Raw genomic sequence first — 72,089 nt, 5'->3', positions numbered from 1 at the left:
TGAGCCCCAATGGGAAAATGATTGATTGAGAGCAGCCGTTGGTGCGTATCCAGAGAACAAGTGGGGGAGAATTGGTAGTTCAGGGAGAGGGTGTTCAACGCGGGCCGATTTTATGTTCAACATCTAGGGCCAGACGCTATCTTCAGCAGGGTTGTTCCGGATTTGTCGCCTATGTTATGGATACCCGGGAGAAGGGTATGGCGATTGTGGATGATGTGTCGGCTGTTTGGGAATATCCAGATGTGTTCCCTAATGACTTTCCTGGAGTGCCTCCAGAGAGGCAAGTGAAGTTTCAGATTGACTTGGTTCCCGGTGCAGCTCCGATAGCCAAAGCACCTTATCGGTTAGCACCTCTAGAGATGCAGGAGTTGTCTACACAGCTGCATGAAATGTTAGACAAAGGGTTCATTCGGCTGAGTAGTTCGCTATGGGGAGCGCCGATCTTGTTTGTGAGGAAGAAGGATGGGTCACATCGGATGTGTATCGACTACCGGGAGTTGAATAAGCTAACGACGAAGAACCTTTATCTAGTCTCGAGGATTGACGATTTATTTGACCAGCTTCAGGGTGCATCTTAGTTTTCCAAGATTGATCTGCATTCAGGTTATTATCAATTGAGGGTCAGAGAGGAAAACACATAGAAGACAGCCTTCTGGACTCATTATGGTTATTACGAGTTCGTGGTGATGCCCTTCAGGCTCACCAATGCTCCAACCGCATTCATGGACCTCATGAATCGCGTATGCAGACCCATGTTGGATCGGTCTGTGATTGTGTTTATCGATGACATCATGGTCTATTCTAGGACCCAAGAGCTGCATGAGGAGCATCTGAGGGAGTTATTGGAGACCTTGAGGAGGGAGAGACTGTATGTGAAGTTCTTCAAGTGTGAGTTCTGGTTGTGCGAGATTCAATTTCCAGGGCACCTTGTCAACCAAACGGTATTCTGGTCGATCCGGCCAAGGTCAAGGCAGTGATGAGATGGGAGGTTCTGAAGTCTCCATCTAAGATTCGGAGTTTCCTTGGTTTGGAAGGTTACTATCAGAGATTTATTTGAGATTTCTCCAAGATAACGGTTCCTTTGAGACAAAAATTGTGTGAGGCGCCGATTCTGACCCTGCTAGAGGGTGTTGACGATTTTGTGGTTTATTGTGATGCGTTGATCACAGGTTTGGATGCATTTCTGGTGCATATGGGTCGTGTTATCGCTTATGCTTTGAGGAAGTTGAAGCCTCATGGGGCGAACTATCCTACACATGATTTGGAGATGGGGGTTGTGGTGTTCGCCCTCAAGATTTGGCGGCATTACCTCTATGGGGTCCGTTGTACTATCTACATGGATCACAAGATCCTGAGGTATTTGATGGATCAACCAAATCTAAACATGAGGCGGCTTAGGTGGTTGGATGTGGTGAAGGATTATGATTGTGAGATCCTTTACCATCCGGGGAAGGCCAACGTTGTGGATGATTCTATCAGCCACAAGGTGGTCGCGAATCCGATCATAGATATGTCTTTAAGGATGACAGTGATTACTCCACTCTTGGAGCAAATCCGGGAGGCTCAGGTTGAGGCTATGAAGGAAGAGCACCGAAAGAGTGAGCGCATTGTGGGTCATGTGGCTTCCTTCGATTATGATAGACGAGGGTTATTGCCCTTCATCGGAGAATGTGGGTTCCGTACTGGGGTGGTGCGCAGCAGGTTTTGATGGAAGAGGCGCACAAGTCGAGATTCTATATTCATACCGGAGCGACAAAGATGTATAGATATCTCTGTCCCGATTATTGGTGGCCATGTATGAAACGGGATGTGGCATGGTATGCGGAAAGGTGCTTGACTCAGAGGAAAGTCAAGGCTGAACATCAGCGACCACGGCAAGATGCAACCGTTAGAAATTACCGTTTAGAAACAGGAAGAGATTACTATGGATTTCATCACGAAGTTGCCTCGGACGGCGCACGGAGTTGACTCAATATGGGTCATCGTGGATCGATTGACCAAGAGCGCGCATTTTATTCCGATCCAGTAGAGTATCTCTGTGGAGAAGTTGGCTAACATCTACGTTAGGAAGGTTGTGGCACGACATGGGGTGTCGGTTTCAGTGGTTTCAGACAGGGATGTCTGATTTACTTCCAGGTTTTAGAAGAGGTTCCACGAGGAGTTGGGTACTCGACTGCATTTCAGCACGACTTTCCACCCGCAGACTGATGGCCATAGTAAGCGAACTATCCAAACCCTGGAGGATATGCTACATTCAGTGGGAGTTGGGATGCGTATCTCCTTTTGGCGATTTTTTCGTATAACAACATTTCTGACGCCAACATTGATCAACCTCCATTTGAGATGCTCTATGGGAGGAAGTGCAGGACCTCGATATGCTGGGGTGAGGTAGGTTAGAGAGTCATGTGGAGTACTGAAGTGGTACTTATGACTACTGAGTTGATTTAATAGGTTCGGGGTAGGCTTCAGATAACACAAAGTCGACAGAAGAGCTATGCCGACAAGCACCGATCAGATCTAGAGTTCCAAGTTGGGGATATGGTTCTCCTGAAGGTGTCACCTTGGAAAGGTGTCATCCGATTCAGGAAGAGGGGCAATTTGGGCCCCAGATACATCGGTCCTTTTAGGGTTTTGGCCTGGGTGGGTCGGGTTGCCTATCGCTTGGATCTTCCCGAGGAACTTAGTCAGATCCATAGCACGTTTCACGTCTCTCAGCTGTGGAAATGTATGGTTGATGATTCCGTGGTGGTTCCATTGGAGGATATTCAAGTGGATGATCTCCTGAATTATATTGAGAGACTGATTTTCATCCTCGACAAAAAGACGAAATCCTTGAGGAACAAGGTTGTGGAGTTGGTGAAGGTGCAGTGCGACATGGGAGCCTGAGGAAGAGATGAGGGAGCATTACCCAAAGTTATTTGCAGCAGCGAACTTCGAGGACGAAGTCTAATTCAAGTGGAGGAGATTTGTAATGCCAGTTTTCAGGTATTTTCATTGTTGGCCTTGCTTTGTATTAACTTTGCATTTTGGTTCCAAACGCCAGACATTGGGAATGGAATGCTAGGCGTTGGAACACCAAGTGTAAGTTTGTGGACGCCAGGCATTCACATGCAGAGGAAAAACAGTAATGTTTAGGGTTTGCACCCTATTTAAAGGCCATTATAGCCTCAAAACGTTTCTTATCTCCATCCTCCGTCCCTTATAGCCCTCATTTTTGAAACCCTAAGTGTGTGTGAGTGTTTTGAAGCCTTGGAGTAACATTTTGGTGTTCTTGGTGGAGAAGGAAGATCTTTGGAGTGTTAGTGTTCCTCTCTAGCCTTTGGATATGGACTCTTGGCATCTTGGAGCACCTTTTGGAGGTATAAAGTTCAAATCTTGATGACTTCTATATTAAATCTTCCTTAAGTGTAGTTTTATGTTCTTTTTGGTCCCAAGAACTTGACTTTTGTGAGTTTGGAATGCTCCAAAGATTTGGGTTGTCCTTTCAAGCATTTTGGAGGGTTTAAAATCATAAAAATGCAATCTTGGACCTTGATACTCTTCCATGCAAGAGTTTTAGAACTTTAGAATGTGATATAAGTTAGATTTTGATGTTGGGCTCTTTGTAGCCATGCAAAGTCATAAAGGTTGCAACTTTATGACTTTAGACGTTCTTTTAGCATTGGATCTGAAGTATGAACTTTAGGTCTTAAGCCATTAAGACCTTGGTTAAGGATTTGGACATCTATGGTTATGCTAGGCGTTTGGGTTAGAACGTTGGGCGTTCGGATGCCAAGTGTGACATCTCCAAATTCACAACCATTTTAAAAAATTTATTTATGCTTATTTAAAAATTAGGGTATCCATTTTAAAGAATAATATTGCGGAATTTGTTCACAAAAAACATGATAAAGATATTATCAAAGCATTTCCGAAGAAATGTATTTTATTTATATTAAAACATTGGGATGTCATCGTCAATACAGAAACATAAGCATAGACATACCTTACATTCATTTACACTAATTTACATCTCCTTTAATCTCTCAGTGTAATGTATCTTCGTATCGACACCTGTGATACAAATAAATTGAGTGGGTCAAGTTGGGAAACCTGGTGAGTACATAGGGTTTTCAACCCACAATAGTATAGTTATTATGTTTCATCATCAAATAATTAACCCAATTACACATCTCCATTATCTTCTTTATTCTTAAGTATCTTCCTTAAGAATCATCTATTCCTCAATATTTATTCTTAAGGAATGTCGTAAGGAATAGGAACAAAGTCCATCACTGCCAGGGGTTATCTAACAGGCACTAAGTCCATAGCTGCCAACATTATCTATTAGACACTAAGTCCATAGTTGCCAATATTTATCTATAGGGCACTAAATCCATAGTTGCCAACGTTCATCTGTAAGGAACTAAGTCCATAGCTTCCGGGTTTTTTAGAGTACATCTAGTGAACATATCGTTCACAACACCTACAGGTTGCGAGTCTGCTAGCATTCCACTGGACGGTCTAGAATAGTCCGTGGTCGTCATCTATACTCTGCTAGATGACTGGATCATCGCGTGGGTCAAGGCTTCTCATCATCTTTCACCTCTCATCATCTATATCATCTTTCATCTCTCATCATTCCTCTCCTCTTTCATCTACCCATCTTTACCAAATATATTTATAGGTATCAAAATACACATACAGTTTAAATCAAGTAAAACATGTATATTTTGTTCATCCATCATAGATATCAAGAACACAGATAATATGCACACATAGCACATAATTTATATTAAATACTTCATATCTATGTGTAAGATGAAAGTAACTATGCACTCACTTGTTAAAGTGATGACTCCAAACTCGGGCAGCGCTTCGGTTCTAACAATTTTATTTTCCTTCGGCGAAACCAAGTATCATTATTACTAGATTTTAGTCTAATATTTATTGCGACTAATTATTAGTCTTGATTTACGAGCGATACTGTTTTATAAGTGTTAAACAATACTTTTCAACTACTATGTACAAACAGGGGCCACACAGGAGGGCAGGACCATTTTGACATTTAAGCTGTTCTGAAATCCAACAACCCTATGCGGCCCTTCAAACCAGATTACCCGTACCGCAAGCAGTTAAAAGGTATTATAATAACACTTTTTGTAATTTATACTTAGCACATATATTGCTTATAGGTTCATAATAACGATAATGAACTTAAATATAAGTTATACCTAAAGAAGGGTAAGCATAATTCACTTACAATGGAGTTTATCTAGGAGCCGGACTCTGCGGGGGCAGAACTTCTGAGCTGAAAGCTCTTCTTCTCGGCGCCTTCTGGCGCTCCGGGACTCACCTCTAGCACTTAGGAAGTGCTAGGGAATGGGAGGGGTTAAGAGAAGTAATTGAGAGAGAAAGAATGGGAAAGGTGTGAGAAAAATGGAAAAACTTAGCGTTTATTAATAGGCTGCAGCTTCGGATTACGCTGGGCGTAACCTCGGAGTACGCTGCGCGTCCGAGGGCCATGTGCCGGCATCGCATGCGAGGCCGTGGGGAAAAAGAGAAGGCTGAGATTTAGCCACATATCGGTCTTCGCATTAGCATATACTTAACTTCTAAATTCCGTAACTTTCGCATACGAGCTCCATTTTTGACGTTCTTTATATCCACGCTTAGGTGGCGACGTAATCTACAACTTTCGTTTAGACTCAGTTGGCTAATTTTGACTTTATTTTTAAAGTTATATTTTAACAGGCGTAGACAGATAAAGTCCGTTAAAATTTCACAACTTTGTCATTCGACGTCCGTTTTCGTCTGTCTTTATATAGTTGAGTTCTTATTAACGAGATCTTCAATTCTTGTTTAGGTTGTTTTGGCTAACAATTGATTGATCTAAAATTCGATTTCCGGGCTGCACGCTGCTATGCCAAATCTTAGAAAAATTATAACGTCCTTATACAAAGTCAGATTTGGACGTTCTTTTTATTTACATTCTTGGTTTAACATATAGTACGACTCTCGCTTAGATCGCTAAGGCTAAAAAGTATTTTATCGCAAACTCACTTTTTACGACACACAGCGTCGTGCCGGTTTTGTCGCAAAACTTCGACGGGTCATAACTTGTTCGTTATAACTCGGATTTCAGCGTTCTTTATATGTACAAAATCCTTGTGACATATACTATAACTTGGTTAATATTGTTTATTCTAAATAACCTTCTATCAAAAATTCATTTTTGACGCTTATTATCTCTAAATTGACTAGTCCGAATCTGCGGGTGTTACACCAGGCGTCATTGAGTGGATGCCAGGCATTCTCTTAGAAGTCCATTGGATCGATTTTGGGCCTTGGGTCATTTAGGGTTTTGGGCTTGGATTAGTTGGGCTAAGTGAGGATAGGGTAAAATGGTCTTTCACCCTGGGAGTTTGACATATGAATGAGATTCCTAGTTATGGTTTATGACCCAAGTACTAATTGGGGTTTTATATGATTGATTAGCGCATGTTTGAGCCCTATTTAAGCTCCTTATCTTCCCCAAAACCAATACATTCTCATCCTCCACCACTCCAACACCCTCTCTTGAAACCCTAACCCTAGATTGAGCCTTCTGAGAAAAAAAATGTGTTTTAAGTGCTTTGGAGTGTTCTTGGTGCACCTTGGAGAAGAAAAAACTCACTGAAGAAGTGTTGGTTGCATTGGAGCTTGTAGATCCGGTCTTTGTTCACCTTGATCTTTCTCCTAAAGGTATAAAGTTTGAATCTTGATGATGAAATTGTTAGATCTAGCTAGTTTTGAGTGTTATGAGTTTTTGGTCACTTTAAGTGCATAAAGTTTAGATCTTTAAGGTTTGTGACCTTTTTATGGATAAAGTTGGAAACTTTATCCATCTAAACATCATTTTGATTCAGATCTAAAGGTTAGAGACTTGGACTTAATGGATTAAGTTGAAAAAGATGCACTTTTGGGTCCCTTTGAGACTTAAAGACTAGATCTTGTTTGTTGGGACCACTCTAATGGATAAAGTTGGAAACTTTATCCATTATGGAACTATTATGAACCATAAAAATGTGATCTTGGCCCTTCCATCCCTTCCATACAAGAGTTGTGATGTCTTATTGGGTTAAGAACTTAGGGTTTTGGTCATTAAGCACTTTATAGCCATGCAAAGTCATAAAGTTGGAAACTTTATGACTTAGGATATCATTATGGGCTTGGATCTGAGTTTTGGACATAAGGGCTTAATAGAATAAGCTCTTAATGGAGTTTTGGGATTGGGCTGCATATGTTGGGCGTACCTGGTGGTACGTTGCGCGTACGCTGTCAGTGCCCCGCTTTTGGGTGAACATCAGAGTACGTTGGGCGTACTCTCTTGGTACGCAGGGCATACTCCGCTAGGAAGAAATATTGACTTTTGGGACCTTGACCGTTGACTTTAACTTTGACCAGGGTTGACACAGTTTGACTTAACGATATTTTGGGTATTTTGAGCTATAGTTAAGCCTTGGTCTCTATCTGTTGAATATGTTACATGTAGATCCGGTATTCAGAGCAGTGTATTAGTAAGCTATTTGTCAGACTGTGAGGTGAGTCTTCCTCACTATACTTACGGGTCGAAGGCACCAATGTCGGCCCATTGGATTGATATCCTGGTTTACCATATGTTGCTATGTTGTAGTAATCTATTAGATTTGTATCCTAGTTTCTAGGGTGTTGCTATGCGGTAGTGATCTGTAGATCTGCCTATTTGTCTGTTGGCTAATTATATGTTTATATGGTATGTATATGTCGACATATTTTGAGTTGTGGTTGAGGCTTTACTGCTTTGTGCGTGAGCCAACAGACCGAGGGCATTCCAACCTGATGGTTGATTGGGCCCGAGGGTATTCCAACCCAATGGTTGATTGGGCCTGAGGGTATTCCATCCCGAGGATGACTGGACCCGTTGTATATTGGCATTCCAACCCGATGGTTGATTGGCCCTGATGGTATTCCATCCCAAGGATGACTGGACCTGTTGTATATTGGCATTCCAACCCGAGGATGACTGGACCCGTTGTATATTGGAATTCCAACCTGGGGTATTCCATCCCGAGGATGACTGGACCCGGAGGTTGACTGGGCCTGGGGTATTCCAACCCGATGGTTGATTGGACCCGACATGCTTGTTTGTATATATTATCTGCTTGTGTGGTGGTACTTTGGGGGTAACTCACTAAGATTTGTGCTTACATTTTTAGTTTATGGTTTCAGGTACTTCAGAGGATCGTGGGAAAACAAAGGCATGATCGTGCACAATGTGACAACTGGCAGTTCTGGGTTAGCAAAAGTCAAACAAGTCAACAAAAGTCAACTGATTAGGACATAAAGGTTGGGTTTATACCTTGCTTTTGGAGTTTTCGGTTTAGGACCGAAAACTCTATGATCTCGCTTTTAGAGTTCTCGGCTGGGGATCGAAAACTCTACGATCTCGGTGGTACTGGACCGAAATCACCATGTGATTTCAGTGGGTTAATGGTGCTTTCGGTTGGAAAGAGAAAAAGAAAGGAGTTGACTTGTGACGTGACAGATGCATCTTTTCCCAATAAAAATTATTACCCAACATATAACAATGCAAACATCACTTCACCCTCCCCCTCTTTAACTTCTGCCGAGAACCCCCAAACCCCCACCATCTTCAAACTTCTTCACTTTTCTCTCAAGAAACAAGATCAAACCTTCCAAGTATTTATTTCTTCAAGTTGATTCTTAGGATTTTTGGTAAGTATTCCTTGTTAATCTAGTGTTCTACACACTTTCATGCTAGTTTCATCTCATTTACACACATTATCATGTGTTAAAACTCATAGGATAATACCATCTTCAAAGAGTTCTTCAACCACCTTCAAGTGTTCTAGGCTTGAAGATCTTCACTATCACCTCTTTATCCAACCACAAACACACTCAAGGTGAGTTCATAACCCCATATTTTCGAGTTTTTCATGTTTTAGGGGGGGGGGATACAAGAAAAGTTTGATTATAACACAAATGTTTCCATGCTTCAAATCTATGTTGTGTTTAAGGCATTTTCTTCATGAAATGTGGTTATTATTGTTATCAAACATTTATTTGGGTCATATTATTTAATGGTACAAAAACTATGTTACATGTTCTTTAGAAAAGGTTAAAACTACAAAGCTTCAAGGATAAAGATTTTCATGGCCAAGATATGGCTTTTCTAGCAAAAATGGTTAGATCCTAGTTATTTCACCATTGTTTGGGATATAACTAAAAACATATGGTTTTATAACATATAAAGTTATTTCGATTTAAAAATCCCAAAATGGGTAAAAATAAGTTTTACAAAGTTATATTTTTCTAGTTACCGGTAAATATCGTTAAAAAGGGACAAGTTACTATTACGCATTTATGTAAATGATTATTTAAACGGATTTAACAAATATTCATAATGAACTATAATTGGTATAGTTTGAGAATCATAGATACTACACTATCATTTGGACGAATCATATAATTATTTAAAGGTATCAATATATTTACACTATGGCCCCTATGGAAGGGTAATACTTTCATTGAGGGGTTCATTACACTAGACGTAAACCTGTTAATACAATTGCGTGAGACATTTGGCTTCACCGTACCTACCAGAGTACACACTAAAGTCCTGAATTATAGTGACACTTGTGTATAGATCTATACGGGGCTGACAACCCCGCACCCAAGCTGTTAGCTACAGTTAGACCGGTAGGTCTAGGGTGACAAATGTCTAACATTCCGACGCCTGAAGAACGTCGTACCAGGCCACTAGTCGCTAGCATGGTTATGATAACTCACATGGGGTATTAACAATACATTTGGTTTACGGGGTTAACATACATTCAATTAGTTTTATATAATGATAAAACTACATAATACTATTTTCCAGTACAACACTACTTACATTTTTAGTCTTTGGAGTTAAGACTTACAGCTCATTATCAAAGAAAATATTGGATTTTCTAAAAGTACACTCTATCATTTTTTTACAAGGAAAAGTTACCAATCATTCTCATACAAAACTCTGATGAACCCACCAACTTAACTGTTGACACTTTTCAAAATCACTTGTATTCTCAGGAAATCAGTAAACAGGTAACCAAAAGAGTTTTTGAGGATGGGGCGTCGCCACGTCACGTTATTTATTTTTGCCATATGTATTTGATATCAAGTAAACAATGTTTCGAGTATAATGTAAACTCCTTAATAATCAATATGATGGTTGTAATGCTTTGATCACTACTATTCATTTGTTATGATATTGTACATGAAGTCATCCACCCCAGACGTTTCCGCCGTTCTGGTTTGGGGGTGTGACACACAACTTCCTGTTTTTATGGCTTTGGGTCTTGGGAAAACTCTGATTTTGAAATAATGTTTTGGAAACAATGACTCTTTTGTAAACAATAATGTTAAATGGTTGATTTTGAAAATTTTAAATTTCTTGATTTTTGGAATGTTACACAAGTCATAGATGATTTCTACCACTAAAGCGAATAATTTGTGTTTGTGAATATCTATTATTCAAGTTTAATAATCCCTTGTTAAAACTAGTGTCAACTATTACTACATCAGGTAATGGTTCTTGAGCTGCTTCAAGTTCCATGTACCTTTCACTTGCTTTCTTATTATAAGTTTGCTTTCTGCTAACTTAACTATCAGAGGAATACGGAAAACGTATTCTTGGTGGGTTTGATTATAATAATCTAAGCCGCATTTAGAGTATTATATATAAATATGTATTTAGTAGATTTTGAGTTTAAAAGCTTTAGTCCAACATAGGCTTTAAATCTATAAAACATTTAAGTAAGGTAGGGATTATGAGGAAAATGTTATATCTACTACTTAGTTGGTGTTTATACTCAAGGTACAATTGATAGTGTTCTAGGTGTTATCCCAAGGAAATAAAAGGAGGAAATTTCTACCGATTAGAAAGAAAATCATACCAAGTAAGATTTAATTCATCCATTATTATCATTAAGGCCTGAGATAGTTCTTACCGCTTTGTATTTCAACTTTATATTTGAAAACTTAAACAAAGATTTCACAATTATGTTTTAACATGTAAAATATAATTAATAACTACTATAGTTGTTAATATAGTTGATTTAGTATCTTATGATAAATCTTAGACATCATTAGAAAGGAAGTCATACACCACAGTGTATAGTTCCTTAATAATTATTTTCTCTACTACTTAGTGAAAATATCATTAGGAATCTTTTATATATAAATAAGATTTACATATGTCAAATAAACTACATTATTTGCCTTCAAGGATCCATTTCTTCAAGTTGGAATATATGAATGTCATTTATATAATAAAGATAACAATGTCAAAGATGAGTTTGATTTAAAACAAGTTTAATTCAAAAGTATTTTGCATATAGAAGTTGTTATTTATAAAACATTGATATTTACTTTATAATTCTTATTAATAGATCTAGTCTCATAAAAAGAATTTTAATCATTTCTGAATATGAAGGTGGTCGTTATGAAAAACGATTAAAGTAAATAGTCAATCATTCATAAATTAAACTGAGACATATATTTAGGCAAGCTAAATTAAAATATATATTGTTCCAAAGCAAACATTGTTTTATATTACAAGTACATTATGTCCCAAGCATAATAAACTAGACTTCGAGAGTGTAGTTCCAAATCGATTGTACTCAGTTGGTTACTCTTCTGTAAATATCTGCAAACAATTACAAATATTAGGTTAATATTTAAGTACAAAGTACCTAAGTGTTATATGAAAAGTATGAATTCTATCTTGTAGATGCATGAAGTATTAGTCTCTTCTAGACTTTCTTTCCAGATAAGAAGAGCAGTTCCTCTTCCAGTGCCCCGTTTCTCCACAAAAGAAACAATATCCATCTATGTGGGCGTTATTGGATTTCTTGGGCTTAAAGGTGTTCAGTCCATAAAACATGGGCCTCCTAGATCACCCAAGGTGACTCTTTTGGGCTTTGTACTATTCCTAGTTTGATGTTAGAAACATCTTTAGCATCCCAGTGATGCCTTTACTAGGTATAATGTTTAGGTTTATTGCTCAAAGCAAATAGTTTAGGACTAGGAACTTTAAGTGTATATAATTTCATATCTCTCACGTGATTGTCTCTTAGGACATGAATCCAATTATTTTGAAGTTGTATCTAGTGAATTGTATTGTTTCATTAAGTCATTAAAGAAAAAAAGACAATTCATGGTAATGACAATGGATTATTTAACTACAAAATTTTAACAAAATTCATTTAGTATTTTCAATATTTAAATTCTTTAATAATTAATACCCTTTTAGTTTCCAAAAAACATTAATTATCAAAGTCTAGGATCCAAATTGCAAAACAAATAAATGGTTAGGTATCCTATATCTCATCCATTTTAATTCAACCCGGTAGATATCGATTATCAGTTATATCTTACAAAATAATTCCTAGATTTACGGGATCGCTAATAACAAATTTAATTAGACATGTTTGATCCCAACTATGAAGTGAATCTTACGTTATCTCAATGGCACTTCCACTCATTGCCTTCACTTCACACCATAACAACCGAAATGTCTCCTAGCCTACTCAAATTCAGGATGGATGTTTGACATAAACGACATCCGATCCCAATATGGATTTGTTGTATTCCATGGCCATAATCTCATTAGCCTGACCTCTCGCAAACAACATGTGGTTGCTCGCTGAAGTACTGAAGCGAAATATAGAGTTGTAGCTTACACCTCTATTGAGCTTCTATGGACTCAACAACTTCTTCGTGATCTACATATACATCTACCAAAGCCTCCTCTCTTACTCTGTGACAAAGTTAGAGTGACATTTTTGTGCAAGAATCCAGTAATCAGTACAAGATCGAAACACATTGCACTTGATTTTCACTTTGTTCGAGAACAGGTTGAATATGGCTAGTTGTGTATCTATCAAGTCCTTTTCGTTGATCAGTTGACTGATATCTTCACTAAACCTCTAGGAAAAGATCGCATTACAAGTCTTCGAAACAAGCTTCAAGTCCTTCCTGCACTTGAGCTTGCCGAAGGGTATTAACGGATTAGTCACATGTGTTTAGTAAATTAGAAGGAGTCGTTAGAATCAGTCCAAGGAGTCGTTAGAATCAGTCCAAGTCTTGTGGCACTGTTTATCACGTGCCTAAGTTCATGTGGCTAGGGTTATTCATGTATTCCTCTATGTGTAAATATTTGTATCTGATCATAGCAATATACAAGAAAATTCATTCTCTTCTTCACCTTTATATCATGTTTGAAGGTGGTGATAGCGGTGGTGACGACAATGGCTGAAGGTGGCATGGTGGTGGTAGTTGCTAAAGGTGGTGTTGGTGCATGGTGGCTGAAGGAGATGATGGTGGTAATGGTTAAAAAAAAGATCAACTTGCCACATTTTGAAATGCACATACTAATTTTGAAATTTTAACAAGGGCATATTGGTCATTAAAAAAAGATAAAGACTACAATTAGACATAAAAAGAACCATCTATGTCATGTGGATCATTTTTTAAAATTTGTCTAATTTAAAATATCGCTAAAAGTTATCGGATTTTCAAATTTTGTCTAGTTTAAAATATCACTAAAAGTTATAGATTTTTAGTGGCATATTTTTTTCATGTATGGTAACCCCACGTTAAACAATAATATTATTGCCTTATCGTCGTTTAGTTTTTGGTCGGCAATTGCATTTCCAATACATTGTCACACATATTTTGACCACCTTGCTAATTTACATTTTGGTGTCAAAAGTTGTTTTAATTATTATCGAAATTTATAGTTGCTCTTTTGTTGACTTTGGGGTGCTACAACTTCTTATATATTAGGCATAAACTTATATTGTGTCTTTAAATGTTGATTTCAAAGTACATTGCCTAAAATTAAATTTCAAAGAAAGTACATCAATTTTACATGCATTTTGCCAATAATCTAACGAAATACATATCTAAATGTGTATAAACTTAAGTCCAAACTAAAAACGCACATCTAAATATTTTGCATACCATTAAAGCCGATTGTACAAATCTCAAAAACCCTCTTCAAGAACAATACAACTAATAAAAACAAAGCACAAAGTTAAAACCTATAATCCAACCAACCAATAACATCACAATATTGAAACATGAAATAATGTAAAGTTACTCTTAATGTCGTTTATTTGAATTTACCCAGTGTCGGTTTCTTGATTAGACATGCATGATAAATAATCAAATATTTCAAGTGAATTGTATATATAATTAAAAAATTAGAACCAATAAAATCGCACCATAATACAGGTGGCGTAGTGGTAATTACTTAGGAATCTCACAATGATAGTTGAGTTTGAAAACCATTTTTAGTACACAAATCATTAAAAAAAAAAAAAAAAAAAAAAACTGGTATGTACGATCTCCTTGAACCCTATGAAAACCCCAAAAGTAAAATAACTTTAGAAAGTAAAATAATAAGAATTCGAAAAATAGCTAAGGATTATAAAGCTACAATCTACCAACAACATTCCGGTGGTTTCTTTGAAGAAGTCCTTCTAAAACCACCTTTTTCTTGTACTCCGTTGACTCCAAATCCAAGTTAATATGTGAATCCTGCCGTCCCTTCTCCGCTGTGGGTAAGACAGAACGTTCCCCGCCGGCCACCAGGCGTGGCGCTATAAAAAACCACGCAGAAGTACAAAGAACAGCACATATCTTACCCCATAGCAGCATTATGAGTAGTGTCACTAGTATTACTGACATACCAATCACGGAATCAAACCGCCCAGCCAACGGCGGCTGCTTGTTGAAAGTTACTTTGTCAGCCCCGCCGGCTGCAGGAGGAGCATGAGAAGGTTTCTTCTCCTTAGGCGGCGGTAGAGATGTTGCATGCGTCAAAGGTTTGAGAGGGAAAGAAACAACAGGGTAAGAAACTGTCACAGATTTTTTTCCCGGGGGGTCTAGGCCGGCACTGGTGGCTGTTGTGGTGGCTGCTTTCATTTCTTTTCGGCTGCTACGGGATGACGCGTTTTGACGCTTGAGTATAGAAATCCATTTTTTCCGACGGTTATTATGTTCATCGTATGTCACCGGAGCATGGTTTCCCTCCATCATGATAACAGATTTTTTGGTCAACGTGGCGTCGTCTTCCACCACCTGAATTTCCCATGTTGTATCGGATGTCGCCGGAGCATGTTTCTCCAAAAGCTGAAACGATTTTGATTTCCGGGAGGTGGAGGTGAGTTCAACAGGAACTGTCTTGGTGGCGGATTTTTTGAAACTGACGTTCCACTTAGAGATCCAACGACGCCGGCAACCCAAGTTGACTTTATCCCTGTGTTGTATCTTCTCGCCGGAACAACCAAAACAACCGAGAAAGCAGGAGCTCCTCACGGTCGTGGACGATGGTTTGGTGGTGGTGCAGTCTTTGATCATCGACATGGGTCAAATAGATTGAATGTTATTGGTGACATAGTCTGAGATGGCTGGCTACTCTGGTCGTAAATCATGATAGCTTCTAACATCCAAATTCTTTTTATATACAAGGTTAAATATAAACAAATACTAGTGTATTATATATATATATATATATATATATATATATATATATATATATATATATATATATATATATATATATATATAGGCTTAGATTATTATATTTAAAGTAATTATTGTATTATTGTATGCATAAATATGGGTCAATCATTTTACTTATTTTAAGAAAGTGATTAATACATATTATTGAATTAAATATAATTGAAAAATACCATCTAATTTAATTACAATGATATTTTAGTCAAGTAATATAGATTTAATAAAGGAAAATTGCATATTTTAAGGGATCATAGATTCTATAAATTTTAAAAATCCGATTTTACGAATTATGATTCTTTTAATTCGGACATTCTGACAGAATATGTTTATGAGTATATTCAAAAATAAAAATATTCTTGAACCATAAATAATAAAAATATTCTTGAACATATTTCTTGATCATGACTTTAAAAATTTCTTGTAGAATAACAAATTCTCGAACCATCAATTGAAGAATTAAAACAAAAATTACATTAATTCTTATAGAATTCATATAACAATTGCTAAGAATTACATTTATTGTTAAAGAATAAAACTAAAAACTTTCAAATCTGGAAAAAAAACATCAAAATCTAACAAAGACACTAATACATTCTAAAAGAATAATGTTGCTAAGAGGCGTCGTATAAATTTCGTGGTCAGTTCTTCAAGCATCAGATTCTGTGGAAACAAATCCACTGAATAAATTAGTGAAAAAATATCCATATTCCATTCCAACATAATTGGAATTCGTGATTCCATTCTGATAGAATTGGAATGCATTTACTAATAATTATATTAATTCGGGCATTCTAACAGAATATGTTCATGATTATCATAAAAAAACATTCTTTTCTGATAGAATACTATAAATGAAGAAATACCATTCAGTTGCAGCATTTTAGCGAGCGCTTGGTGTGCATCAAAACAACTTTCAATTTCCTGTAAAAATTAGACAATCAGAACAAATTCCCAATTCACCAAAAATATTACACCTTGAAAGAATTAGACAATAAACCTAAACACATCCAAAATTGCAGTTGACCCTTTCACTTTCTTGATAATAGTCTGTGCTTTTACTAAGGCATTTAATCGAACACCTGGTGGGTGTTTTGTCGTCGCTTAGCTGCCTTGCTTTTACTTTGATCTTTGGGCTTGAAAACTTGACTCTGGACTCAAAGTGGAGACATAAATACTGCCCGAAACAGCTGAACACCTGTACACATACCATCAAAACACCAACATTCATTGAAATAATTAACTCAAGTAAACAACAAACTAGATTAGAATAGTACTCACGGTTAACATCCAGGTTGCATTTTCAACTTCACGAGGATTGGAATGGACATACCGGTGGTTGAAAGTGCATCTAGAGTGACCCTTTCACTTTCTTGATAATAGTCTATGCTTTCACTAAGTTTTTTAATCGAACACCTGGTGGGATATCAGATTTGCATTCTAATCTTGGTTTAATGTTATCACAAAGTATCAAGTTTGTATACCATCAATAAAGAAAGTAAATTACAAAACGGCCCTTGTGGTATAAAGTATGTTTCTTGGATTTTTGTGAATTCTTACTTGCACATTAGAACTAATGATACATCTAACAAAGTTGCATCAACTGTTGTACTTTTTATAAAGCAATGAAGTACAATAAAAAAACAAAGTTTTAGAAATGTTCATATTAACATAACCACTATAAAGAAGAGTAATTTTGAATTAATGGACATTACCTAATCAATAACGTGCATTGGATCCATTTTTTGGAGGAGATAACCGGTTCATTGACCATTCTTCCAAGGCTTTCCGGTGAAGAGCACTCATTCGAATATAAGGTCGTTTTTCTTTGATTAATTTCTCACCATTTTTCCAGTCATCAACGACACCCAAACCCACCAATAAAGCACACATCAACGCCACGCTTCTTCCATGGCCTGAGTTAAAATCATATCAGAATTAAGATTGATGGTTTTAGTGTAATGATATCGTTAATCAAGAGGTATAGTATTAGTGTATTAGTAAGGATGAAATGAATTTGAATTACCATAAGCACAATGAATAAAGATAGGAGTATTCTGAGTTCTCTTTCACAAAGCCCATCGAACAGACGATTCCATGGCACCTGGATCCGGAGACCTTGTATCCCACGTCGGAACACAAAGATAACCATTTTTAGATAAACCAGAAACCCTAGGTAACTCACAGGTGCAATCTATTACAGCAGGGTTACCCGGCGGCATTTTGTCCGGCGAAGAAGGCCACCCACCGACGTACAAACCCTTAGACACCTCGCTGTAAGGAGCTTCCCTGCTTTTTAACCTCCGAAGTGCTGAAAACCCCCAGACAAAATACAAGTAAGGGCTAAACATGAGTAGAGACCAAATTGGGAAGGATCCGTTTGTGTTTTTTTCCTAAGAGCATTGGTAAATTGATTAAAGGGTGTGAAGCGAGGGAGACGAGCAATGGTGTTGGGATCGAATAGGTGGTGGTTTTAAAAAGCCGACGATGATCGAGAAAACCTAGGTAGCTGAAGTCAAATGGTTACAATAATTATAGGATATTATTTGTGGAAACTAATTATCAAATTACCTATTTACCCTTATTTATTTGTTTAATTATTTATTTTTATTTTAAATTTTGATTGGCCCACATTTATGCATACAATAACACAATAATTAGTTTAAACACCTGAACCTAGCTCAATGCTCTCTCTCTCTCTCTCTCTCTCTCTCTCTCTATATATATATATATATATATATATATATATATATAAATGTTCAAATAAAAACCAAAAAAGATTAAGAACCGTAAGAACCTTAAAAGATCAAATGAGAACAAAAAAAAAATTAAGAACTCTAACAACTATTATTTGTAGTTTATAATTTATATTTATTTGATAGTATAGATTAAATCGTACTTGCCATCAGCTTTCCTCCACTTGATTTGCCTCCTTTCATCGTTTGATCCTGAATGAAACAAACGAAACAACAAACTATGTCAAAAATCAAGACGAAAATGGTTGTAAGTGATAGAAATTACAGTCGACATTGAGGAAAAAGATGGATAACCGAATAAAAACAATGACCGAGTGACAATAAAATGACAACCCTACCTTTGATCCGATCTACAAAGCATCGAAACTTCAAAGAGAGTGATTGTGACAAATTTCATATTTATTCACACAGTAAGATGGTATCTCATAGAAAGAGAGTGATTGTGAGATGCGAGACCCAGTTGACACTAGTTCACTTCAAAGCATCGAAACTTCAACTTGACTTTTCAGTTTGACCTCTTATTGAACTTACTGACTTCGAATCTGGAATGCTTCAATGGTTCAACCCACTACTTCATCTCTATTGCTCCATATCGATAATTTAATTTCAATAATTCATCCAATCAAGTGGGGATTATATATGGGTTAAATTCTCAAGCCTCATTGGTGCAAATCATACATTTCTTTTTCTGCCCGCCAGGTGTTCGATAAAATGTCTAAAGGTCTTTTTTTAAGTGTTGCAGCCATGTTAGGACCCAAAAAGATGTAGAGTCTCTTCCGGGGTGGTTTTTCATTGTGCACTCCAACCTTTTGTTGGAGTGTCACTCTTTACTTTGGTTTTTTTGCTTCTCTTTCCGAGCCTCCCCTTGAGGCTTTATTAAAATTTGGTTATGTGTTTATGGCGTCTTCTCATACATATGCGAGCGGAACTTGGCCGTGTCCTTTTCGAGGGTTTCATTGCTGCCTGAACGGAGAAGTGGGTGGTAAGGGGATATCCTTTTCGGGAGTTTGCACCTCTCTACGGATGAGCGTAGAGCTGTGTTGCGAGATGCTATTTCTTTAGACCTTGGATTGTTTATGTCAGTGGCAGCAACATTGAAGGAGTTTGGTCAATGGATATGTGGGGATTGTATGAGTCTCCATGCCCTAAGCTGCTCGTGTCGACACTCAGGTGGTCCTGTTAAATTCAACGGTGATGTTGATGACATGAGCAGACATATTGTTGGTATTCAAAAGCCGCCACCCAATGAACCGGATGCCAACCTCAATGAGGGGTTGGTGTTGGATGCTCAGCTCCTTGATCTTGGGTTTAAACTACCTATCACTATGGTCAAAAGCATTCCTCATAACTGTCGTATGGCTTTCTCTCAGGCTTTGAAAGTAGCCCTTTCCAAGGTTGCTGCTCATCCCGGGTCCATTGAAGCGTGGGTTACATTGTTAATTCTTCCTAGGTGTACTCTTCAGGTGTTCAGTCCCAAGAATAGACAAGAAAGTAGGTCTGGGAACAGGAAGTCCTTGCAACATCGTAACATCTTAAGCGCATTAGCTGCTTGGGGTACAGAAGATGGTATAACCAAGCTTGTTAAAAACTTGGTTGACAATGCAAGGATGGAGCAACAATGCAAAAAAGAAGAGTACATTCAGGAGGATATAACACGGGGTCACGCCAACGTCAGACAATGTCTCTATAAGGTTGCTGATGGGCATTTCACAGCAGCAGTGAAAGTATTATGTTCCTCGGGGGTTTCTCCATACGGGTATGCTACCACGAAGGCATTGGATGATAAGCATCCACACAAGCCACCACCATCCCTGCCGAGTACCATATGTTCAGTACCTCCCCTTGTGGTTGATATTGACAATGTCCTTGGGGGAATTAAATCATTCCCTAAAGGAACCTCGTGTGGGAGAGATGGGTTGAGAGCTCAACACATTTTAGATGCTCTTTGTGGAGAAGGTTCAGCAATTGCCAAAGACCTCCTATGTGCTATCACATGTGTAATTAATTTATGGCTAGGGGGAGATGCCCTTCGAGTTTGGCGGAATTTGTTGCCTCTGCTCCTCTTACACCGCTTTTAAAACCTGACAAGGGAATACGACCTATTGCAGTAGGAACTATATGGAGACGTTTGGTTTCCAAGCTGGCTATGAAAGGTGTTGGTAAAGAAATGGCCAAGTATCTCAATGATTTTCAGTTCGGGGTCGGGGTGTCGGGTGGCGCTGAAGCCGTATTACATAGCGCCAACAGGGTGTTGAGTGAACGCCACAATGATGGGTCTCTTTCCATGCTTACTGTGGACTTCTCCAATGCCTTTAACCTTGTTGACAGATCCGCATTACTTCATGAGGTCAGATTAAGGTGCCCTTCTATATCCTTGTGGGTAGAATTCCTATATGGTCAAGCAGCAAGGTTATATCTAGGGGTCACACATATTTGGTCTTCTACTGGAGTTCAACAAGGAGACCCCTTGGGACCACTTCTCTTTTCCCTTGTGTTGCACCCGCTCTTGCATAATATTAGAGACAATTGCAAGCTTCTTCTCCATGCATGGTACCTGGATGATGGCACACTTATTGGAGATTCTGAGGAGGTGGCCAAAGCCTTAGACATCATTAAGGCTATTGGCCCACAATTGGGCCTTCAGTTGAATATCAAGAAAATCGAGCTCTTTTGGCCCTCGTGTGATGGAAGGAAGCTGCGTGAGGGGCTATTCCCGGTTGGCATCGGGAGGCCGTCATTGGGGGTGAAACTTCTCGGGGGAGCTATTAGCAGAGATGCTAGTTTCATTAGCAACTTAGCCATTAAGAGAGCTGAAGGCGTTGTGAATTTGATGCGCCTTCTTCCACAATTGTCTGACCCACAGAGTGAGATCCTTCTACTTCGGTCTTGTATGGGTATTGCTAAACTTTTCTTTGGGCTGAGGACGTGCCAACCCGTTCACATGGAGGAGGCGGCGTTGTTCTTCGATAATGGATTACGTGGGGCGATTGAGGACATTGTGGTTTGTAGTGGCCCCTTCTTTGGCGACTTACAGTGGCGACTTGCTTCCCTACCCATTCAGTTTGGTGGTTTGGGTTTATAATCGGCAGTAGAGGCTACCTCATATGCTTTTGTTTCCTCAATGGCCCAATCTTGGGTATTGCAAGACCACATCTTACGGGATAGCGACATTTATGGTATGGATTCTGATTATGCTTGTGCCTTAGATTCTCTTCGTAACAAGCTTCCGGACATTGACCTTAGCAGTTTTACTACTAAGGACACCGCCCCCCTAAATCCCAGAGTACACTGGCGAGTGCCCTTTTTAGTAAAATTATCCAAGATATGGAAGTGAATTTCATTATGACGGCTCGGCAGAAAGCAGTTTTCCAGTGTTTACGTGCACCACATGCTCAAGATTTTCTTCTAGTTATCCCTATAGATGGGCTTGGCCAACATATGTCTCCGGTGGAGTATCGTACCATCCTCAGATATCGACTCATGATTCCAATATTCCCAGCCGATGGGATATGCCCGGTGTGCCGCAAGGCATGTTTGGACTCTTTAGGCGAGCATGCAGTTCATTGCAAAGAACTCCCGGGGTTCAAATACAGGCACGATATAGTTAGGGATGTTTTGGTCGACATATGTAAGCATGCCGGGGTTTCCGCCAAGAAAGAGGCTCCTGTGAATTTCCTGACTGACTCGACAGAAGGAAAGTCAACCCTTAGACCGGCTGACGTTTTGATTTTTGGATGGGTTGGAGGGAAACACGCATGTGTGGACCTTACAGGGGTATCCCCTCTCGTAAGTTTGAGGGCCGGGGGTTTCACGGTGGGACAGACTGCATTAAAAGCTGCTACATGCAAGGTCACCAAACATGAGTAACCGTGCATGGAAAATCAACACGCGTTCATACCATTTGCTTTTGATATGTCTGGCTTCCTTGCGCGGGATGCGGTGGAGCTCCTTAGTACACTACAACAGATCATGCATAGCCATGTTATATACCCTAGATCTATGGATGTAGTCTTCAAAAGAATTGGTTTTACCATACAAAAGGGCTTAGCGGCGCAACTTGTTGCCCATTTGCCTTCTCATTCGTTGTATGATGATAACTAAAACATTGATGAGTTAATTACCTACTATTGCAATTTCAATAAATATTATAAAATGTATTTTCGTATATCCATTATTTAAAAAGAGAATGGTGTTATCGTAAATAAAAACGAATCTCTGTGCACTTTCATAAATATAGAATGCTAATTGATACTTTAAAAGTTATATCTGATTATTACTTCACATTCTCCAAAAAATCAAACTATCCCCTCTCTCCCTCCTAACACCAGCGGCCTCCTACCTCCGGCGCCGATGTATGCTTCATCGTCGTCAATATCCACTCTACAACTGCTACCTACCGTGGTTGTCACCTTCCCCCACCGTCCACTGCTCTATTACCTCCTTAGACTATCGGAAAACTCACCAACCGCCTGGGGCCTTTTGGATCTGAATTTTCCGGCGAAGTTTGTAGATCAGGAAGTTGAAAAAGTAATATATCTGAAGTTAGATGAGTGAAGTCACGATGATCGGTGTAAAACTTCTTCCTTCCTTACCTCCTTCTACCACTGGAAGCCTCATGTGGTTTCCCCCGATGTCTACATCACTGTCGCTGCTGATGACCGCTCCACCACAGCTACCTACCGTCGTCATTACCTCCCTCCACCGTCCATTGCTCTATTTCCAACTCAGATTGTCGGAACTTAATAACCACCTTCAGTCTCTTAGATATGAAGTTTTGTGTAGATGTTTGTAGATTAGGAAGTTGCAAAAGGAATAAATCTGAAGTTAGATATGTGAAGGAAGGATGATTAGATATGTGAAGGAAGGATGATCAGGTTCAACTTTCATGAAAACAGGTTGTCATCTAAACCGAGATCTATAAGAGTTTTCATTGATATTTTCGTTTAATTTATCAACAAATACAATAGTGTACTGACTAGACGACTAGATCTGAAATTGCTTAGAAAACATCCTTTTTTAGTGACATTTCTGTCCTTTTGAGTGTGTCTCCAGGTGAGGTTTCCCAGCGGCTGTTACGGCGAGGTTTTCCGGCGACTATTTAGAGTTAGTTGGCGTAGGTTTCCTGGTGACTTGATCTTCAATCGTGGTGACTTGGAAGCTCCGTTAATGTCAAATTTTGGTGATAAAATTTTGGAGATGAGTTCTATTGGATTGCAAAGTTTATGCTATCTGTTTTTTGATGAATGAGAAAAGGTACACTTATTTCCTTGTTTATTCTTTTATTATATTCATATACTCTGTATGCTTTAATGAAAAATGTGGGTGAATATAGTTTTTAAAATCAAAATGTATAACACCATAGGCAATAGTTATCATGCTAAGATGTTAATAAGGAACATTGATATTAAAAATAAGTTTCGATATTTACTAATGTATTGTTGTTGTATTAATTACTACCATTAGTGACATGGATTAAATGAGAATATAAGATTTTAAATTCCGAATAATGTAAATAAAGCTGTGAAGAGTGTCAATTAAATTGTAAATGAGTGGCTACCAAATGTATTAACCAATGAATATTATATATTTGATTTGTAAATGTGTTTATAATATTTTTTGTAAATAATGTACATTAAATTGTGAATAATGTAAATTAAACTGTGAATGAGTGTTTGAACAAATGTATTAAACCGTGAATACTATAAATTTGATATGTGATTTATTTATTTTTATTTTATTTATTTATTTTTTGTTAAAATATAATTGATGAATGTCTGAAAGTGTTGTATAATTTTTTTTAAATAGTCTAGATTAAACTGTGAACGAATGTCTGAAAAAGTGTATTAAACCGTAAATACTATAATTTGACCTGTAATTCTTATTTTTATAAGTTGTTTTTTGATAAAAATTTACTAGCAAATGTAAGAATGTGTTGTATAAACTTTTTTGTGAATGGTAAAATTTTTATGTTGTATAAATATGTATGTATTTAAATATTTTCATAATTGTTTTGAATTAAATGGTGAATGAGTGTATGAATTTTTCTATAAACCAAGACTGCAGTTAATTGTCATCGTCATTGCTGCCTTGTCATTCCGGTGAAAGTCGCCTCTATCTCTTTCTTTATAATATTCGGTGAAACACCACCAGATATATTATATAAGGTATGTTGCTTTTGTTTTGATTATTTTCTCTTCTGTTAATATGTGAATTTAAAATTTTATTTTATTACTTGTTATTTTTTTTAATCTTGTTTTAACTGCTATTAAACTGTGAATTCAAGTTATAAAATTGTTAATCACACTTTATGTGTGTTATTATGTTAGTGTTTTCTCAAATAATGTGAATTTAGTTTTTTTAAGATGTGAATTGTGATGTTTTAATGTTTCAACTATTTTTTAGTTCTGTTAAAGTTTTAATTGTTAACGAGTGAATTAATATGTTTTAAGTTGTGAATATTATGAATGAGACTCCTGAAATGTTTTAATAAACTGTGAATGAGAGTCATGAAATTGCAAACAAGATGTTTGATGAAATGCTTCAATAAAATCAAGTATGTTTTTATTGTATATATTGTAAATGAGAGTCCTAAACTACTTTGTTAAACTGTGAATTAAAATCTTGAAATGTAAGTTTTAAGTTGAGAATATATGGCTGTGAATGTATAATTTTTATTTATTAAACTTTGAACTTATTATATTAAGCTGTGAATTTTATGTATTAAGTTGTAAGTTAAATGTATTAAGTTGTGAATTGACTGTATAAACTGTAAATTGATTGTATTAAGTTGTGAATTGATTATATTAAGCTGTGAATTTTTTATGAATTTTTTGTTTGTTTCTAAAATTGAAAAGATAGAACCATTATACATAAAGTATGTAAAACTTAATATGTGAATATTTATGTAAATAAACTTTGAAAGAAGACCAGCCTATTGATCTGAATGTATAAATAAAAGTTTTAAGTTAGAGAAATAATTTTTCTGTATTAAACAATGAATTTAATATATTAAGTTACGAATTTTGTGTAGTAAACTGTGAATTGACTGTATTAAGCTATGAATTTTTAATAAAATTTGTGTTAAATTATGAATGATTTATGAATGAATGTTTTTAGAAAAAACATCATAAATGGTCCCTGTGGTTTCCTCAAATCTGAAGTTTAGTCCCCGTGGTTTAAAAACGTCATAGATGGTCCCTGTGCTTTCAAAACTTTTGACGATTGATCCTTATTGCTAACTCCGTTAAGTTTTGTCCGTTAACTGAAGGGTATTTTCGTCATTTCACTACCACAGGGACCATTTCTGATCTTTTCTCTTATTTTATAAAAAATGAAATAATATACAAAGGGGGTCCCACCTCTCTCTCTCTTTCTCTCTCTCTCTCCCTCCTGTTTTCTTCTTCGTTTAGCACCACACAAATACCCCCGATACTTACTGTTGCTGTCCCTATTTCTTCTTCATTAGACTGCCACGACTCACCCACCGGAGGTGGGTGGTCCTCCGATCGCCGGAAAACGCGAAGATGATAGAGAGGAGGTTGTTGCCTCCATCCCAACCTCCAACATATCCCTTCCTGTCGAAGCTCAACCCTCGAACACCCCATGTCGTTGCTCTCATTTTCTTCTCCTTCAATTTGATGAAGACAAGGTCCCACACCCCCACCCGACTTCTGATTTAGTCCAGTTCTTTCTCAAACAGGTGAGGGCCAAATTCCTCCCTTCCCCTTTCGCGTTAGCCGGAAACAAAAAGACAAGAGAAGGGCCGTCGGAAAATCCAACAACCCTTCTTCTTCTTCATCGATTTCAGTCGCCGGACCACCTCTTTTGACCACTCCGTTCGATTTCCATTCCAATAAGATGAAGACGATGACCAGGGCGAAGATGAAGGCTCGTCGAGGATCAGTTATTCCCTCCTCGCGATCTGTTAAACCCCACCGGACCACCTCATTTGCTGATTTCGTTCGTACTTCTCCCTTCCGATCAGACGAAGATTGAACCCACGAGGGTCGCCGGAGGTCAACGCCTGCCCTTTCTCATGATCTCTCAGCCTCACCGGAGATTCCCAATTTTTCCTTCTGTTCATTTGTTTCTTCATCCACCTAATGAAGACGACGATTCCTTTCCCCGTTGTTTGTACCAATTAACTTAAACCCCACCTCCTTATTGTAGTACTTAACCATCGACAACTAGGTTAGAAGTAACCACGAAGTTTCTTCCTTCCTTTCTTATACATCAATTCAAGAACCCAAAATTTAGAACATATTTAGTATTTTAGGGATTGTGGTGGTGTTCATACGAGAGAGAGAGAGAGAGAGAGAGGTGGGACCCCCTTTGTATATTATTTCATTTTTTATAAAAAAAGAGAAAAGATCATAAATGGTCCCTGTGGTAGTGAAATGACGAAAATACCCTTCAGTTAACGGACAAAACTTAACGGAGTTAGCAATAAGGACCAATCGTCAAAAATTTTGAAAGCATAGAGACCATCTATGACGTTTTTAAATCACGGGGACTAAACTTCAGATTTTAGGAAACAACAGGGACCATTTATGATGTTTTTTCATGTTTTTATTAATTTTCTTGTGCATATATCTATTTTTTTGTATTCATAAATATGAAAATATGTATTAATTTTTATAATTATTTTTGCATTAAACTCTGATTAAGTGAATTAATTTGTTTATTAAATTGTGAATATAGTATTTAAGCTGTCAATCAATGATTTTTTTTATACAGATATGATTTGGAAGAAATGATGATTGAGACGGTGGTACAAGTGATGGGTGGTGACGTGTAGTAGTTGGTGGTGGTAGAGTTTGGGTTTAATTTCTTTGAATATGTGAATTAGTGTATACTTGATTATATTATGTTATGATTTTTATGTATTAAAACTAAAAATGGACTGTATTAAGTTTTATATTTTATATAAATTTTGACTTAAATATTCGAATGTATGCATGTAAATATTATACCGGATATTAGTGAAATAATATGTTTATTAAACTGTGAATATGACATTTTGAACTGTAAATATGTCTTATAATTGATATAATTTTCAAAAAATCTACAATTTAGAAAAAAGAAGTTGAATTTGTCAAAGAATAATTATATTTTTTTTATTAAATTTTATATATTTGGTTATAAAAATGAAATGTTATTTGTTAAAAAGTATTACCAAATAAATAGAAGTTAAAATGTTCGTTCTTCTAAGAAAAATGAAAATGCATTTTGTGTTAGTCCGGCGGCCGTTCGGTGGTGGTCCGGTGACGGTGCGACGACGATGCAACGACAAGTGGCAACTAATTGTAAACTAAGAAATGAAAAGGTTTGCTTAATATAATATTAATGTTTGATTTATTAAAAATGTCTTTAATTAAAAAAAAGGTTCTTAGAGTTCTTAACATTTTTTGGTTCTCATTTGAACCACTCCCTATATATATATATATATATATATATATATATATATATATATATATATATATATATATATATATATATATATAGAGAAAAGTTCAATAGAGAACCATAATTAGTGGTTCTTCAAGGAACCAAATCTTTTTTTCAATTTCTAGAGCTTATTCTTTATCGAAAAAAAAATCTAAATTCATATATTAACATTGTGAATGTGAAAAATATTTTTCGGATTCACCGTGTGAATCCAGATTTACATTGTGAATTTATAAAGATTCACATTGTGAATTTGACGTAAAAAAAAATCGAATATGATATCATTGGAAAAAGGATAAAAAGTTATGAATTTTTGTATTTTTAGTTTTTTTTTTTTTGATAAAAAATAAGTTTTAAAAGTTGAAAAAAAGATTGGTTCCTTGGTTAATTATGGTTCTCTATTGAACCTCACCCTATATATATATATATATATATATATATATATATATATATATATATATATATATATATATATAATCAAGTTCAACACTGAACTCCATTTTAGGGAACAAACCAACGAACTATACATCCTTTTTTTCTCCATTAATCGACACTCAAACCAATCGATCCCAGGTCATCTCCTTTTCTCGGCCTCTCCAATCGATCTCAACCCTTCTTTTCTCCCTTCAATTGATCACAAGTCCTTTTTTCTTTTTCTCGAGTTTCAATTCGATTGTAAGGAATACCGAAAAACATGACATATGGTCTGAGATGGTGCAATGCATTGCATCGAGATTTTTAATTGCGCAAATATAGAGATTCATGGAGAATTGTGTTGATAATAATGTTAATATCGTAAGTGAAGGAGGAGAAAAAAACAATGCATGAATAAAATGCATATGTTTTTTTTCAAAGGTTCATTATCAGTCACAACCCCTCAACGAATTCACCTTGCCAAATATGGTTCATCAATAAAGTTTGAGAGACACATATGGTTGATAATAAGAGTACAAGATTTCATATCCACTAACTGTTTGATGTAATTCCTTAACCAAGTTTTTCTTTTCATTTATTTGTTTATTGATTGGAGTTTTATTTATTTTTCTTCATGCATTCAAATGGACTATTGGTTGATTCTTTTGTAGATACTAGGAAAGTCCTACCAACAAGTAGTTTAATTTGTCAATTGCTTCTCACTCTCCGATCACCTATTCAATATGTATTTTGGCAATTTTATTGATTAAAAATTATATGTGTTACACCATATTTGGAAATTTAGAAATAAACATTTCCAAAATATCTCATTTATTTATTTATTTTCATCATTTTACTCACAAAATGAGAGTCCTTCAATTTTAGTATTGGTTGATCATTAATCATAAAAAAGGCATGAACTTCACATCTAGTATGATAGATAAACTAGGACAGTAGATTATATAAAAGTATAAAATCCAAAAAGTAGGTTTCTTTAAATTAAATAACCAAATTAGAAAAAAAAATTATATATGATAATCAAATTAGGTTATATAAAACCTAAATGGTTAACCCTTGACGTAGTATCTGTTGATAATTAATCAAATTTGGTATACTTAAAATAAGAATCAAGAAAATAAGTGTATAATGCATTAGATAAAAGAAATATATGTGCATGATAAAAGAATGTTAACTGACCTTCAATCCAATGCAAAAAGTATGCAACTATGATCCCCAATGCAGCGAGGAAGCTTCTTAATTATCTAGATGGCAGGAAGCTTCTGAATTATCCAATGCAACTGACCCACCCTGACTCCCAACTCCTGATCCCGATCCGGACCCAGCCCCAACTCGACGTGTAGTCACCATACTGAAAAGAATAAACCAGGAGGATATCAGATAACACACATATCATAATAGGGGAACCAACTCCCAACAAATACCTAGGGGTTGTGACTTCCTTGGTACGCGTACGGGTCCTGTGCTTTCGATAGTACGGACTCAGACTACCTTCCACACCTACCCGTATTTGTCTCATAGGATCATCACAACACCCTAACAATACTCGCTAGCATAATCGTACACATAATCCTCACTCCCTAAAGGAAGGTTAATCATCTCAAAACTGGCCGACTGACCCCCACACAACTCATCCATGAAACTTCCACCAACCCTGCAGCACTCGTGTATGCTAGCCATACATAACACTAGACCCTATAGACAGTCGAATATCTGATCCTACCCTAAGCCCTTCATCAAACAAGAACAGGAAATAAGGTCTGACCAAACATTCTCAGGCTATAAAACCTTAGTTATGCATGACCACGATGCATACACTAAGCAACTACAGTAATGATGTCAATTCCATTAGAGAAGAACCCTAGGCTATCAGGCATCATATAATCAGTCAATTCTATTATGCAAAATCCTGAAGATCCCTAGCCTATCACTAGCATGTTGTTCTAACATATCACAATATCAAATAACAGTATGGTATTTTGGGGTCTACTTACTGGCTTCGATTGATCGTACACATCACATCCTCCTTCATTATTTTGAAAACCATTTGAAAAATCATTTAAAAAGAAAAATATTTTTCCTTAGTTTGAGACTGGATTCATACGAGTGTTCCTCCAATTCACTCAAACCAAGGCTCTGATACTAATTTGTAACATCCATAAAATTTCATAAAAATTTAAACTTTTTCAAACCAACCAAAAATCATTATTGTTTAAAAATAGTTTTCAAAACATGTTTAATATCAGAGTAATCCCAAAATCATGAAACAGAACATGATGATGTGCACGATTACGCCTTCGCCTTCCCGCGATCCTCTTAGGTACCTGCAACATAATCCAAAACTGTAATCTCAAAGCTTAGTGAGTTCCCCAAAATACCCATACAAACAAATAACACATATACAATAACAACATGTAATGGGTCCACATCTAACAGACTGGATTACCCCTGAGCCTACAACATGAGTTTAGCTTGCATTCGGCCCTTAACTCATGCCTGGATTGCTCCCCCGCCTGGTCAGTCCTCAGACTGAATATCACTAAGCCCTCAATACGAGTCTGTCATGCCCTTCCCAGCCCTCATCTCGTATCTGGAATGCTCATGAGCCCTCAATATGAGTTTGGTATGCCGTCCCCGACCCTCAGCTCATATCTGGATTGCTCCAGGATTTGTTGGCTACCGCACGGAGCAGTACAACCTTAACCCAACCCACACAACATGTCAACATATAACATATAATATCAAATAAAGATAAATAGACAGTATCACAGGTAGTCCTACAGATCTACCAGACTAGCATATCAAGACTAGCATGCATATTTATTCCACACTCAGCATATCAACAATATCAGGTTATCAAACCAATGGGCCGGCCTTGGTGCCGTTGACCCATAAGTATAGTGAGGAAAACTCACATCGCAATTGAATAGAACTGCTGAGGTCCAACTCTGAATCTCAGCTCTCTACTTGATTCCTAATTCCAGCAATGACCAACTTCCATAGAAATCTCAAAGTACCGAAAATACCCTTGAGGTCAAACTTGGTCAAAGTCAAAGTCAACATTCAAGGTCAATAGTCCATGTTGACCCAACACGTCGTGTTTACCAGCAAACACGTCGTGTTCCGTTAGCATTCAGACGGTCGGGAAAACTCCAACCAACACGCCGTGTTTGCCCGAGTTCCAGCAACTTAATACATTCAGTTGTATTCTTCGATTCCAGGGACTCCAAGGCTCAGATCTAAACCTAAATGCTAACAAGAAGGATAAAGTTTCCAAATTTATCCATTGTAACTACTCCAAGGGTCCAAAAACCCAACCACAAGGCTTAAAGATTCAAGGGCTTAACCAATAAGCACTAAATCCTTGAAGTCTGAAACCCATCCTTTCCAGAAGAGATTCTAGCACCAAAACCATCCTAAAGGTCAGTGCTTTATAGACATGCATGTCCAATGCATGTCTTGAACCCAAAATAGGTCAAAATGGGGATTTATGACCTACTCTTTATGCATGGCATCAAAACTCGGCTTTAGGCCAGATCCAAGACTCTACAAAGTCACCTAAACCTGGAAACTCATAAAGTTTATAACTTTATGAGATCCAACCATTCCCTCACTCAAGAACAACAAGTAAAAGGGATAAAACTCAAGATCTAGCAACATAGAGGAATAAAAATCGGATCTTGGACACTTATAAAGGTCTAGAAGAGTGCCAAACTGAAAGATGAGGGCTTGCTTGATGGATCTTTGCTTCCTTGCTTCCAACTTCTTTCTTATTTGAATCCAAAAACACCACACTAGCTCACAAATGAGAGTAAAAGATGATTAGGGTTCTCAAGGGTCGATATGGGGAATTGGAGGCTGATAAAAGTCCCTTCCTCCAGCCCCTTACCACCTTTTGACGACCAGAAGAAACTCTAATCAGTCTAAACCTTGTTCTTGAGTGTTTGTGAGGCTTAAAGAGTGTTTTGGTGGATTTTGTGAAGAGGGCTTGAAGTCTAAGGAGCTTGGAGCAAGGAGAAGCTTGTGGATCTAATTTCTACCTCACCTTAGCATCATCTGGAAGGTAACAATTCGTTACCTTGACTTTTCTCTAGCTAGATCTCTTCATGCAAAGGTTTAGGGCTATTTCTAGTTGGTTATGGAGTCATCTCTGGTTTTGGGCATGATCTGAAGTTGTAACTTCAGATCTGGACTCCTCTAGCCCCTTATAGTCATAAAGTTCTAGTCTTTAGCAAGTTATGGCCTTCTCCTTAACTAAAACCTCTTCCTTAGCTTGGTTTTGGCCTTTGAGACCTTGTATGTGTTGGATTAGGTGTCTAAGCCCATAAATATTTTGGTATGTACTTGACCCGATTATGAGCATGGTCCTTTTGGGTTGCCTTCACCATAGCAACTGATAGGATGAATTAAGGAGAAAGAGGATTAATTATGATTTATTAATATATTATGTGAATAATATATTAAAAGAGAAATCATATTGTTTAATTAATATTGATCAAGAATTAATTTTGTGGTCAAAAGAGATTAATTAAATAAAGGGGACCGATACTATAATTATAAGATAGTTACAAAGTTGGGCTTAGGATCCATAAGGAAGCAGTGGACGAATTCTATATGAGAGTCCATATAGAAATCGTCCAAGGGGCCTTCTGGAAGGATCCTTTGGGCTGCTTAAGGACTAAGCAACTGGATTAGGGTTTTGACTGAAACCCTAATTGCTCAGCTATATAAGGAACCCTTGGGCATGCCAAAATCGGCCACGAGAAACCCTAGAAGGATTCCATAGCCGATTTTGAGCTTCTTCTTCTCTCTCTCTCTCTCTCTCTCTCTCTCTTGTTCTTCCTTGTTGCTAGTGGTGTTTGTGACTCCATTAGAGGTGCAACATTTGAGGCACTAGGCTTTCAGAAGTCAAGATCGAGAAGGATTGTGATTGTTATTGCTACATAACAATCAAGGTAATGTTTCTAATCCTAATCTTATGTCAATTTCGATAATAGTATGCTAGATTAGGGTTTATTGCTTTGGTATTTAATGTTGTATGTTCAAATTAGAAAAACCTAGATCAAATCAATTAGGGTTGCATGAACACCATATGATTGATGTTATGCTCATAATCCAACAGCATGCACGGAAAGTTTGCAACTTTACGTGGTAAACATGCCTTTAGATCTACAATTTGGAGCGTTGGAATAGCTTAAAAACGTCTGAATGAGAAATTGACTGAAGGGACTCGACGGGTTGCATGGCCAACTCGACGATTCGGATGAAGATTGCATGTATTGGTTTCTGCATGGACTCGGCGAGTCAGGGAAATGACTCGACGAGTTAGTTAGGGGTTTTCCCGACATTTGGACACCGCATGGACTCGACGAGTTGTATGGAAACTCGGTGAGTCGACCAGGGTTTTCACGACTTCTCGAGTTCTGAAGGAACTCAACGAGTCAGTGGGCTACACTCGACGAGTTGGGTCAACATGGACTGTTGACCTTGACCGTTGACTTTGACTTTGACCAAGGGTGGACCAGTTGGACTTTTGAGGGTATTTTGGTAATTTGAGGTTTTGATGGACTTGGTCCTATGGTGGTTATCGGTGGTGGAATGTGTGGCTGTGATTCGAGAGTTTGATCTTATCACTACAGTTCGACATCGTGAGGTGAGTTCTTCTCACTATATCAACAGGGTCTAAGGCACCAAGGCCGGCCCTTTATAATTTGTATCGTGGTTATAGGATGGTTGCTATGTTAGTGATCTGTTAGATCGGTATCCTGGTTATAGGATTATGCTATGTTAGTGATCTGTTAGATCGGTATCCTGGTTATAGGATGGTTGCTATGTTAGTGATCGGTTAGATCGATATCCTAGTTATAGGATGGTTTCCATGTTAGTGATCTGTTAGATCTGTATGACTATCTGTACATGCTAGCTAGCGTATGATATTTATGTGCACATGATTGTTTGATTTGGGGTTTGGGTTGAGGCGGTCATGCTTTGTGCTCGTGCCAATATACCAAGTACGGACCGGATAGACTGAAGACCCGGTTAGGGCATACTAGTCAGGCCGAAGGCCCGACGAGCGGTCCGGATAGGCTGAAGGCCCTGAGAGGCGGTCCAGACGTGCCGATGGCTCGAAGAGCAATCCGGATACCTGATGGCTCATTATGCATGTTGTTGTTTATATGATATGGTTATATTTGTATGACGTTGGTATCTTGGGGGAACTCAATAAGCTTTGGGCTTACAATTTTTGATTATGTTTCAGGTACTTCTAATGATCGCGGGAAGGCGAAGGAGTGATCGTTCACCTCCTTATATTTTTATGATTTGATCATGGGGATACTCTGATGTTCAAACTATTTTGAAAACAAATTTTGTAATAATTATTGGTTTTAAATGTTTTAAAAAGTTTTAAATTGGCTTGATTTTCGAGGGTGATACACTAATATCACTTTTGTTCTTTTTTTCTGTTATTAATTTTCTTTAATCTTTTTTTTGTAGGATTATTGCATGATGTAGGTCATGGTTCATTCACCCATTGTTTGAGCGAGATTTTCTTCCTCAGTTATCCTTTGTTGTAAATGGTAATTCCTTCTAGATATTTTTGAGGGATTTTTAGGTTATCCATTGGATGGAATTCAGTTTCGTTGGAATCCTTTAAATACCATGATGGATTTCACCATTCTTAGGGGAGGATGCAGAAATTCTATTATGTTTGCCTTTTTATTAAAAGACGAAGATACTCTCAATATATAATTTTTTTATAATCATATGTATTTAATTGGCTTATGTATATACTCATTCTTATGTATATACATATGCATATACTTATTCATATAGATATGCATATACTTATACTTATGAATATGGATATGCATATACATATACTTATGAATTATGAATATGCATATACTTATTCATATGAATGTGCATATACTTTTGAATATACATATACTCATTCTTATGCATATGCATATGCTTATTCATATGCATATGAATATGTATATGTCATATATTTATTCTTATGTATATGCATATACTTATTCATATGGATATGTGTATGCATATAGTTATACGTATGCATATGCATATACTTATTCTTATGTATATGCATATGCATATGCATATACATAAGCATAATCATAATCATATGCATTTAATTGCATTATCCATATACTTATTTATATGCATATATATATATATATATATATATATATATATATATATATATATATATATATATATATATAATTTGGTAACTAATTCATTGTAGGTAAAAAGTTTGTTGGTTTTCTCCTTCAATTTAGTTATCTATTAATCTTTTCTCTCTCTCTCTCTCTCTCTCTCTCTCTCTCTATATATATATATATATATATATATATATATATATATATATATATATATATATATATATAGGTTCAATAGCGAAAACTATTTAGGGAGCGAACCAACATACCAATCTAAAAAAATCTTATGCATTTGATTATATATATATATATATATATATATATATATATATATATATACACACACACACGAAAGTGAATATACCCTATAAGATATATAAGCTTAGGTACCAAACCCACCATACTATGTCGTTTTTATATCATATATTCATTGTAATCGTCTAAAGTTTTCTTAAAAGTCAACTCCTAACTTAATTTATTTACAATATTTATTCAAAATTTCACCATTATCTTCCTTTTATATCACATTTTTCCTTGAACACCTACCAAGCTATATATATTATAGTTGCAAACAGAAATTATATAAAAGGAAGATAATGATGAAATTTCTAAAATTTTTAGAAGTAAATCAAGTTATCAGTTGAATTTTAAGAACTTTGGACAGTTAAAATGCATATATGATACTAAAACGACGTACTATGGTAGGTTTGAGTATCTAAGCTTATATACATTGAAGGTGTGTGTGTATATATATATATATATATATATATATATATATATATATATATATATATATATATATATATAGAATTTATAACATTTTTTTACAATATAAAAACACCAAAATAACATAACTACACATATTAACGTCAATTTTAAAAGAATATTTCATTTTTTTTCTTGCTTAAACTTCAATTCCATAAGAATTCTAATAGAATAATACATACTTTACTTCTAACTGAATATTTCAGCATAAGTATAAACATGTTACTGTAATTCTAACAAAATTGTATGTAGTTTACCATGACATATTCCGACAGAATCTTCCCAATAAGTTCAACATATTAAACTTACCTCATTTACACCAAAACCTTCCCTTTTTGACATTATATCAAACACTTGGAAGGCGTGTTTTATTATCGATATTCAAAAAACGCAACAGTACAAGAAACATTCAAAAGCATTGATAACAGAAAAAATTGATTCTTGATTCTGATTCACTTCCAAAATCACAACTAGTAGATAAAATTTTTGAGTGCAATCGATGCTAAAAAGATAAAATACTTCCTGATTCTTATTTGGATTCCAAAAAGGATGAGTAGATAAAAGAATGGAGCTTAATCGGTGAGTGTTACTAACCTTAATTACGAACGCAAAACCATAGGATGATTTCAGCAACATCAAAAGGAATCGATGGATTTTAAAGCCTTTTCTCTCTGGCCTTGTCTGCCCTGCTCGTGACTCCTGTCGATTTCAGCAAAAGAAATCAATGGATTTTACATAGGATTCTCGCTACAAATCAAGAATTTCATACCAGGAATCGAGTATAGATTGGTGCAGGTGCTTACCGGGATCAGAAAAGGACGAACACAAAACCCTAGGATGATTTCAGCAACACAAAAGAAATCGTGTATGTCGCTTGTGAAGAAAAAGATGCATCGTCTGATGATATAAGATATACTATGTCAAACATTTTTATTTTCTTTCCTTAATTGCAGAAAATCAATTAAATAATCTCATTAATTAAAAGTACAAAAGGTCCAAATTACCCTTACTTATTTAATAAATTATTTGATTATTTGCTAATTTGTGATTGGTGCATTGAAAAACACAATAGTTGTTAGAAGGGAACTGATATTGCCACGGTGATTTTTTATGCTTCCATTGAAAGCATATAGATTGAAAAATATGCTCATACTTAAAAGGTAGCAACCACATTTTTTATTCAAAAAATGCACACCAGGTCCATACAACGCTCCATCATTCAAAGCCAATCTGCTTCCATGGCGATTATACATGAGTATAAACTAGAATTGCTACAGGCGGTTGCGGTGCTTCCTAAGCCTTTAGAATCCACTCTCTACACCGTCTTCGTGTCAAAGGACATTGACGCTAACACAATGTTGGAAACAAAGTGTATGGTAGAATTATTTTATTGAAATAAATTATTTCTTCAAATTTCGCAAGGATTTCTTGGTTTAACCGAAACGATAATGATCCAAATCTACCGCTAGCTAATGGCAACCCAAGCACCTTCTTACTGATGATTGTGTTTCTGGCGGCTCTCTCTTTTACTTATGTCTTTGATTCCCTGTAAAACCATCAAACACGACCAACGACATGCACCATTGAAAGGTTATGCGTTGATTTCTCTAACCATAGAAGCATATGTAATGATCGGAATCCATCTTTGAAAACATCTTTGTATCCCCATCAGCCAAGCAACCAATTGTGGTTCTTCTGATTGGTGTCTTCACTGTTGAAAAACAAAGATGCACCACCACCACCACTCATGCACCATGACTCTGTCAATTAAAGATTACAATGAGGGTATCAAACTCACTGAAAGAAATTGCCGCAAGCCATGGACACCGTCAACTTATGGCTACTATTTGTACCGATGGTGTCGACTGAAGAAGAATCGACTGACGAGAAACGCCAACGGAATAGCAACGCCGAAGGAGGAAGAAACGTACCAGGCGACGGAATATCCAGGCGTAATCGTGGGTTTTATGAAATAAAGATTTGTATTTATCTCTCTTTAAGTTATGAAGGGCAAAACTATCGATCTATCTTTTTTTAGTGGACATATAAAAAATTGTGGTGGCAATAAATGTTCCTTTCTTAGAAACATTTAACCCCCCCCCCCCCCCCCTCTCTCTCTCTCTCTATATATATATATATATATATATATATATATATATATATATATATATATATATATATATATATATATATATAAAATAAACCAAATGTACATAAAAACATGTTCTCTTGTCCCTACAGGGCTCTTCGTTTTATAAATGTACGCCAAACATGACCAATTATAGATTAGTTTTTTATTGGACAACAAATAAACGTTTTTACAATATACTATTTCAATATTAAAAAAAAACATGATGTTTAATGTTATTTATAGTCTTGTAAAAGAATTTTTTAATGCTGCTCAATTAAAGTTCTAAATATATTTCAATAAAGACTAAATAAGAACGATTATGTATCAAGATCAAGTTACTAATTCAAGTAATGGTTATCAACAAATAGAAAAGAGAATAACGATTGAAGATTATGTATCAAGATCAAGTTCACAATTTAATAAAACAGATTAACACTCTTATTTACAATTTAATAAAGTAATTTAGGACTCATTCACATAATGTAACAAGCAATGAAAACCAAGCAAATATTAGAGCTTTGTGCACTATAAGTGATATCTAGGTCATTTTTTCTTATCATTTATATTTTGTAAGGTATGCTTAACACTAAAACAAAATTTCAATAACTTATTCCTACATATAACATAATTATCTTACGACATGCTTAAACACCACAATTTTATGCCTACTAATAATATCCACAGTGCAAAAATGGACTATAAAGTGAAGGTAATTAAAACATAATATAGGATATCAAACTATGAAAATGACGTCTAAAAAAATCTGGAACATCTGTAGTTGAAAATTGATGTATCAATTTCATAAAAAACATAATACGAACATTAGAAAAACAATAAAAAAAAAATAAACGACAATGTTAAACAACTATACTAATGAGGTCAAACAAAATTGTATAATTACCTTGATTAACGAACAAGACATCGAAGATCTGACAGATCTATTGACGATAAAGGCGATTGCCTTTAGAAATCACTAAATCAAAAACATCGAATCCTTCTCAAGTTATAGAGATATAGAATCGTTTTCAATTGCAGATCCGATATAGAATCTTCCGAATTATTGTCCGACTCAAAATTAGTGATAGAGATAGAGACGAGCATGGAGGATGGAAGCACCGATGGACCGTCAATTTATTGGCCGAGAAAAAGAGAGGCGGTGGTGTAATCTTGAAGTAGATGCTTATGTACGAATAATAGATATAAAACCTAAATTACCATTTTGTAGAGTTATTGATTATAAGTTATTTATGTAATTTTGATTATAAGTTATTTATGTAATTTTGGGTGATTTTTTTTTGGCAGCAATTGTGTTTGAGTATTGACGAGAGAATATAATACAAATTTAGGAGTTATGAGAATTTTAGTGTTATTGTTTAAATTCATGAGATTATTCTTAATTAAAATAATTAAAATGGTTCTCAAATAGTTCTTAACCTTTTGTGGTTATTATTTGATCTTTTACCTCTCTCTCTCTCTCTCTCTCTCTCTCTCTCTCTCTCTCTCTCTCTCTATATATATATATATATATATATATATATATATAGCTGAACTTCTGTGAGAACTAAAATAAACCTTGTGAAATTGCGAACTCATAATCAACTCATTATTTTTCAACACCAAAAACATCAATTTTTTTCAGATGGTGCGTCTAAGTCATATCTAAGCTAAAAATGACATTTTTTTATTTATTTTTGAAATTTGCATGTATGCACAATCAACAGCTGTACGGACTGCTGATGATCACAATCAGAAGTTGTATGGACTGCTGATTAGCACAACCAACACTCATATGGACTGCGGATGTGCACAATCAGCAGCCATATGGATTGCTGATGAGCAATCAGCGGTCCATATGATTGTTGATTGTGCTTATCAGCAGTTCCTACAATTGCTAGCAGTCTTACAAAAAAACCAAAAAAAAAAAAATCGTCATATCCTTTTTTGAACCTAGATATAGCTTAGACATACCATTTGGAGAAGATTGGTGTTTTTGGTGTTGAAAAATGATGAGCTGATTATGAGTTCACAATTTTTCACAAATGTTTTGGTTCTCAAAAGAACTTGGATATATAGATATATTCCAATAATGTCAACTTTTTAAACTAATATATTAAACTTATTTATTATTTTATTTTTAATTTTAAGTCTTATTTTTTCAATCTAATATAAGTACTTTTTAATTTAAGTTGGATGTAAAACATTAGTATTGACACTTTAAATTTATTAGTCCGATACATTTAATTTGTAAATTTGAGTATGATGTTAAATTTATATATAATTCAAAATGTCAAACAAATTTGAAAAAAAAATATCTGAACAAATTTTTTTTAATAGTTAACAAAAAATAATATTAAAAATATAACATAAATCAAAATGTCAAATAAAGTTTGACCAAAAACAAAATAGATGAATTTTTTTCTTATTTAAGCAAAATGATAAATTAAATATTAAAAATACATATGAAGTTATCTTGAAAACAGTAACCAATATTTAAAATAATAATAATGATTAATATTAAAAAAAACAAGAAATTATTTTTAAAACCACATTAAAAGATAGTTTACAAAACCTTTTAACTTCTCACTTTTTTTACAAAACCTTTTAATTTTTTTTAACTAATACATTAAAACGCTATTTTTATGTTAATTTGAAGATTGATTTCTTCCACTTTCAATCTAATATATTAAATTTATTATTTTAAATTATATATATATATATATATATATATATATATATATATATTATCTATTTAATGTTATCATTTTATTATTATTAAACAAATATTTCTAATTTGTTTTGTTAGGTCTTTAGGAAACGCACATATCAATTCCGCATAATAAGTTTTAATATTTTCCAAACAATGGACAAAATTAAAACTTAAGCTAAAAAATATTAAGTAATTTAAGCGACATTTGTGAACCTAAGTTATTTTATTTGGTAGCATTACCCATCCAAAAATCAAGGGTTATGTGTTAAACTTAAGGGATTTTCACATGAAATATTTTTTGTTTGTCAAATTTTGTCGATTTTATCAATGTGGTGATTTTTGTTCCTTAATATCCAAAGTTTGCTAAAAAAAAGTTTAGTTTTGCCATTTTTACGTGTAAGATCACAGGGTATATCATCTTTCATCTTTTACTTTTTGAGTGTTACGTCAGCTTTCCTTTCACTCTCATTCACTCACCAAAAAGCAGAAAATTGTTACATTTCACTATCTTTCACTACTTTTATTTTCTTTTTATTTTAAAAAATATATATATTTTATAATTGTTATACTCATTTTATGGGAAATTAAAAACCATAAATTTTGATATATATATTTTTATAATTTTTTACTATATATATAATTTAATAAATATTAAAGAAAAAAAAAGTTGACCAATCACACGAAGAGAGAAAGAGGGCGGGGTAGCCTCACCTTACCCTTTCCCCGCACACCTTAAACCGTACCCACGATATTGTGTTCCGGGTTGCGGTTCTTCTTCCCACACCATCTTCCCGCTCCATACCCTTGGGTCTAATAGCAAGTTTGTAGGAATGAAACCGGCAAACTTTGACATACTTAAGGACTTTGATGCTAAATTTGGAAAACGTAAAAATTATAAAGAATATATATATATATATATATATATATATATATATATATATATATATATATATATATATATAAATTTATTTTTGCAAATTTGTTTTCATAGTTAAGTTTTTCTTTTTCTTTATTATTATTATTTTGCAAATTTGTAAATTTAAGGGAAAAATTGAAAAAAAAAACTTAGCAAACTTTAGGCATTGACAAAGGCAAAATCGTTGCGAAAACAAGGATTTTTATGTCAAAATCCCTAAAATTAAGTATTCAAAACATTATATACTTATCCACAATTAATCTACCTATATAAAATTTAATGGATTATTATTATATTGTTATGTTATTATTATTACAATTTTATATTTTAAACTGTACAATCCTTTAAATCCTACAAACTTTGATGGAATGCCATATAATTCAATCTCAATTCATGAATTTCCGTTGTGGTTAATTGCACGGTTTAACGGTTGATTGTACATTTTGATAGTGATTTAACTTTCATTGAACATATATCATGATGATACTTCCACAATGAAAGTTTAAAACATGCCAAAAACATTCAACCTCAGTGCATTGAAATTTCATTGCGGGTGACCTTCGGTCTACAACCTAATAAAAAACTTCGAAGCCCACTTCTATATATATGATCAGTATATAAACATTTTAATCAAGAAATACATTTTTACCGTTGCTAGTTGATGTAATTACTTTGTTTATTTAGGGTGTTGAAAATAGGACAGAGAAAGAAAAAAAAATATGGGAGAGTTGTTCAAAGTTCAAAACACACGCTTTCACCTCCTCCACGTTTAGAAATTTCATATCAAATAGACAACTATTCTTTGTTCTCGTAGTGCATCACCATATTAATTTGGTCAACAACTCAATCCAAGTAGCAACTTGTTTTAGAATATATATATATATATATATATATATATATATATATATATATAGAGAGAGAGAGAGAGAGATAGAGAGAGAGAGAGAAATGTTCAAATGTGAATGAACATCTATTGTGGGGACAGTGTTATTCTGTGAGAATGACAAAGAAAATATGTTGTTTAATAATATGAATACGTTCAATCTTACATAACTATTGTCATTATCACACATTCTCACTAATTAAATCGTCTATAAGGTTATTATAGACTTTTTATTATTATTCTCATTCTGTCAGAATGTTGTCGGAATGTTTATTGAGTCGTATTCTGTCAGAATGATAATGAGTGAAAAACGATTTGTGAGATCAAAAATGAATAAGAATTAGTGAAAATGCATGAAAATGACGATATTTTTGTAAGGTTGAACGTATTCGCATTACTAAACAATGTATTCTCTTAGTAATTCGCATAGAATCGCACTGTCCACACGTCCACACAATAATTATCCATCCACATTATAACCTAGCCCTATATATATATATACATATATATATATATATATATATATATATATATATATATATATATATATATATATATATAAGGACGGTTCACTTGAGATTAAAAAAAAGTAGAGATCTTGAGATTCAACCTCAGCCACATATTTCTCATTTGCCGCTCTAATGCTCCAGCGTACCGGCAACAACGGGGTATGCCTAATCATAAATGATTATATGGCAGAGAGGTATAATCATATAGGATTATACATGTTTATACGTATATGCCTAATCATAAATGATTATACATATATGTTTGTTCACAGATTGAGTAATCATAAATGATTATGACAGTTGGTGGCAGAAGAGGTGGTGATGACAGAGGTGACGCTGATATAAGTAATAGAGGTGACAGTGGTGGGGTCGGCTGGTGTCAGAGGTGGTGGTAGTGGTGGTGGCGGTGGCGATTATCGTGGTGGGGATGGTGACGGAGGAGAATGGAACGGACAGCGCTGTATAATCATTTATGATTATATCAGGTCTGTCGCGCCATTACGCCGGAGGGTTAGAGCGACAGATGTGAAATACGTGGCTGAGGTTGAATCTCAAGATCTCTATTTTATTTTTAATCTCAACGGAACTTACCTCTCTCTCTCTCTCTATCTCTCTTTCTCTCTCTCTCTCTCTCTCTCTCTCTCTCTCTCTATATATATATATATATATATATATATATATATATATATATATATATATATATATATTGGTTTAGGTTATTGTATTATAACTATCTATTGTATGGATGTAAGGTTGATTGTGGACCAATCATTTTAGTTATTTTAAGAAAGTGATTAGTACATATTATTGAATTAATGATAATTGAAAAACACCATCTAATTTCATTCTAAGGATATTTTAGTCAATTAAAACGAATTTAAAAAAGGAAATTTTCAGATTTTAAGGGATGATTAATTATCCTTATTTAAAAAATCTATTTTTTTTAAAATTAATTCAATTTCAATTCCAACGTAATTTCTCGGCATAACTGATTTTATTCTGTCAGTTATTTTATTAGAATTCTTGGATAAAAGTTAAATTTTGTCACCAAATTCTTAAAAAATAAAAAAACTTTATATATTATTCAATGAGAATGAAACACTCAGTAATAACAAACAAACACAATTTATAGATTATTTTACATGTATATTCTACTAGAATATACTATTACATATAATCTTATTATTCTATTGTACATTATTCTGTCAAAATTTATTGTTATATACAGTCAGAATAAAACGATGAATAATAATTTCTTTTTGGAATATTGACGACGATTATTCATCTTCATCCCACACACCATCATCTAACCTTCAAGCACTTGATAATCATATTCCCCCACGTATTCTATGAGAATAAGTACACCATGAAATCGAATTATATTAGAATAACATTATGTGAGAATGTTTGTATATGACAAAGAAAAAACCGAATGATACAACGATTACAACTAAGCTTCAAATAGTAACCAAAATTCTATTATACTCCAAAAGTAAATTAAAAAAAAAATCATAATTTTTTGTAGTTTTATACAACAAACTACAAGAAATTATGAACTTACTATTCAACTAGAATCATTTTATCGGAATGAATTATTCAACTAGAACCATTCATAGAACACAAGTCCTACCTCGTAAACATGCTTTGAGTGTTCATATATAAAATCCAACTTTCGAATGTGGCAACAAGACATGATTTATAATCAAAATAAAACAATAAAAAATGTATTTACTCTTATCGCTGCAGCCTACATGTGGCCTTCATTCAAGTATGCTCATTCAGGAAGGGCCTAATGTATATAAGTCAAAAGCTCCTGTTCATTAAAATGGAATTGCATTATAAATTAATAAAAAAATAGCTAGTAAAAAACAACAGTATTGAAACTCACCAAGGCCAATGGATATTCCATTTAATATATCAAATTCAATGACACTTCTTGAAATCAAAAGGCTTGTGTTAAAGAAATTTCATCCATAATGACACATGTACTAAATAAAATATGACTAAAAAGGATGTTCGCTTATCAACGTCGTGGCTCAAGACAAAAGAATGAAATTAAAGTAAAAATATGAGTATCAAGCCAATCAAGATTAAGTATCAAAAGAATTAAATCAATCGACAAAGCATCATCAACCAACCGTCCAAGGCCTTCCTTTTCAGCATTATAAAGTAAATCAAACATTGGGCAGATGTCGACCTTGTAATTTTCGGCACAAATGTTGCCGATTAATCGATTTTAGTATAACGATTTCTAGGTGGGTGTTGCTGGCAATACGTGAAGAAAGCAGTGACGAGGAGAAGGAAGAAGTTCCGGCGGAGAAGAGGAGGATGGCGGCAGATAGTGGAGAGGAAGGAGAAAAACGTGGTTCATTGTGTGAGGAAGTAAAAGGTGGACGGTGGTGGCTTAGGGTTTTAAAGCATTAAACTAATTTGTCTAAATTAAAGGGATTTGATTTTAATTATTTAGTTACCAAATTTAATTAAGTTAAGATTACAATTTTACCCTTATCCTAGTTTTTGAATTGATTGGTCCACAATCATCTATACATCCACACAATAAATAGTTAGAATACTTGAACCTCTTATATATATATATATATATATAATTTTGTGAGACCGTACGCAATCTAAAAATAATTTTAAAATGCAAAATAAAAAGAAACATTTGAAAATTCTTTTTTAATTATTATTTTTGTCATTTTCTTTACCTAAAAAATATTTCCTTTTTTTTTAAATACGTGAAATATTCTAATAGAATATTAAACTGTAAATATTCCAATGTGATTTTTAAAATATTATAATATTCTATTATTCTAGTAGAGTTTGTCAGATATGTAAAATATTCTAATATTCTACTAGAATATTCTAATACTCTACTAGAATATTTCACAGATATTTAAAAAAAAAACGGTAATTTATTTATTTATTTTTATTATTTTTTATTTTTTTTGGATAAAAAAGTGACAGAAAATAATATTTTAAAATTTTTTTTTCAAAAATTTTCAATTATTTTGCATTTTTAAAATGTTTTTTTATCTAGAAAATGAGTGGCTAGGATTGCATCTCCCTGTCTCACAAAATATAGTGGTCTCACATGAACCTAACCCTATATATATATATATATATATATATATATATATATATATATATATATTTCATATAAGAACAATTATAAAATTGAAAACGCAAGAACAAATCTGGGTAACATATTTTTTTTGCCGCAAAACCCTCCCGCATGTCAGCGCGACGGAAAAACTTAATATTCATACGTGAATGTAAACTACCATCATGGCAACTAACGCAACCACCATTGTGCCACATATATGCATATTTTCAAGTGATTATGAATATATATATATATATATATATATATATATATATATATATATATATATATATATATATATGGATTAAGTGTTACTAATGATAAAAGGACACATGTCAATTTCTTTTTGAATTACAAAAGTTGTCTTTATGATTCAGTTAAAATTACACATCTAATCCGTAAATTAATGGGACCATTAAAGGTTTAAAAAAAATCTTAAACCTAATCAAATCTCCCTTGTCCCACATTCTCTCTTGACAAAACTGCAAAATTGGTCCTCGTGGTTTGCAAAAAACTATGGATGGGGTCCAAAAAATTTACAATTTGCATGAGAAGTCCAAAATCAAAAGTTTCCCATGAATTTTGTCCCAAAATTAGGAAGTTTCTTTAAATTTGGTCCTTGATGGACTTGAAATGATGGTATTGCCTTTTTAGTTTCTTTTTTTTTTTATATATATTTTTTCGTATTTATTTTAATACTTTGTTAATTAAAAATAAAAACAAAAAAAAAATTAGACCACACCCCCCCCCCCACGACCCCTGTCATTCTCTATCTTTCTAACCTAACCCAAATAGCCTTCATCTTTAAGAAACCTAGAACATAAACATGATCGTAAACTTTACCCACCAAGCACATCCTTCTTATGTGAAGCAGTCCCCGAAGTTGTCAAAGTATTAATCTCCTTCGTCCCCTTCAGTAATTCCCAATCAAACAAGTAAACAAGATTCGACAGAGCTAACTCCATCGTCACAACTCCCATCATCATCCCCTAGCACCCTCTCCGATCAGACCCAAACAAAATCATCTCAAAATCCATTTAGAATGTGTTTGATTTTTTGCTCGTCATCATAAATGCATTTGTTTTCTGTTGAACCAAGATGAAAGCTTGAAAGTTAAAATTAACCCAGAGAGAAGAATAGAAAATCGAGGAGGGCCGATTATGGTGGTGGAGGAGCCGATACGATTCAACCTAGTGCTCTTGACATCCTCCGTCAACGCTCCTCTTTTATCCTTGAGGTAATGTGTTTTTCATTTCCAGATTTCGAATTCAAGAACAATCATTAATCATTTGTTAACTTGTTAATATGATCAGTATAGAGAGCACGAAATGGCTAGCAAGAACATTGTAGATTCTTAGGGTTTATTTTGGGGCTAAAATTTCTTTATTCCTACTCTCAGCTGTTACTCATAGTGTCAACTTCATCTCCTCATTCCTCCTTCTCACCAACGATGGCATCTGTTTTGAATTAGTGAAAACAAATTAATATCATCATCAAGATGAGGGAAATGTGTTCCTTTTTCATTAACGATCTGGATGCATGGAAGGATGTTCTTGAATTTCTTCATTATTTTCAAGAATTGCTTATCGAATGGATGTCAATGAGGGTATTTGGTGTTTCTTTGTTGAATCTCTACCTTTTCTTCTGATAAAGAAACGAATATGAATGATGAAGTTCTTTACGGGTTACTTGAATATCTGACCATTTCGATCTCTCATATCTAATCGGAAGAATTGAGCGAAGAAGATGGAGAGAGAGAGAGAGAGAGAGAGAGAGAGAGAGTCAAAGAGAGAAAGATAGTCAGAGAGAGAAGGGGGGGGGGAGATAGAAATGAGGGGTACAATGGATTAATGAGGTGGGGTAGGTGGACCTGTTTTTTTATTATTCTTTTTTATTAAACTAGTAATGTATTAAAAAAACAAATTGTTCTTTCAACATTTTCAGGACCAAAACCATGGAAAATTCTTGATTTTGGACCTTTCATGCAAGTTGAAAACTTTTAGGACCCTATCCACAGTTTTTTGCAATTTTACAGTTTTGTCTTCTCTCCCCAAATTTTTCCCACTCTCCATTATCAATCCACTAATTCGGCTTGCCAAGAAATCATTTTGTTCATCGGCTCTTCTTTTTAAGGAAGATCATGAGTCACCATCGTCCCCAACGGTGGTGGACCCTTGTTTGATTGTAGATAATTCCCGTAATGAGTCTTCAGTTGAACTTCATAATCGTCTTTTTGTTGGAAAGAGTGTCCAATATCATTAACTATTAGTAATATTTCTACTAATAACAAGGTTCTTTTGGGTTGCCCTCAAGACCCAAATTGAGTAGAATAAATAAAGGAGAAATTGGTTTATTTCTTATTTTGGTTAATAATTAATCAGAAACTAATTGGAATATATTTGAGAATTAATTAACAGTTTAATTAATTAAAGGGTTGAATATTCATTAATCAATAGTTGGTTAATCAGAAATGTTCCAAAATCCTTATGAAATTACGGTTGGATAAAAATCACTCCATCCTACATGGGAAAAGCATTGAATTTCGTTCTAGGTATTTCATCCCACATGGGAAGGAGTACAAAACCTAGGAAGGGATCCAAGGCTATAAATAAGGTCTTATAGATTTCATTCTTCCTTGTAACACCCGAATCCTGATATGCATCTTGTTGTGACACCCTGTTTTCCATTTAATTATTTAATAGAAGTATGGGGTTATAAAAATAATTAAGAAAACAGAAATAAGACTTAATTATCGTTTTAATTAATTAAAATGTATTTATAAAATTTATTAGATAATGGTTAATTAATTAATTAATAATAATAATAATAATAAATAAAATAGAAGATATGTATATATATAATTGAAGGTTTAAATTAATTCAAATGCAAGTAGGGGTATGTTTTGATCAAGATATAAAACATTAGGGAACATAAATGTAACTTATAATTAACTAAACAAAAGTAATCACATATTCTTCATTCTTTTTACTCGAAACGAAGGTACAAATTGGGATTCGATCGAAAGTTAAGTTATTTGCAACCATATATACCAATATATATATACACATCATATAAGCACCTTAGGTTTAAAGGGAGCGCCGCAATGGGCTCTCAAGAGCGTGTGTGTCTGTGTGAACTTTTAGACTCTCACTTGTTTTTTTCCGGTGACTGCTTTCCAAAAAGGACCGAGGAGAGGTCTCCGGTGACGACTCAGAAATCATAGAGGAGAAGAAAGAAGGTGGTTCAGATGGTGTGTCTTTGACCCGGTTCCCGTCTCGTTATCTTCTCCGGCAGTAATAAAAGGTGGAGCAGCGAGGAGGTCGATGGTACAATTAGTGAAACTGTGATATGGCATTTTCTGGCGAAGTTGGGTCTGGATCCAAGAGGGTTACTTAATATTTCCGATGAGCTTCAAGGATGAAAGAGTGAGTATTGTTTTATCCGATGGTGAAGTTATTGTGTTCCAATAAGCTCACAAGTTTTTCTGGTGATCATTGTTATTTTGATGGGTCTTAGCTTATGGGTAAATCGGCTTCCATTTCAGGCTAAGAGTTTATGGTGTACGCATACTTTTGACGTGGCAGTGCTCCAAACAAAAGGTGCAAGTTAACCCTCCTGCATATTACTTCAATAAATTCCAAAGTATAGGTGCATAGCATTATCATAATAATATTTAAACAACATATGTGTGAAAGGCCTAGTATGCTCAAGAGTCATATTAAAGTGATATTATTAAATAACATATGATACTAATGGGTCACACTAACAACAACTTGCACTACAACAAAATGAAGCTAATGCAACCCAGCTAAAAGGTTGCAGTAGGCATTTAAAAAGTTGCATAATGCCTAAAGCAACCTTTTACCAAAGGTTGCATTAGACCTAAAACAACTTTTTTCATGGAAAATGCAACCTTTCTGAATTAGTTGCAAATCTTTTTTAGATGCAACTTTTTTTAATGCAACTTTTTTTATGTGAAGACAATTTTTTTTATGCTCATATGCAACTTTTTTACACTTAAATGCAACTTTTTTAACTGTTGTAGTTACGAAAATGCAACTTTTTTTATAATTAATTACAACCTTTATTATGTTTCTACTAAAAAGAATTGCAACCTTTTTCTATGGTATATGCAACTTTTGTTACGTCTTTTATTGCAAAAATATAACCTTGTTTACAGTCAAATGCAATTTCATTTTTGTGACTTTTCTCATGCTTGTGCGACATCATTGTTTTTCTAGTCATGTAGACGCTATAGATGTTTACTACATTGTTACGAATATTCATTACTACAAAAATTACACCATAAAAATAATAATATAAATATGTTTTATAATTTTATGGTCTATTTTGACATGTCTAAATTCAAAATAAAAACAATATCTATTCGCATAGCTTCCACATCATGCATTCAAAGTTTTCTCGTTGGTTGTTAATATCTATTCGCATAGCTTCTAATCCGACATGTTTTTTTCATGGTCTTCTTGATCTCTTTTCGCATTTTAATCAATTGATTTCTTTCGACTTTATTTGCTTTGAATGATTTCATAAGTCCCATCGGAATCATGTATGATAAATCACCACCACCCACTTTTGTTTATCAATTTATTAGTAACTTTTGTAATAAGAATTGCAACCTTTTTAAAAAAGTTGTAATTTTCAATAAAATATGTAACTTAAAAAAAAGTTGCAATTTTTAATAAAATTTGCAACTCTTTAAAAACAAAGTTGCAATTTTCAATAAAATTGGCAACTTTTTTAAACAAAGTTGCATAAAATCTTCTAGTGCAACCTTTTTGCTCGGCAAGACCTTTTTTATGAGCAAGTGCAACTCTTGTGAAAAGGTTGCATCTAAAAGGTTGCATTAGATTCATTTTGTAGTAGTGTTGATACAATTGATTATTTATTAGAAATTGATTTTAATAAATATTCAATAAAACTCTTATAATTAAATTGGAAATTATTTATTTCATGGAAATAATAAATTACATTAGCAAGTAACTTAATATATATCATATGATATGATTTATAAGTCGTACAAACTTTTGGACTAGTTGAATCCTTTTGTCTTTTTCCTAAAAGACAATGTTTATATTTTATAAAAGAGTTTATAAAAATTGACTTTCTTTCTTCTTCTTTATGCAATTTTCGATTCTTTATGTAATTTTTGAGAAATGCATAAAAAGAAGAAGTATATGACTTGTCTAATCATGCTTTAAAGGCATGGGAGACATGCTTATGGCAAGGAGACAAGTTTGTCTAAAGTTGAAGGAACCAATGGTTAATAACTTCACTTTTAGGCACTATAAATATGAGGCTTCCACTCTTGAAGTTTTTACCTCATTCTTTCTTCCAATGGCTAAGAGCTCCATGGGAGGCTCTCCACCTCTTCTTTGCTTCGAGTTATTGAAGATTACTTGCATATCTTTTGCCCTCTTGAAGTTCATATTGGTTATGAACTTCAAGCTTAAGAGTTTAAGAGTTTTTGGACTAGCATCTACATCAAGTTGAGTCATTGTTGGTGTCTCAAAGGTTCCACATTCTTCATCAACTTCCAAGCCTCCCAAAAGGACCCAAAGAACTACAAAGGTTGTTATTTCTTCATCCTTCCTTTGGTTGGTGTTTAATCTTTCTATAATTTGCAAGAAGATCCATGGTGGGTATAAAATGTTTATGTTATTTCAAAATTAAAGTCTTTCGTTGCCCTAATTTTTCTAGTTTATGAAACTATTTTTGAACTAAAACCCAACAATTGGTATCAGAGTCATCTTGCAAGTTTGGTTAGATTTTTTTGATTTTTGTAAATCTTAGTTTTTGGAGAATATGAATAACTTATTTTTGTATAAAAATAAGTTCATACATATTTTCTATGACAACTTTTTTTTGTTATGTTATGTGACAAAAGCTTCATGCATCTTTTGTCATTTAAAGTTGTCTTAGAAAAACAAAAGTTGTTTGATGTGTATATTGATGTATATGATGTGCATAAACTAGCCAATGACCAATGTGTTGTTATGTTGGTTATTTTTGTTATAAAATGGTTGTAATAATTTATTTATTCATATGGTATGTAATAATTAAATATATTAGATTTTCTTGTTTATTTTTGTAAAGTAATAGATTAGTTTTTAGAAATAATTTATTTGTACAAAGATGTAACAATAAATGAAGTTTGAACCACTTTTGAAGAAAAAAAGGAAAATTTTCGAGTTCAACATGTGCTGGGCAGAACATGACACTTTTTGAAAAGTGTCATGAATGCTACACATGTGCCGAAAAGGTGCTGAACAGAAAGATGACACTTTCTGAAAAGTGTCATGAAACTTGCAGTCTTTCCTTTAAAGAAGCTTTTCAAATCTTTTGCAAGTAATGGGTGTTTACTTAAGTGGGAGTTTCTTCAACAACATTACAAATTATTTTTGGACCCCTTAAATGTTCTTTACGAATGGACTTGACATTTTTGTGTTGGCTCACAAAATTGTCATTAGTTGGTTATTTTATGCACATATCTTTTTATGCATGTTTGTGTTGTTTATTTTATGCAATTATTTTGTGTGGTTGATAAATTAGTTTTTCACACGCTAAAATAATTTTGGACAAAATAAACATCACATGGAGTTTGAGTTTTCAAAATTAGACAAAAGATGTAACAAGTTATTATTTTAAAATAAAATCCGGTTTTATAAAATCGTTAATAACGACAAATTTTGAAATACTCAATTATAAGTTTTAAAATGGTGATTTTTATAACTTATACAAACTCCATATATATAATTAATAAAATGAAGTTTTATTAAAGATATAAAAGGTTCAAATGCAGTTAAACTTAATACCGGTTATTAAAATTGAATTGCGTCTAATTATATAATAACTAGCTTTTATATAGAACCTTTAAAAGTAATTTTCTTTAGAAAATTGATACCATGGTTTATTATATGCATGTAATACCCATGATAGCAGATGTTTTTAAACTAGAATTATAAAACATATAAAGACCCATTTTACAAACCTCAAGTATATGTAATCCTTTTGAAAAACACCTGCACATCTCTTGTATGCACTAGTGGGATAAAGGATACCTAACGCTTAGTGTTATCTTTTGATGGCCGGGGTGTATTCGCGATTTCTATAGCTAAGTTATAGGCCGATTACACAAGTTTTTCAAATTGGACGATTTGATCGGAAATCTTTTGTGATAAAGGATACCTAAGCAAGAGAGGTCCGAGGCATAGATGGGATCAAACATGTCTTTATTAGCGATCCCATAAATCTAGGAATTATATAGTGAGATATAATTGATAATCGATATCTACCGGGTTGAATTCAAATGGATGGGATAAAGGATACCTAACCATTTTTTTGTTTTGCAACTTGGATCCTAGACTTTGATAATTAATGTTTTTGGAAACTAAAAGGGTATTAATTATTAAAGATTAAATATTGAAAATACTAAATGAATTTTGTTGAAATTTTGTAGTTAAATAATTCATTCTCATTATCATGAATTGTCATTATCTTTAATGACTTTAATGAAACAATAACATTCAATAGATACAACTTCTATGAATGAGTTCATGTCTTAAGAGACAATCTCGTAAGAGATATGAAATTGTATACACTTAAAGGTCGTAGTCCTAAACCATTTGCTGTAACATCCCGTTTTAAGTAAAGTAATTAGATAATAAATCAGGAACCCCGGGAAGTAATTATTATTATTATTTTATATTATTTGAGCCTAAAAACGAATAATAATTAATAAAGTGTTGGTTTCGGGAAGTCAAATGACAAGATTTGAACTCCAGGGGTTAAAGTGTAATTTTGGGACTCAATTTGTAAAGATTTTCATAAGTCAAGGGGTGTTTGGTAAATATTGGGCTTAAATTGAAAATATTTTTGGAAGCTGGGGACTAAAAGGTAAATTTTGGACCTATATTGGGAATAATTTGTGATGGAGGGGTCAAATGGTAAATTTGGGATTTATATTGAAAGAAAATAAGGAAAGAGGGACTAAGAGTGTCATTATGGACCAAAGTTTGGATATAGCGGGTATATAGCCATCGTCACCCCGCAACCTAAACCCTAACCCTAATAACTTGTTGCGACCGCCAACTTCCATGCCTCTATTCCCTCCAGCCGCCACCACTTGACACCCTTGCTGTTCCGATCGACCATTAGCTCCGACGACATTCACTCGACTAGAGACGCTGAAGACCGATGGCGGTTGCGGGTGACCTTCGGGTGTTGCCGAATTCTCACCTACCGCCGCTGTCGCACCATTTCTGTGGAAGTCGGAGTGCCGCCGCCGCTCCAATCGTTAACGAGGACTCCCCGACGAACCTGGGTGCGCCGCTGCCACCTCTCCGTCATCCTCCTTTCTTCTTCTCTCTTTTCTGCCACCGCTCACAGCCACACTCGGCTGTTGGCGGTACCATTCCGATGACCGTCCACCTTGTAACTCGTCACACAGCAGCCGCCGCCGCCGCCTGCTGCCGGTTGCTTGTGTGGAGGGTGTCGCTGACAACCGCTGTTGCTGGCCGTTCTCCTTGATGCCGCCGCCACCGTGAGCCGCCAGGGTGGATGGAGTGTGTTCTGAATCGCATGTGTGTGTTGCATCCGTATCTCACAAATTATAGGTGTCTCGAGTTGCTGCTGCCGGGGAAAAACCACCATGGCCACCGGCCATGGTGGCTGCCGCCTCAAGAACCGCCATGGAGGGTGTATATGTTGATGTAGGGTGTTATTTTGTGTGAGTGTTTATTAGTGTTTGTGTGTGTGTGTTAATTGGATAATTTTGTAAATTGTAACAAAGTGGAATAATGAAAGAAAATTCTAACCACCACCGTGAGGTGGTGGTTGCCGCCACCAACCGCCGTGCCGGGTGGCGGTGTGCTTGATTGCGTTTGGACCTTGTTTGGGGGATGTTTAGACAATGTGGAATCAATGAAACCCTAATGGGCCTAAATGAGCCCTAGTGGGCCCAATGGAACCCTAATGAGCCAATAAGTCCCAATGTGACCTAAAAGCCCAACCAATGGACTGATGGGCTAGTATTGGGTTGGAAAACCCTAATTAGGGTTTGGAAAACCCTAAGGGCATAAACCCCTAATTGTGGGAATCGTTTGGGACACATACGGGAATTAATTATTAAACCTAAATAATAATTAATAATCATTGGCAAACTAGCTTAAGGCAATAATGGACTTAATGGATTAAGTCCTTAATGGGTTAAGTAAGAAACACTTAACCCTAATCATCATTTCATGTGAAAGCCCTAATCTCACTTGGGCCTTGTTTTGGGCCTTCCTAGTGGGCTTTGGCGATTGGACTATTGATGGGCTATCCAAGAACAAGTTAATGGACCAAAATAAGTAGATGGACTTTAGGATAAGGCCCATGTGAGGACTTGGGCCCAATTTGGAAAATTGGGTCATAGATGGGCCATAACTGGACCTTCATGATTATGAGAGATTGGGCCATTAGTATGTCAACTGTTTGGACCAGGAGAGATGGTTGGGCCTAAGAGGTAAGGCCATATGAAGGGATGGGCCCAATTGTAAAAATTGGGCCATGTGTTGGGCTTTGGCCTATTACTTGACTATTGGGTTTTGTAGTGTGAGTTGGACTTTGGGCTTAGAACCCGATTATTAATTGGGTGTTGTTTGATGTTGACAGTTCGGGAATTTGTCAACCAGCAGTTGGGTTTTATCCGCGGGTCTTCAGCAGTGTCAGGTGAGTTATCCTCACTATACTAAGGGGCCTAAGGCACCAAGGCCGACCCATTGGATTTGATATCTTAGTAGTTATTGATATGTTGAGTTTTGAGTTATTGATGTATGCCAGTTGATATGCTAGTCTGGTAGATCTGTAGGACTACCTGTGATACTGATTGATTATCTGTATGTGCATTTATCTGTTACATGTCGACATGTTATGTGGGATGGGTTGAGGTTGTACTGCTCCGTGCAGTAGCCAACAAACCCGGGAGCATTCCAGATACGAGATGAGGGCCCGGTAGGCATTCCAGACTCGTACTGAGGGCTCGGGAGCATTCCAGATACGAGTTGAGGACCCAGTAGGTATTCCAGACTCGTACTGAGGGCTCGGTGGCAATCCAAATGTGAGCTGTGGGCCCGGTAGGCAATCCAGACTCACATTGTGGGCCTAGGGGTATTCCAGTCTGCAAAGCTGTGGAGCCGTTACGTGCTGTTATTTGTTCATGTGTTATTGGATTGTATGTGTATCGGTATTTTGGGGGTAACTCACTAAGCTTTCGGGCTTACAGTTTCGGTTTATTGTTTCAGGTACATCAAGAGATCGTGGCAAGGTAAAGGCGTGATCGTACAGCTCCTCACTTTTTTTGATTTTGTTTCTGGGATACTCTGATATGATACATTTTGAAAACAAGTTTGTAATAGTTAATGAATTTGAAATGTTTTTAAAAGTTTAAATTGGATTGAATTTTTGAGTGTTACATTTGCTTTGAGCAATAATCCTGAAAAATGATACCTTGTAAAGGCATCACTGTGATGCTAAAGATGCTTCTAACATCAAGCTAGGAATAGTTATTCATAAATTCTATACATGTCAAGCAATATTCCAATAAATACAATGATATTTTATTTAAAGCTAGTTTAAACAATGGAATAATGCAAGGCTAAAAGAATCACCTTGTGTGATCCAGGAGGCCCATGCTATATGGATTGAACACCTTTAAGCCCAATAAATCTACTAAAGCCCATATAGATGGATCTTGTTTCTTTTGTGAAGAAACTGGACACTGGAAGAGGATTTACTCCTCTTATTTGGAAAGAAAGTCTGGAAGAGACTAGTACTTCTAGTATCTACTAGATAGAACTCATACTTTTCATATAACACTTAGGTACTTGGTACTTAAATGTTAATCTAATATTTGTAAATGGCTTGCAAATATTTATTGAAGAGTAACCAAGCTGAGCACAATCAAGTTGGAACTACACTCTCGGAGTTTAGTTTATTATTTATGATTGGAACATAAATTACTTGTAATGTAAAACAATATTTGTTTGGAACAAAGTATGTTTTAATTTAGCATGACTAAATTTATGTCTCAGTTATTTTATTCAAATGTTTGATCATTTACTTAATTGTTTGTCATAACGATAATATTCATATTCTGAAATGATTAACTTCTATTTATGAGACTACATCTCTTAATAGAATTATGAAGTAAATATCAATATTTTATAAATAAAATCAAGTTCTATATACAAGCACTTTTGACTTAAACTTGTTTTAAATCAAACTTATCTTGGACATTGATATCTTTATTATATAAATTGCATTCACATATTCCAACTTCAAGAAAGGGATCTTTGAAGGCAAATAATGTAGTTTACTTGAGATATATGAACCTTATTTATATGTAAATGATTCATAATGATATTTTCACTAAGGTGTAGAGAAAATAATTAAGGAACTATACACTTTGGTGTATGACTTCCTTTCTAATAAATGTCTGAGATTAAGCACAAGATACCAAATCAACTTTGTTAACAACTGTAGTAGTTTTAATTATATTTTACGTGGTAAAACATAATTGTGAAATCTTTGTTGAAAGTTTCAAAAAGTTGAGATACAAACCGGTAAGAACCATCTAATCCCTTAAGGATAATAAAGGATGAATTAAATCTTACTTGGTATGATTTACTTTCTAGCCGGTAGAAATATTTTCCTTTAAATCTTTTTGGGATAATACTTCAATCACTATTAATTGTATCTTGAATACAAATATCAACTAATAAGTAGATTAAAATTTTTATAAGATTAAGTATGTAAAGGCTCCATCCTCATCTTACTCAATTTTTTATGGATTTGAAGTCGATGTTGGACTAAAGCTTCTAAACCCAAAATCTACTAAATACATATTTGTATAATACTCTAAATGTGGCTTAGATTATCATATGAAAACCCACCAAGAATAAGTTCTCGTATTCCTATGAAAGCTAAGTTAGTAGAAAGCAAGCTTCTAATGACAAAGCAAGTGGGAGGTACATGGAACTTGAAGCAGCTCAAGAACCATAACCATATGTAGTAATAGTTGGCACTAGTTTTAACAATGATTGTTAAACTTGAATAATAGCTATTCACAAACACAAAATGTTCGTATTAATGGTAGAAATCATCTATGACTTGAGAAATGTGGAATCTCTCATTGATGAGCTTTTATTGATGGTTACTGGAAAATCCATCAAATACCAAAATGCTATGTCAGATCTCGAATCTGATAAATAACTTAGAGTCATGTACATGAGATGTAATCCATGTATGAGAATCAAGTATGAGCTTTATTAAAATTTCTCCCTATAGCAAGGCTAGAAGGAGTAAATGATTCTTCTAGAAAGAATAAATTAAATGGATAACCATACACATTTAAAGCAAGACTTGTAGTAAAAGGATTTTCTCATACTCATGTCATTAACTATGGTCCTCATCATACGTACTCATTACATTGACTGTGATCAAACCTTTTTCATAGGTAGCTATGATTAGATCAACAAGGATATTATTTGCTATAAGTTCATATTCTTAATATGAGATATAGTAAATATATTTCAAGAAAGACTACTTTTCTTAATAGACATCTACTGGAAGATATCTATATAGATTAGCCTGGAGGTTTTCTTAATCCATGTTATCCTAACAAAATGTGTAGAGCTTGAGATCCACTTGTGGATATAAAGCAAACATCTCAATGTTGCAATCATCATTTTATGTAAAACCAAAAGGGATGTTTTTATATCAAAATGAATAGAACATGTGTGTTTACTAATAACTAGTGGGAGCATAGTGAAATTCCTAATCTTGTATGAATGAGACATACTTAATCATTTGAAATCACATTCTAAATAAGCCAAGTATTTTTCACCTTGACTCAGAAATTGTTTCTAAAATGAAATACTTATGAAGGAGAAGATTCATTCTTGGAATGTAAAATCTATAAAGGATAGATAAAATGAATGTTAAAAGGTTTCATGTCCTTATACATATATTGACAATATCTTGAAAGGGATCAAGACACAAGATTCTTTTGTAGAATTCTTGGCATTGTCATATGGCACCATTTTGAGCTAGCCTCAAAAGTACATAGCTCATAAGCTTGAACTATATGAAATGATTTATATTCTATTTGCTTGGCAAAAGAATTCATCATTTACACCATATTATACATAGGACATGGAATTTGATCATGTTGTAAGCATGTCATAGGATACTAATTGAATACATGGTTAAGTCATTGGATGACTAAGAGAGCATTCCAAGATTAATTTAGAAGAACTAAGAGAATGTATATGAGACAATCAGTTTAGAAAGGATCTTTATGGAAAGAGCTACACAAGATGTTAATTTCTAAACAGATATAAGTAATTATGAATTGTAATTGGATTTTGAATTCATTATGGAATGAAGAGTAAGTCTTGTTGGAATGAGGTCCAAGCAAAACATAATGACACAATCTACTACAAAATAAGAATACACTACTTTAGAAGTTGAATTCAAATATGATTGTATGAATGTGATCATTGAAAAACTATGTTGATTTCTGCCATTCAAAGATCACATAGAAATCTTTGTGACTTCGAGAGTATACTTAATCAAGCTAAGAGAATCTATGTCACGAAAGAACACCAATCATATTCTCCAAGATATTTAACTATACCTAGAGTAAAGTTAAGTATTGGGATGATAGTATTCACAGAATTCACACAAATTAAATTTTGACAGATCCATTGATGAAGTCATTCTTTTGAGCTATGTATGATTGGTCACACTTCAACTATAATACTTTATTATTCTAGAGATAAGTTTTTGATTTGGATTTAGTATTTGGATATTGGCACATTATAACAACAACTATTAGATAATGTTATGATATATTGGGATATAGTCATCACATTAATACTTGTTGTGTTCTATATTAACATGTTTAATCCATGAATAATGTTATTATTCTAAAAGTTCATAGTCGGTTATAATTGTGGGAGCAGTTATGAAGTAAGACTAATATGAATTGGATTGGTTGACTCTTACTGGATGAAAGTAGGCAAGTGGTTGTAACCAAGTTTCATAGGTACTTGTCAGAGAACTAGTATTGAATTGACCCGCATCAAGATCATCTCATGGATCGCAATCGTGAATGATACTTGATTAAAAGTTACTATCTTTGTATCCTTAACACCTGAGATACATAGTGGGACTTAAGTGTAGGGAGTACTATGCTTTGTAATGGTCAAATGATGTTCCTTAACTGGGCAGTTATAAAAGCCATTTTCATGTATGGTGTGAACTATGCAAGAGGCTTATGTAGTCAAGATGGGATTTGTTCCTCTTATGTGTTGAGAGTTAGACATCTAAGGCGCCTTAGAAAAAGTTGAACAACTAATGAGATTGATCGCGATCCAAATCTCATGTTTAACATGATGTCTGTAGCAAAGGGATAACTGATAAACTTACCTTATACACCAATTGTAGCTTTGAGCTTTTTGGGAATTGGGCGTTAATAGAATGGCACAAACAGTCGTATGGTCTTAGGGGCAGTGAAATGTTGCTAGACGTTCACCACTATCTATATCAGTCTAATATGAGTCTTGCGCAAGTGAAAGATTGAAAGACCTGGTATTCTCAAGAGTCATATTAAAGTGATATTACTAAATAACATATGATACTAATGGGTCACACCAACAACAACTTGATACAATTGATTATTTATTAGAAATTGATTTTAATAAATATTCAATAAAACTCTTATAATTAAATTGGAAATTATTTATTTCCTGGAAATAATAAATTCCATTAGCAAGTAACTTAATATATATCATATGGTATGATTTATAAGTCATGTACAAACTTTTGGACTAGTTGAATCCTTTTGTCTTTTTCCTAAAAGACAAGGTTTATATTTTATAAAAGAGTTTATAAAAGTTTGACTTTCTTTTTTCTTCTTTATTCAATTTTCGAGAAATGCATAAAAAGAAGAAGTGTATGACTTGTCTAATCATGCTTTAAAGGCATGGGAGACATGCTTATGGCAAGGAGACAAGTTTGTCTAAAGTTGAAGGAACCAATGGTTAATAACTTCACTTTTAGGCACTATAAATATGAGGCTTCCACTCTTGAAGTTTTTACCTCATTCTTTCTTCCAATGGCTAAGAGCTTCATGGAAGGCTCTCCACCTCTTCTTTGCTTCGAGTTATTGAAGATTACTTGCATATCTTTTGCTCTCTTGAAGTTCATATTGGTTATGAACTTCAAGCATAAGAGTTTAAGAGTTTTTGGACTAGCATCTACATCAAGTTGAGTCATTGTTGGTGTCTCAAAGGTTCCACATTCTTCATCAACTTCCAAGCCTCCCAAAAGGACCCAAAGAACTACAAAGGTTGTTATTTCTTCATCCTTCCTTTGGTTGGTGTTTAATCTTTCTATAATTTGCAAGAAGATCCATGGTGGGTATAAAATGTTTATGTTATTTCAAAATTAAAGTCTTTCGTTGCCCTAATTTTTCTAGTTTATGAAACTATTTTTGAACTAAAACCCAACAATTGGTATCAGAGCCATCTTGCAAGTTTGGTTAGATTTTTTTGATTTTTGTAAATCTTAGTTTTTGGAGAATATGAATAACTTATTTTTGTATAAAAATAAGTTCATACATATTTTCTATGACAACTTTTTTTTGTTATGTTATGTGACAAAAGCTTCATGCATCTTTTGTCATTTAAAGTTGTCTTAGAAAAACAAAAGTTGTTTGATGTGTATATTGATGTATATGATGTGCATAAACTAGCCAATGACCAATGTGTTGTTATGTTGGTTATTTTTGTTATAAAATGGTTGTAATAATTTATTTATTCATATGGTATGTAATAATTAAATATATTAGATTTTCTTGTTTATTTTTGTAAAGTAATAGATTAGTTTTTAGAAATAATTTATTTGTACAAAGATGTAACAATAAATGAAGTTTGAACCACTTTTGAAGAAAAAAAGGAAAATTTTAGAGTTCAACATGTGCTGGGCAGAACATGACACTTTTTGAAAAGTGTCATGAATGCTACACATGTGCCGAAAAGGTGCTGAACAGAAAGATGACACTTTCTGAAAAGTGTCATGAAACTTGCAGTCTTTCCTTTAAAGAAGCTTTTCAAATCTTTTGCAAGTAATGGGTGTTTACTTAAGTGGGAGTTTCTTCAACAACATTACAAATTATTTTTGGACCCCTTAAATGTTCTTTACGAATGGACTTGACATTTTTGTGTTGGCTCACAAAATTGTCATTAGTTGGTTATTTTATGCACATATCTTTTTATGCATGTTTGTGTTGTTTATTTTATGCAATTATTTTGTGTGGTTGATAAATTAGTTTTTCACACGCTAAAATAATTTTGGACAAAATAAACATCACATGGAGTTTGAGTTTTCAAAATTAGACAAAAGATGTAACAAGTTATTATTTTAAAATAAAATCCGGTTTTATAAAATCGTTAATAACGACAAATTTTGAAATACTCAATTATAAGTTTTAAAATGGTGATTTTTATAACTTATACAAACTCCATATATATAATTAATAAAATGAAGTTTTATTAAAGATATAAAAGGTTCAAATGCATTTAAACTTAATACCGGTTATTAAAATTGAATTGCGTCTAATTATATAATAACTAGCTTTTATATAGAACCTTTAAAAGTAATTTTCTTTAGAAAATTGATACCATGGTTTATTATATGCATGTAATACCCATGATAGCAGATGTTTTTAAACTAGAATTATAAAACATATAAAGACCCATTTTACAAACCTCAAGTATATGTAATCCTTTTGAAAAACACATGCACATCTCTTGTATGCACTAGTGGGATAAAGGATACCTAACGCTTAGTGTTATCTTTTGATGGCCGGGGTGTATTCGCGATTTCTATAGCTAAGTTATAGGCCGATTACACAAGTTTTTCAAATTGGACGATTTGATCGGAAATCTTTTGTGATAAAGGATACCTAAGCAAGAGAGGTCCGAGGCATAGATGGGATCAAACATGTCTTTATTAGCGATCCCATAAATCTAGGAATTATATAGTGAGATATAATTGATAATCGATATCTACCGGGTTGAATTCAAATGGATGGGATAAAGGATACCTAACCATTTTTTTGTTTTGCAACTTGGATCCTAAACTTTGATAATTAATGTTTTTGGAAACTAAAAGGGTATTAATTATTAAAGATTAAATATTGAAAATACTAAATGAATTTTGTTGAAATTTTGTAGTTAAATAATTCATTCTCATTATCATGAATTGTCATTATCTTTAATGACTTTAATGAAACAATAACATTCAATAGATACAACTTCAATGAATGAGTTCATGTCTTAAGAGACAATCTCGTAAGAGATATGAAATTATATACACTTAAAGGTTGTAGTTCTAAACCATTTGCTGTAACATCCCGTTTTAAGTAAAGTAATTAGATAATAAATCAGGAACCCCGGGAAGTAATTATTATTATTATTTTATATTATTTGAGCCTAAAAACGAATAATAATTAATAAAGTGTTGGTTTCGGGAAGTCAAATGACAAGATTTGAACTCCAGGGGTTAAAGTGTAATTTTGGGACTCAATTTGTAAAGATTTTCATAAGTCAAGGGGTGTTTGGTAAATATTGGGCTTAGATTGAAAATATTTTTGGAAGCTGGGGACTAAAAGGTAAATTTTGGACCTATATTGGGAAGAATTTGTGATGGAGGGGTCAAATGGTAAATTTGGGATTTATATTGAAAGAAAATAAGGAAAGAGGGACTAAGAGTGTCATTGTGGACCAAAGTTTGGATATAGCGGGTATATAGCCATCGTCACCCCGCAACCTAAACCATAACCCTAATAACTTGTTGCGGGCGCCACCTTCCATGCCTCTATTCCCTCCAGCCGCCACCACTTGACACCCTTGTTGTTCCGATCGACCATTAGCTCCGACGACATTCACTCGACTAGAGACGCTGAAGACCGATGGCGGTTGCGGGTGACCTTCGGGTGTTGCCGAATTCTCACCTACCGCCGCTGTCGCACCTCTTCTGTGGAAGTCGGAGTGCTGCCGCCGCTCCAATCGTTAACGAGGACTCCCCGACGAAGCTGGGTGCGCCGCTGCCACCTCTCCGTCATCCTCCTTTCTTCTTCTCTCTTTTCTGCCACCGCTCACAGCCACACTCGGCTGTTGGCGGTACCATTCCGATGACCGTCCACCTTGTAACTCGTCACACAGCAGCCGCCGCCGCCGCCTGCTGCCGGTTGTTTGTGTGGAGGGTGTCGCCGACAACCGCTGTTGCTGGCCGTTCTCCTTGATGCCGCCGCCACCGTGAGCCGCCAGGGTGGATGGAGTGTGTTCTGAATCGCATGTGTGTGTTGCATCCGTATCTCACAAATTATAGGTGTCTCGAGTTGCTGCTGCCGGGGAAAAACCACCATGGCCACCGGCCATGGTGGCTGCCGCCTCAAGAACCGCCATGGAGGGTGTATATGTTGATGTAGGGTGTTATTTCGTGTGAGTGTTTATTAGTGTTTGTGTGTGTGTTATTTGGATAATTTTGTAAATTGTAACAAAGTGGAATAATGAAAGAAAATTCTAACCACCACCGTGAGGTGGTGGTTGCCGCCACCGGCCGCCGTGCCGGGTGGCGGTGTGCTTGATTGCGTTTGGACCTTGTTTGGGGGATGTTTAGACAATGTGGAATCAATGAAACCCTAATGGGCCTAAATGAGCCCTAGTGGGCCCAATGGAACCCTAATGGGCCGATAAGTCCCAATGTGACCTAAAAGCCCAACCAATGGACTAATGGGCTAGTATTGGGTTGGAAAACCCTAATTAGGGTTTGGAAAACCCTAAGGGCATAAACCCCTAATTGTGGGAATCGTTTGGGACACATACGGGAATTAATTATTAAACCTAAATAATAATTAATAATCATTGGCAAACTAGCTTAAGGCAATAATGGACTTAATGGATTAAGTCCTTAATGGGTTAAGTAAGAAACACTTAACCCTAATCATCATTTCATGTGAAAGCCCTAATCTCACTTGGGCCTTGTTTTGGGCCTTCCTAGTTGGCTTTGGCGATTGGACTATTGATGGGCTATCCAAGAACAAGTTAATGGACCAAAATAAGTAGATGGACTTTAGGATAAGGCCCATGTGAGGACTTGGGCCCAATTTGGAAAATTGGGTCATAGATGGGCCATAACTGGACCTTCATGATTATGAGAGATTGGGCCATTAGTATGCCAAGTGTTTGGACCAGGAGAGATGGTTGGGCCTAAGGGGTAAGGCCATATGAAGGGATGGGCCCAATTGTAAAAATTGGGCCATGTGTTGGGCTTTGGCCTATTACTTGACTATTGGGTTTTGTAGTGTGAGTTGGACTTTGGGCTTAGAACCCGATTATTAATTGGGTGTTGTTTGATGTTGACAGTTCGGGAATTTGTCAACCAGCAGTTGGGTTTTATCCGCGGGTCTTCAGCAGTGTCAGGTGAGTTATCCTCACTATACTAAGGGGCCTAAGGCACCAAGGCCGACCCATTGGATTTGATATCTTAGTAGTTATTGATATGTTGAGTTTTGAGTTACTGATGTATGCCAGTTGATATGCTAGTCTAGTAGATCTGTAGGACTACCTGTGATACTGATTGATTATCTGTATGTGCATTTATCTATTACATGTCGACATGTTATGTGGGATGGGTTGAGGTTGTACTGCTCCGTGCGGTAGCCAACAAACCCGGGAGCATTCCAGATACGAGATGAGGGCCCAGTAGGCATTCCAGACTCGTACTGAGGGCTCGGGAGCATTCCAGATACGAGTTGAGGACCCGGTAGGTATTCCAGACTCGTACTGAGGGCTCGGTGGCAATCCAAATGTGAGCTGTGGGCCCGGTAGGCAATCCAGACTCACATTGTGGGCCTAGGGGTATTCCAGTCTGCAAAGCTGTGGAGCCGTTACGTGCTGTTATTTGTTCATGTGTTATTGGATTGTATGTGTATCGGTATTTTGGGGGTAACTCACTAAGCTTTCGGGCTTACAGTTTCGGTTTATTGTTTCAGGTACATCAAGAGATCGTGGCAAGGTAAAGGCGTGATCGTACAGCTCCTCACTTTTTATGATTTTGTTTCTGGGATACTCTGATATGATACATTTTGAAAACAAGTTTGTAATAGTTAATGAATTTGAAATGTTTTTAAAAGTTTAAATTGGCTTGAATTTTTTAGTGTTACATTTGCTTTGAGCAATAATCCTGAAAAAGGATACCTTGTAAAGGCATCACTGTGATGCTAAAGATGCTTCTAACATCAAGCTAGGAATAGTTATTCATAAATTCTATACATGTCAAGCAATATTCCAATAAATACAATGATATTTTATTTAAAGCTAGTTTAAACAATGGAATAATGCAAGGCTAAAAGAATCACCTTGTGTGATCCAGGAGGCCCATGCTATATGGATTGAACACCTTTAAGCCCAATAAATCTACTAAAGCCCATATAGATGGATCTTGTTTCTTTTGTGAAGAAACTGGACGCTGGAAGAGGATTTACTCCTCTTATTTGGAAAGAAAGTCTGGAAGAGACTAGTACTTCTAGTATCTACTAGATAGAACTCATACTTTTCATATAACACTTAGGTACTTGGTACTTAAATGTTAATCTAATATTTGTAAATGGCTTGCAAATATTTATTGAAGAGTAACCAAGCTGAGCACAATCAAGTTGGAACTACACTCTCGGAGTTTAGTTTATTATTTATGATTGGAACATAAATTACTTGTAATGTAAAACAATATTTGTTTGGAACAAAGTATGTTTTAATTTAGCATGACTAAATTTATGTCTCAGTTATTTTATTCAAATGTTTGATCATTTACTTAATTGTTTGTCATAACGATAATATTCATATTCTAAAATGATTAACTTCTATTTATGAGACTACATCTCTTAATAGAATTATGAAGTAAATATCAATATTTTATAAATAAAATCAAGTTCTATATACAAGCACTTTTGACTTAAACTTGTTTTAAATCAAACTTATCTTGGACATTGATATCTTTATTATATAAATTGCATTCACATATTCCAACTTCAAGAAAGGGATCTTTGAAGGCAAATAATGTAGTTTACTTGACATATATGAACCTTATTTATATGTAAATGATTCATAATGATATTTTCACTAAGGTGTAGAGAAAATAATTAAGGAACTATACACTTTGGTGTATGACTTCCTTTCTAATAAATGTCTGAGATTAAGCACAAGATACCAAATCAACTTTGTTAACAACTGTAGTAGTTTTAATTATATTTTACGTGGTAAAACATAATTGTGAAATCTTTGTTGAAAGTTTCAAAAAGTTGAGATACAAACCGGTAAGAACCATCTAATCCCTTAAGGATAATAAAGGATGAATTAAATCTTACTTGGTATGATTTACTTTCTAGTCGGTAGAAATATCTTCCTTTAAATCTTTTTGGGATAATACTTCAATCACTATTAATTGTATCTTGAATACAAATATCAACTAATAAGTAGATTAAAATTTTTATAAGATTAAGTATGTAAAGGCTCCATCCTCATCTTACTCAATTTTTTATGGATTTGAAGTCGATGTTGGACTAAAGCTTCTAAACCCAAAATCTACTAAATACATATTTGTATAATACTCTAAATGTGGCTTAGAGTATCATATGAAAACCCACCAAGAATAAGTTCTCGTATTCCTATGAAAGCTAAGTTAGTAGAAAGCAAGCTTCTAATGACAAAGCAAGTGGGAGGTACATGGAACTTGAAGCAGCTCAAGAACCATAACCATATGTAGTAATAGTTGGCACTAGTTTTAACAATGATTGTTAAACTTGAATAATAGCTATTCACAAACACAAAATGTTCGTATTAATGGTAGAAATCATCTATGACTTGAGAAATGTGGAATCTCTCATTGATGAGCTTTTATTGATGGTTACTGGAAAATCCATCAAATACCAAAATGCTATGTCAGATCTCGAATCTGATAAATAACTTAGAGTCATGTACACGAGATGTAATCCATGTATGAGAATCAAGTATGGGCTTTATTAAAATTTCTCCCTATAGCAAGGCTAGAAGGAGTAAATGATTCTTCTAGAAAGAATAAATTAAATGGATAACCATACACATTTAAAGCAAGACTTGTAGTAAAAGGATTTTCTCATACTCATGTCATTAACTATGGTCCTCATCATACGTACTCATTACATTGACTGTGATCAAACCTTTTTCATAGGTAGCTATGATTAGATCAACAAGGATATTATTTGCTATAAGTTCATATTCTTAATATGAGATATAGTAAATATATTTCAAGAAAGACTACTTTTCTTAATAGACATCTACTGGAAGATATCTATATAGATTAGCCTGGAGGTTTTCTTAATCCATGTTATCCTAACAAAATGTGTAGAGCTTGAGATCCACTTGTGGATATAAAGCAAACATGTCAATGTTGCAATCATCATTTTATGTAAAACCAAAAGGGATGTTTTTATATCAAAATGAATAGAACATGTGTGTTTACTAATAACTAGTGGGAGCATAGTGAAATTCCTAATCTTGTATGAATGAGACATACTTAATCATTTGAAATCACATTCTAAATAAGCCAAGTATTTTTCACCTTGACTCAGAAATTGTTTCTAAAATGAAATACTTATGAAGGAGAAGATACATTCTTGGAATGTAAAATCTATAAAGGATAGATAAAATGAATGTTAAAAGGTTTCATGTCCTTATACATATATTGACAATATCTTGAAAGGGATCAAGACACAAGATTCTTTTGTAGAATTCTTGGCATTGTCATATGGCACCATTTTGAGCTAGCCTCAAAAGTACATAGCTCATAAGCTTGAACTATATGAAATGATTTATATTCTATTTGCTTGGCAAAAGAATTCATCATTTACGCCATATTATACATAGGACATGGAATTTGATCATGTTGTAAGCATGTCATAGGATACTAATTGAATACATGGTTAAGTCATTGGATGACTAAGAGAGCATTCCAAGATTAATTTAGAAGAACTAAGAGAATGTATATGAGACAATCAGTTTAGAAAGGATCTTTATGGAAAGAGCTACACAAGATGTTAATTTCTAAACAGATATAAGTAATTATGAATTGTAATTGGATTTTGAATTCATTATGGAATGAAGAGTAAGTCTTGTTGGAATGAGGTCCAAGCAAAACATAATGACACAATCTACTACAAAATAAGAATACACTACTTTAGAAGTTGAATTCAAATATGATTGTATGAATGTGATCATTGAAAAACTATGTTGATTTCTGCCATTCAAAGATCACATAGAAATCTTTGTGACTTCGAGAGTATACTTAATCAAGCTAAGAGAATCTATGTCACGAAAGAACACCAATCATATTCTCCAAGATATTTAACTATACCTAGAGTAAAGTTAAGTATTGGGATGATAGTATTCACAGAATTCACACAAATTAAATTTTGACAGATCCATTGATGAAGTCATTCTTTTGAGCTATGTATGATTGGTCACACTTCAACTATAATACTTTATTATTCTAGAGATAAGTTTTTGATTTGGATTTAGTATTTGGATATTGGCACATTATAACAACAACTATTAGATAATGTTATGATATATTGGGATATAGTCATCACATTAATACTTGTTGTGTTCTATATTAACATGTTTAATCCATGAATAATGTTATTATTCTAAAAGTTCATAGTCGGTTATAATTGTGGGAGCAGTTATGAAGTAAGACTAATATGAATTGGATTGGTTGACTCTTACTGGATGAAAGTAGGCAAGTGGTTGTAACCAAGTTTCATAGGTACTTGTCAGAGAACTAGTATTGAATTGACCCGCATCAAGATCATCTCATGGATCGCAATCGTGAATGATACTTGATTAAAAGGTACTATCTTTGTATCCTTAACACCTGAGATACATAGTGGGACTTAAGTGTAGGGAGTACTATGCTTTGTAATGGTCAAATGATGCTCCTTAACTGGGCAGTTATAAAAGCCATTTTCATGTATGGTGTGAACTATGCAAGAGGCTTATGTAGTCAAGATGGGATTTGTTCCTCTTATGTGTTGAGAGTTAGACATCTAAGGCGCCTTACAAAAAGTTGAACAACTAATGAGATTGATCGCGATCCAAATCTCATGTTCAACATGATGTCTGTAGCAAAGGGATAACTGATAAACTTACCTTATACACCAATTGTAGCTTTGAGCTTTTTGGGAATTGGGCGTTAATAGAATGGCACAAACAGTCGTATGGTCTTAGGGGCAGTGAAATGTTGCTAGACGTTCACCACTATCTATATCAGTCTAATATGAGTCTTGCGCAAGTGAAAGATTGAAAGACCTGGTATTCTCAAGAGTCATATTAAAGTGATATTACTAAATAACATATGATACTAATGGGTCACACCAACAACAACTTGATACAATTGATTATTTATTAGAAATTGATTTTAATAAATATTCAATAAAACTCTTATAATTAAATTGGAAATTATTTATTTCATGGAAATAATAAATTCCATTAGCAAGTAACTTAATATATATCATATGGTATGATTTATAAGTCATATACAAACTTTTGGACTAGTTGAATCCTTTTGTCTTTTTCCTAAAAGACAAGGTTTATATTTTATAAAAGAGTTTATAAAAGTTTGACTTTCTTTTTTCTTCTTTATTCAATTTTCGAGAAATGCATAAAAAGAAGAAGTGTATGACTTGTCTAATCATGCTTTAAAGGCATGGGAGACATGCTTATGGCAAGGAGACAAGTTTGTCTAAAGTTGAAGGAACCAATGGTTAATAACTTCACTTTTAGGCACTATAAATATGAGGCTTCCACTCTTGAAGTTTTTACCTCATTCTTTCTTCCAATGGCTAAGAGCTCCATGGGAGGCTCTCCACCTCTTCTTTGCTTCGAGTTATTGAAGATTACTTGCATATCTTTTGCTCTCTTGAAGTTCATATTGGTTATGAACTTCAAGCTTAAGAGTTTAAGAGTTTTTGGACTAGCATCTACATCAAGTTGAGTCATTGTTGGTGTCTCAAAGGTTCCACATTCTTCATCAACTTCCAAGCCTCCCAAAAGGACCCAAAGAACTACAAAGGTTGTTATTTCTTCATCCTTCCTTTGGTTGGTGTTTAATCTTTCTATAATTTGCAAGAAGATCCATGGTGGGTATAAAATGTTTATGTTATTTCAAAATTAAAGTCTTTCGTTGCCCTAATTTTTCTAGTTTATGAAACTATTTTTGAACTAAAACCCAACAATTGGTATCAGAGCCATCTTGCAAGTTTGGTTAGATTTTTTTGATTTTTGTAAATCTTAGTTTTTGGAGAATATGAATAACTTATTTTTGTATAAAAATAAGTTCATACATATTTTCTATGACAACTTTTTTTTGTTATGTTATGTGACAAAAGCTTCATGCATCTTTTGTCATTTAAAGTTGTCTTAGAAAAACAAAAGTTGTTTGATGTGTATATTGATGTATATGATGTGCATAAACTAGCCAATGACCAATGTGTTGTTATGTTGGTTA

General features: G+C 34.6%; 1 protein-coding gene and 4 long non-coding RNA genes across 13 annotated transcripts; 2 read left to right on the top strand and 3 right to left on the bottom strand.

Annotated features, from left to right (window-relative positions):
- Positions 1–14,271: 14,271 nt before the first annotated feature.
- Positions 14,272–15,508, bottom strand: LOC145162400 (uncharacterized). The gene has a single exon (XM_079081555.1). The coding sequence runs from the start codon at positions 15,433–15,435 to the stop codon at positions 14,503–14,505; it is 933 nt and encodes a 310-aa protein (XP_078937681.1). The 5' UTR covers positions 15,436–15,508; the 3' UTR covers positions 14,272–14,502.
- A 581-nt stretch (positions 15,509–16,089) lies between these two features.
- LOC145166011 (uncharacterized) lies at positions 16,090–39,530 on the bottom strand. 6 transcript variants are annotated; one of them, XR_013740311.1, is made up of 13 exons: positions 39,202–39,530; positions 36,973–37,066; positions 36,764–36,868; positions 30,218–30,547; positions 29,403–29,574; positions 18,488–18,536; positions 17,801–17,899; positions 17,615–17,706; positions 17,304–17,504; positions 16,870–17,004; positions 16,589–16,786; positions 16,455–16,512; positions 16,096–16,251 (listed from the first exon to the last, which is right to left on the bottom strand). It is a non-coding gene; the product is annotated as an uncharacterized LOC145166011 (long non-coding RNA). The 6 variants fall into 6 exon arrangements; XR_013740313.1 differs by lacking the exon at positions 18,488–18,536 and having other exon boundaries at positions 16,090–16,251; positions 17,615–17,899; positions 39,202–39,523; XR_013740312.1 differs by lacking the exon at positions 30,218–30,547 and having other exon boundaries at positions 16,093–16,251; positions 17,615–17,899; positions 39,202–39,521.
- Positions 22,618–27,245, top strand: LOC145166010 (uncharacterized). Of its 4 annotated transcripts, none has more exons than XR_013740309.1 (4): positions 22,618–23,239; positions 23,397–23,597; positions 24,408–24,508; positions 27,081–27,245. It is a non-coding gene; the product is annotated as an uncharacterized LOC145166010 (long non-coding RNA). The 4 variants fall into 4 exon arrangements; XR_013740307.1 differs by having other exon boundaries at positions 24,401–24,508; XR_013740310.1 differs by lacking the exon at positions 27,081–27,245 and having other exon boundaries at positions 24,408–24,703.
- Positions 39,531–44,424: 4,894 nt separating the features above from the next.
- Positions 44,425–45,684, bottom strand: LOC145162399 (uncharacterized). The gene is made up of 3 exons (XR_013739077.1): positions 45,204–45,684; positions 45,048–45,128; positions 44,425–44,662 (listed from the first exon to the last, which is right to left on the bottom strand). It is a non-coding gene; the product is annotated as an uncharacterized LOC145162399 (long non-coding RNA).
- A 3,802-nt stretch (positions 45,685–49,486) lies between these two features.
- LOC145166009 (uncharacterized) lies at positions 49,487–52,479 on the top strand. Its single transcript, XR_013740306.1, has 2 exons — positions 49,487–49,846; positions 49,966–52,479. It is a non-coding gene; the product is annotated as an uncharacterized LOC145166009 (long non-coding RNA).
- The last annotated feature ends 19,610 nt before the right edge of the window (positions 52,480–72,089 follow it).

This window comes from Lactuca virosa, chromosome 3 (genome assembly GCF_052849685.1).
Source record: "Lactuca virosa cultivar CGN04683 chromosome 3, Lactuca_virosa_CGN04683_v6, whole genome shotgun sequence".
NCBI lineage: Eukaryota > Viridiplantae > Streptophyta > Magnoliopsida > Asterales > Asteraceae > Lactuca > Lactuca virosa.
The sequence above is the reverse complement of the archived record's forward strand: the minus strand, read 5'-3'. Positions and strand labels throughout refer to the sequence as shown.

Excerpts from the sequence above, each read along its gene's own strand:
- LOC145162400 (XM_079081555.1), bottom strand. The coding sequence starts at position 15,435 with ATGTCGATGATCAAAGACTGCACCACCACCAAACCATCGTCCACGACC.